Source organism: Euprymna scolopes, chromosome 41 (assembly GCF_053919585.1).
Source record: "Euprymna scolopes isolate OS-2025 chromosome 41, ASM5391958v1, whole genome shotgun sequence".
Lineage (NCBI taxonomy): Eukaryota > Metazoa > Mollusca > Cephalopoda > Sepiida > Sepiolidae > Euprymna > Euprymna scolopes.
Window position 1 is genome coordinate 41561993 of NC_136522.1, and position 72089 is coordinate 41634081.

Consider the following 72089-nt stretch of genomic DNA (forward strand, 5'->3'; position numbering starts at 1 on the left):
TAATTTTATATCAATTTTATATTAATTTTATATTAATTTTATATCAATTTTATATCAATTTTATATTAATTTTATATTAATTTTCGTATAAAAAAATTAAATTTTATTATGGCACTATGTTCTAATATTTACTTTCTTTACAAATATAAACGTTTAGCTAAAGTACTATTTGGCTGTTATTATTCTTGTTTTTTGCCTTATTATAAAATTAATGAGATATTATGGGTTATAATTTTCATGGGGCTGGGAACGGATTAGACGATTTACGTCTTATATGATACGAAAGCCAAAGCTAGAACCTTTCGTATCTTGAAGTCCAACTGTACATATATATATAGTAGCAGGGACATCCGACGTTGTCTAGGATTGACAAACAATTATTTCTACCTCCCATACTATTATTGTCATCGAAATCGGTTAAAGCACTCATTTTCTTATTAAATCAATTAATTGCCTACTTTAATTAGAGAGCCCTCCCCCCCACACACACGCAGTGTATCGGGATCCAGCTTGACATGCCTCCCTGCAGTAATTTAGTCTCCAATACATTACAGTCTAATTTGCACTGTAGAGAATCTATTGTTGATTTTATAAAATTGATATGTCCCGTCTCATAAAAGAATGAGTTGTTGATTTTATGAAATTATTTTTTTTAAATCACTTGTAATTTAAGTAAAACGTACAACTATTAAACACCATGGTTTAATTCTTCTATAAAAAGAAATATTCACTTACAAACGCATCTCTGTCTTATAAAAGAATTTACAGTTAGTTTTATAAACTGGGCTTTTCTGCTTGTGCGATGATAAAACTTTTCCAATGAGATGTTAGGTTGTATAAAAGTGTAAACTTGGGTCAAAATCGAACTTCCTTCTTTAATCAGATTTTTTCTATTATCAATTTTCGATACTTATCGTATACATTCCGGTAGCAAAACCAACGTAACACCACTCCTAGCAAAATTTCCAAAACATTACGTTTATGAGTTCATAGGGAGCGAACTCACTCGGACACAGACAGAATTCCTTTTTTATAATATTATATATATATATATATATATATATATATATATATATATATATAAACGGATAGTTTATATTAGTCCAAGTATGCAGTCATTGACAACAAGTACTTTATGCGTGCATGGCGCACAGAATAATAGGCACGCATTGCGTCTATTAATTCCTTTTTTTTTGGGGGGGGGAGCACTCGACTTGGACGCTGTAATAAAAGTCCTTTAAACTTGATTGTATGCAATAACACCAAACCATCGCTTGTTACATTTCAAATGCAACTTTATTTCCGTTTTTATGCTTGTTGTGATCGGAGTAACCCAATCTACACACTGCCATTATTGGATCGTTCGAACGTGTACGCTTACTGACCTGACCGATTCTCCTCGATTCGTATTTACCTAATATAATCGAGGTGTCGTTCTCTAAAACGGATCTATGTTAATTGCGTAATTGTCCAAAATCTGCCGATATTTTGTTCTTGTAAAATAAACAAGAAACAAAAACATCAGCTGATTCGTACTTCAAATAGTCACCCTTCAATTAGTTTTTTTTTTAATTATAAATTTGTTTGGATTATTATCTGTCAAATATTTAATTTGAAAACCATTTGCTTATCTATGTATACCGCTTTGCTAAACTAGATAATGCATTCGATTCTTCTTCACCGCAAGGCCCTAATATATATATATATATATATATATATATATATATATATATATATATATATATATATGAGAGAGAGAGAGGAGGACAAAAGGGGTTAAATGCACAGTAATAAATAAAAAAAACTTTATAATCGTTAATAATGTAGAGTATTGCATGGGTCTCCTGGTCGATTTTGAAGAAATAATATTGATATTTTCTGTCATTTTTGGCGAATTGGCCAATAATTTGATTAATGTTAGCATGTGTAATTGCGAGGTTACTATACTTCTCATTATCTTCTTACGTGTTATAAAAGATATGGCTTTTAAATTGTAATTTTAATCTACATCTCATTCTAAAACGGATAAATCGAGCTATTAAAACTGAATGCTAATGTATAATCATAAATATTTGAAAAGCTCATAATGGGTGTAATTTTATGTTATTGTTATTCTGCCATGTGTAATTGTAATTTATATTGCTAGTCACTATCTTACACTAGTCATTGCTGCCCAATCGCGATAAGGTCGCTTCAAAGCTTAAGGGGAGTTCGGTAATTGCTGTCATTAGATAAACTGTTTTCGTGGTGTGTCAATCTCTTACCAAAATGTAACAATCATTTTCACGTCATAATTCCTTAAGAATAATTTCGCTAAATTTATGCAACATTGCATACAATTAAGCCTTTTATTCCACTTTCATTTTACTCCTGACAAAGTTCTAAAAAATTAAAGCACCCACTTCCTGGGGCTAACACGTGATTTTTATGAGATACTTAGACATTCGAATATTCCATTAAAGTTCTCTCTTGCCTGTCTAATTCTGTGTTTGTAAAGAAGTTAAAAATAACTTCTTAGTTGTCTTTAATCTCAGTAAATTCCAAGACAAGAATTCATCTAGTCTGCTGGACTATCCAGCTTCATGTTTTTACTTGATGTAACATTGGGGAAGGTGCACCATTCTTCGTAAAAGACTGTGTGGGTTAGTCCGAAAAAAAGAGATATCTTTTGTGCTGCGAATACTATGCAATTTTGATTATAAATTACAAAGCGACATCAGTCGTAAGTTTGTGAAGAAACAATATTGAGTCACTATTACTTGGCATAGAGCCGTTATATGTAAGGCGCTATTTGATGAATTCATAGCTTAACAATAGTTTGGAAAAAAGGCAGATGTTCCTTTGAAGATAACGCTGGATTTTTCCCAGCTTATGTACTAAGAATTTTTTTACATATTATTGTTGTTTCTCCCAATATAATAAACGATAGAATAAAAAAAAAACTTGCTGTATTATGACGCTTCTAATCATATATTCCCCCCTCCCTCTCTCTCTCTCTCTATCTATCTCTCTCCTCGATTTATATATGTATATATACATACATAAAAATATACGTATATATATATATATATATATAGAGAGAGAGAGAGAGAGAGAGAGAGGGAGAGAGAGAGAAAGAGAGAGATATACATAGATGTATCCATATACATATATGATGGCTTCCTTCAGTCTTGACAGGCTATGGAAATAATAATAATTAAATAACTGAGTGGTCTTAATTTTCCGTTACAATCCGTCTGAGACAGGACAGCCTAAACCTCGTTTTCACTGGCGTTGTAGAGTGAATGACTCAGCAATTGCTTAAGTTGTTCGAATGACTTCTGACATTCCGATGTCCATCGTAATCTATTTCCTTTTTTAGAAGGTTTATCAAGAGGAACCATGATGTTGGAAAATTATGCCAGAATTTCCGATAATAGCCTGCCATTCTCAGGAATCTCCTGACTTGTCTTCTATTCAGCGACTTGGGATATCTTTAATTTCAATCGGGCTTCGCACCCGTAGCCCCCTGTGTGACCTAAATATTTGACTTCTACCTTTCCGAAATTGCTCTGTTCCAGGTTTATCATCAAATTTGCTTCGTTTAATTTTAAATATTCGCTCGATATTTTCCAAATATTCACTCCAATTCTCACTGAAAATGACAATATCATTGATGTAAACGCTCAGGTTTGGAATTCCAGCCAAACACCTATTAATCAATCGAATGAAGGTCGCTTTGAAATTCCTCATGCCAAATGGAAGAACATTCTACTGGTATTTTCCTCCAGGATATACAAATGCGGATTTTCGCTTCGCTTACTTGGTAGTGCTACTGACCAATATTATTTTACAAAATCACATTTGGTAATGTATTTAGCGTTTCCTTTCTAGTCGATGCAATCTTCTATCCTTGGTATAGAATATGAATCAGCCTAAGTAATTTCGTTCAATTTCCGATAGTCTGTACAGAATAAGACCTAGCCGCCTGGCTTTTCCACCAGCACGTGATGCGCATTCGCTGTGGCTTGGTTCAATGATGTAGTCCTTTAACATATATTCAATTTCATTCCTTACCAGTTCCCTTTTCCTAGGATTTAACGGATATGGGTGTTGTCGGAGAGGCTGTTCACTTGTTAGTCCAACATCATGTTCAATGATGTTAGTTCGTCTTGGAACATCCAAGAACAGTCCTGGAAATTACTTTATAATATTCATAATGTCTTGTTTTTCTTCATCCGCTCAAAACTGCAATGGTGAACACCCAGCCCACGGAGTCTGAAAGGACAACAGCAACGGTACAGCAGGATGTGGGTAGGAGTCTGCTGAACCCGAGGATGGCATGCTTCGAATGTGGGGGACCACACATCAGAAGAGACTGCAGGAAGTTCTTGCAACGGACAGTATGTTACAAATGCAATCGGAGAGGTCATTTAGCGGTGAAATGCACGAGTTCGGGAAACTGGCAAGGGAGAGCCGAAGCGCTAGCAGCCGCCACAATTCGGGAATAGTGGTGCACTCGCAGCAGATGCCTAAGCAGGAGATCGTGGTGGAAGGACGGGGAGTTATAACCCTGATCGACACTGACTGTGCCACCACCATAGTGCACACAACCCTGGTCGGAAGATGGAAAGGGAAGGGTCAAGTAGTGGCATTCGATGGGTCGCGAGTGAAGTGTCGAGGGAGGAAGACCGTCACTATTGATATTGCTGAACACCGGATGAGGGTCCATGAAATTGTCACCGATCATCTGGTTCCTGGCGTCCAAACCATCATTGTAATGGATGTTATATTCCGACTTGGAGGCGTTACCATCACATTCAACAACGTGAGGTTCGGACTAACTGAGTGCGCAGTGACAGAGCAAGCTCCCGGAGGGACCAACAAGGCCGAGGAGGAAAGAAAAATGTCGATCAAAGATCAGGACTTCCGAGCCGAATTCGACGGAGAGCAGTGGACGGTGGTGTGAGCATGGAAACATCAAGTGCCATCGCTGATAAACAGGGTGGCGTGCTACACTAATTCGCTTAAAAGAGGGGTGAGAAAGGAGTTTGAACAAGAAGTGGACCGATGAATTGAGGAGGGTATACTGCTGCCTTGGACGGATGACGCTGAGTCGGGCATTTTGCCGTGGATGGCCGTTCTGCAACCAACTAAAGGGAAAGTAAGACCGGTCCTGGATTTCCGAGAGCTGAACCAACATGTTAAGTGACATACTGGAGGCGTCACCGTAGATGTGTGCAGTGAGACCATTAGAGAATGGAGACAGATGAATGGCGCGTCTACGTTGGTAGATCTAAAATCTGCCTATTTGCAACTCCATGTTGCCAAGAAGCTCTGGAAATATCAGTTAGTCAGGTACAAAGGCAAAACCTACTGCCTTACGCGAGTGGGGTTCGGGTTGAATTCGGCACCCAAGATTATGTCAACTATCCTCAGGAAGGTTCTGGAGACAATGGGAAAAGGAGATGGGGCAGTGAGTTCATACATAGACGACATTCTGGTGAATGAGACTCTGGTAACTTCCAAGGAGGTGGAGGCTCATTTGAAGAGGTGTGGGTTAGTCGCCAAAGCGCCTAAAAAATTAGACGGAGTGGCCGCTTTGGGGCTAAGGCTGAAACGTCGGCCAGCCTAGAGTTTCGCAGGGGGAACGATATCCCGCAACTAAGAGCTCAACAGACGGGAACTTTTTTCCATAAGCGGGAAATTGATCGGACATTACCCCGTTGCTATCTGGCTTAGACCAGCATGCAGCTACATAAAGAGGCATGCCGAAGGAAGAGGATGGAATGATAAAGTGGGAGGAAGAATGGTCGCCATGATGGAAGAGCTCCTGAAAGAAGCAGAACGGCAAGACCCAGTTCGGGGAACCTGGAACGTACCGCGAACATTGGATGGAGTCGTGTGGTGTGATGCAAGCAGCATTGCAACAGGGGTCGTCTTGGAAGTTGGAGGAGTGGTTGCAGAAGATTCGGCCTGGTTAAGGAAGAAAAATGGTGTCAGCCACATCAATGTAGCGGAATTAGATGCGGTAATGAAAGGAGTCAATCTGGCCTTGAAATGGGGACTGCGTGACATCAGCATCAAAACAGACTCTGCCACAGTATTTGCTTGGCTAAAGTCCCTCATTTCAAGCGAAAAAAGGATAAGAACGAAAGTGGCAGCAGAGATGTAAGTGAATCGCATGCTTGGGATGCTAGCTGAGCTGATGCAGGAGTTTTGTTTGAAGCTTTGCGTAGACATGGTGGCTTCTGAAAAAGAATTGAGCAGATGCTCTCACAAGAGTGAAGAAGAGCTGGCTTGTGCCAAAGAAAGATGTTGTTACTGCATGGGATCTAGCGTGCGAGAGCTGTATCCTCTGCATCATATGGGGGTAGAGAGGACGTGGTACTTTGTGAAGAAAGTCGACCCAAGTGTCAACAAGGAGCAAGTGAAGCAAGTGGTCAGGACATGCAACAGATGTCAATCGATTGTTCCTGCTCCAAGCACGCATGAAGCTGGTCAATTGGGGCGGGGGGGGGCGGGGAGAGACTGGCATGCGATGTCACCCATTACAGGGGTGGACTTTACCTGACCATGATTGATTGCAGGCCCGGCGATTTGCGCTATGGAAGAAGCTACGTGGAGAAGCAGGCAATGAAATAGCGGCAATCCTCGATGAGGTGTTTTTTGAGCGGTCCCGTGGAAGAGTTGTTAACCGACAACGGGACCGCATTCAAGTCAGTAGCAGTGACGGAAGTAATGAGGAGGTGGAATATCTAACAATTTTTCAGAGCTGCCTACAGATCCAGTGGCAACGGGATCGTGGAGAGAAACCACCACACCATAAAGGCAGTTGCAGAAAGAGGAGGTACCTCACCTAAGCAAGCCGTCTATTGGTATAATATGTCGCCTAGATTGGGACAAGTGCCAGAGACGGTTCCGCAACTGTCAACATTCGCATATTCCTGGAGACATACCAGGGTTGAGCCGGCAATCAGAGAGACAGAGGCCACAGGGACCATTAAACTCGGGGATGAGGTATGTGTGAAGCCACCGGAGACGCGCTGCACCACACAATGGAGTAGAGGTCGCGTGACTAGGAGGAACGCTAGAAAAAACATTCTGGTGGACGAAGTACCGAGGCATATTCTCGACATCAGACCAGTGGAAGGCGAAGCAATGGAGGGGAATGTGCAGCAACAGGAGGAGGACGAGACACCTCAGAGGCCAAGTAAAGAGAGGCGACCGCCACAGTGGATGAGAGACTACGAAATATGATCTTGAGATAAAGGAGGCATGTGGTTAGAAGCTAAGAAAAAACAAGTCTTACCGTAGGTGCTCAGCGAGTGAGTTCAGGCCGAGAAAAGGAAAAACAAAGATGGCGGCCAGCATTTTATTACGTGCGTTCTCGCATAATCTCGTGTGCGCGTGAAGCTGGAAACTACAAAACGAGCTTCATTTCTCGGTGCTGAGCGATTCCAGATCTGGCAGGAGAGTAGACGCAACGGGAGTGGAGATACTTTCTGAAATTATAATCCTTTTTTGTGTGTTTGAGGTGAATCCCCCCCTCCATTACGGAGGTTCACTTTGGACTGAATTTCATCTGTGTCGGTCAATTCAATATTGACTTCATTTCCTATGAGGAAACCTATATCCTTTATTGGAAGTTTTCCATGATTCCGATTTCTATTCACTTTCTGCCCGGTCTTGAGTCTACCTTTATCATGGGTATATTCATTACTCCTTCTCCTACTCCCTCGATGGATATGCGCCCAATTATTCGATTGTTGGCGCCTTCTTTCTCAGAATTAATGACTGACGGTTCATGTGTCTCTAAGTATATTCACGTGTATATCAGTTCCTTTTTCGTTCATAATTCTTTCCTTTCTTGTAAAGAGTTTATGAACTATGCTATCCTGTGTCGACGATATTACTCCTTGCGGCTCGGTGTCTGTTTTCTTCCAATCAGGCCCTCGGATTAATCGGCATTTTATTGCTGTATGGCCCGCCTTCCCACACTTATAGCATGTAACTGGATTTGCCTTTTGTAATGGCGTCCGTCGCCATTGTTCCAGCTATCTCTCTTCATGGTTATTTCTTTAAATTCATTCACTCGATTTGCTATGCTTAGTTTGTTTTTATTTCTCTTTCAGGTTATTCATCGGCCATCATTGCTAATTACTGTCTGATTCAATCCTTTTCTTATTTAGATGAATTCGCATTTCTTCGGGCAACCAATTGAGGATCTTTTCTATTAACATGAGTTGCTTAATTCTTTCTACATCTCCATTTATTCCTTTGGCGTCACACCACTTATTCATTAGTCTTTCCTTCTCCCTTACGAATTCCTTAAATGATTGTGTATCATTCTTTCTTAGCGTCCGAAATTTTGGTCGATAAGCCTCCGGGACGAATCCAAAACTGTCACTATGTCGTAATCAGCACACTCCTCTATCGACAAAGTAGTGAATGCTTTTAGCGCTTTTCCCGTGAGTGTGGTTTGTAGTATAACCGCCCACTTCTCACGTGATCACCCATGATTGACTGCGGTGCATTCGATGTGTGGAAAATATTCATCCACGTTGTCTTCAGTAAATTTGGGTACCAACCTCACTTGTTTGGTAAAGTTAAAGTTATTTCTGTTATTTTCATGTGCAAATTCAGTTAACCTCATCTTTCTTAATTTAATTTCTTGCTCCCACTTTCTTTTCCTCATTCTACCTTCGCTTGTAACTTACATTTTTTTCTAATTCTAATTGCGCCTTCGATAAATTAGCTGGTTTATCGGGTAACTCGTATAATATTTCTGGCTTGAAAATCTACTCATCCCCTAATATACTATAGATTGGATGATCTTATCTTTTCTCATAACTTTCTTCGTTTCCAGGTCCAATTTGTCCCCTATTTCTATAAACTCGCTTTTCTTCATCTCTTCCAGTTTTTCGAAAGACGGCTAAACAAAGAACCTCTCCACTCTCTTCTTTGTCATTTTTTCTTCCTTTGTGCACAGTTGATGAAGTTCAAATTCTTTGTTCTTGTGAACTTTTATTTGAATTAGCTATCGAGCCCCTAATGTGGTTTGTCCGTACATTTTTTTCTGCTGGTTAGTCTTAATTCTCGCTTTTGGGTGTTTCTCCAAGATTTCATTTTATTTTTTGAAAGTTTCTTTTGTCCGAATTTATATTATTTTGTCTATAAGACCAAAAAGATCCCGGACGAGCCCCCCATATAATATCTTCCCTTGGGGTCCTATTTTTAAATATTCCAGAAAATCAGAAATAATCCGCATGTAGAGCGATTCATCGACAGGAGCATGCGCTAGACAGCATTTCAACCTCCGTAGCTGTCAAAATTTTAATAACATATAAGTTATCATGATTTTAACTTAGAAATGCTGCCTATAAGTTTCGGAAGGGTACGTCAATCATCGGTGCATATAAACAGAATTCGCATGGTAATGTCTAACTAGAGAAAGGTGAAGACGACACCCTTAGTTGAAAAAAGACGGTAACAATCCTTTTTTGCCGAAAAATCATAATATATACGAGTCGACGACAATTGAAATTTCAAATGCAAGCAATGGAGAAAGAATGTAGCAGTTGACAGTTGTCAAACTTTCACAGGAAACATCCATCTAGCAGAAAACACTATCAATAATTCCCCCTACTCTTTATCTGTGCCTAAACCTAAACGTAGATTCCATGAACAAAGCTTCTTACTTAGAACTGCACGCCTTTGGAATTGTCTTCCGTTTCCCTGCGTCCCAGCCGATTACAATATGGTTGTCTTCAGTTCTAACGTAAACAAATTTTTGATGAGCCGTTCCATATAAGTTGATAAATTTACCTAATTTCCATTACTAACAATTTATTTATTGTCCAATCCTTTTCCTCGAGTGATCTCATGGCCTTGATAAGTGGTGATGTCTTTGAAAAAAAATTTTTTTAATGGTTTTTATGGTGGTTCCCACGAGTTTTGGCGAATAACAATGTCCTGAACAGAGGCGTATACTCTATTCCAACCATCGTCAATAGATCTTAGGTAATTTCATCAGCATTTGATTAATCAACACTTTTTGCTAAGGACTTTGCGGCAAATTCTTACTATTTGCGATCAGGGCAACTTACCTCCCCCCCCCCGTATTTGCCTCTGTGACTGAAACCACGCTATAAAACATATTGTTTCTACTCTATTATTGTTACCATGGGAAATCTTAGCTTTGGCTTGAATCTACCGATTTCGACATCGTATTTGATGATAAGTGATCATCGTATTTGATGAGAAGTCTTCCATTTCAGGTCACAAGTACCAGACGCTTGTCTAAATATCGTACATCCCCAAAACAGGAACTATTCATTTCAATCGGGACTAGATTGGAGTCGAAGAACTGATGATGGACAACGCGAAGACTATCTTTTGGATGCATTAAAATCAGTTACATTGTAGTCCATTGCACGATGTACTTAAGATCAGAAGAAAGAGAATATGAGAGATTTTGGTCATTGCAGGCTTTTGATGTGCTGCTAGAGATGGCAGTGTCGTCTCCGTATATGTCAACGTATATGTCAACGAATATGTCAACGAATCAATGTAGTATATGAGTTGTAAATCATAGATAAAGACCAAGCAGACAGTTGGGATCAGGGTGCATCCTCGAAGAACATTACCGTTGGTAATTTGAGTTTTGGTTTGATCGACGACTACTTATAAAAAAATTATCGGAGAGAAAGGATTTCGTGGTTGAGAAGTCATTTCCAGATATTCCGCAGCTGAAAATCGTGTGAAGAAGACTTTTCTGCCAAACTATCAAATGTCACGGAGATGTCAAGAGGAAACCCTCGTCGATAGATTCAATTATCATATGTAGATTACAGTCAGCACATCAGTTGTATATCTTGCACAGCATATTGCTTACAACTTGGTAGGTTGTCTTTGCTGAAATAGTTTAGAATTTTTCTATTTAAACCGAATTCAAGCAAGTTACTCATGATACACAGAAGACTAAATGGTCTGTACTGAGATGGGCCAGACCAATTCCCAGTATCCTTAAATACCGGATAAACTAATGAGGTGTTTAAGGTGGCGGAAGCATTGCTCCTTTATGCATCGATTAGACAGCTTTATAAGAATTTGAACTAGTTCCGGTTGAAGCATTTTGAGTCCTGTAACTGAAATATTTTTAAGACCTGTTGCTTTGCTAGCATCAAGATTCATGATGGGTTTTGCAACATCAACAGGAGGTTGTTATCCCTCTGCCACATGTATTATCCTAATGTTGCGGAAAACATTCTGTATTTTGTACATCATGAAAAATAAAATACGAAATACATAAACACACTCAAATATATATATATATATATATGAATGTATATTTATGAATATGTTTACTGTTTCACGATCTCAGTTAAGTGTGCGTAATAATAAATATGTATAACAGACTGTACTCGAAACTCAGTTTCAATAAAGCACAAACTCTTCAACGTCTCCATCTTACACTTACACAAACATATGAAATATACTTTGAGTTGTATTTAATACACATAAAGTTAAACTCTGTTGAAAAAGCATATGTTGATCATATACATTGTACTTTTAAACGACAAAAATATAAAAAGTTAAAGCAATTGTCTTCGGAAATGTACATGTCAATGGGAAATTCTGAATTCTGACAAACATCAGTTAATTACCTGCAGCTGATCCATTTTACTCGTTGTCGCTTTTTAATAATACAAATTCCTAATGTAAAATACTTCTGTATACCGCACAATATTGTGATAGAGAAAGGATCTCGTTTATGCACATTATATATATATATATATGTGTGTGTGTGCGTGTGTGTCTGCGTATGTCTGTGTTTGTGTGTGATCACGAATTCCTGTAGTTTGATCACAACTAACTGGCATAACGACTTGTCAGTATTTGGCTTTTAAAAGTTGTTTAGGGTTTTCAGTTATTGTGGCGGTTAATAGTGGCCGAGAAGTAACGTTCCTAGCAAAGGGAGCCAAAGATTGCTTTGTAGTACTCTCTCGACCAGTAGCAATTATCACTTCGAGTACTGATGATTGCGAAAGTATGAAACACTAGTGTATGTAGGTATAAAACTATTTATTTGTAATTATTTAGTTATTTTAATAAGAAAGTCCTTAAAGTTCAGCAATGTCTAAGAATGAAGGCAGCCGGCTGGCCGTGTGCTAGATCACTATTCCCGGTTGTTTTATCAGTATTGACTTAAACTTGTAAATGTATTTGACATTTATAGCTGTTAATTCCCATTAATTGTAGTGGCAGTTGATCTTGGCTGAGCGTTAAAGTTTCTAGAGTCAAAGGTGGTTTTACAGCTTGGATCAAATCTCCCGAGAAGTAGCAATCGTCACTTCATGCACTGATGATTGCAAAAACATTAACGACTAGGTTCTCTCCATATAAAATACTTTATATATATATATATATACACACACTTTATATATATATATAAATACTTTTTATATATAAATACTTTATATATATATATATAAATACTGTATAAATATATATAAATACTTTTTATATATAAATACTTTATATATATATATAAATACTTAATATATATAAATACTTTATATATATATAAATACTTTATATAAATAAATACTTTATATATATATATAAATACTTTATATATATATAAATACTTTATATATATATATAAATACTTTATATATATATATAAATACTTTATATATATAAATACTTTATATATATATAAATACTTTATATATACTTATATAAATACTTTATATATATAAATACTTTATATATATAAATACTTTATATATATATAAATACTTTATATATATAAATACTTTATATATATATAAATACTTTATATATATAAATACTTTATATATAAATACTTTATATATATAAATACTTTATATATATAAATACTTTATATATATAAATACTTTATATATATAAATACTTTATATATATATATAAATACTTTATATATAAATACTTTATATATATATATATAAATACTTTATATATAAATACTTTATATATATATAAATACTTTATATATATAAATACTTTATATATATATAAATGCTTTATATTTATATATAAATACTTTGTATTCATATATAAATACTTTATATATATAAATACTTTATATATATAAACACTTTATATATATATAAAATACTTTATATATACATATAAAATACTTTATATGTATAATACTTTATATATATATATAAATACTTTATATATATTATACTTTATATATATATAAATACTTATATATATAATACTTTATATATATACTTATATACAATACTTTATATATATACTTATATATATAATACTTTATATATATACTTATATATATAATACTTTATATATATATAAACTTATATATAATACTTTATATATATATACAAAATACTATATATATAATACTTTATATATATAATACTTTATATATATATATTATATATATATATATATTATATATATATATATTATATATATATATATATTTTATATATATATATTATATATATATATATATTATATATATATATATATATTATATATATATATATATATTATATATATATATATATATTATATATATATATATATATATATATATATTAATCGAATGGGATTAACAAAAACAAATAGGATTTTAGTTGGTGTCTATTTAAAACTCACCACAGTTCGTATATGCCGCTCGCTCGGAAGTCAAGACACATTCAAAGACAGGAATGACACAGTATCATAATTCAGATAATCAAGTAACTTTAGAGAAATGACTTTATTTTAAGATTAAATCTAATGATTAATATTTTATAGAAGAATACAATAAGGTTTCTTTTCTTTGCAAGTCGAACGAATAAGTTTATGTACCAAGAAATATAAATTAACAAATATATGAGTTCACTGCATCTTCAGAAACGGCGAGTATGTACAGTTAGTATGTAACACACACACATGTGCATATATATGTGTGTGTGTGTGTGTGTGTGTGTGTGTGTGTGTGTGTGTGTGTTAGGTATTTGTAATCAGAAATGTTACTTTTCAATTAATATTTTGGTGAGGGGGTTGTTACTATACACAGATTCAAAAAGTTTCCAAAAACAAATAAATGAAAGCAAAGGTCAGGTAAGTTACGTTTCTACATAACTGGATAATTTTTAATTGTTTTTATTTAATGTAAAAGGTTTAATCAGCTCGGAAAATCACAGTGTTTATCGATGTGTTTCAAAAAGACAAATGGTCGTGGACTCTGTTAAATATGTTAAGTTTGGGAAAATAAGTAAAAAAAACACTATACAAAATAGTGTAAGGAACCCACCGAATATATGTGACCATGAATAAACAAACACTCTCAACCTCCCAATATTAAGAACGGCTTTTGGAATAAAAACCGACAATCTCCCCATGTTAAGAATGGCTTTCAGAATAAACACCTCTAACCTCCCCATGTAAAAAACGGCTTTTGGAATAAATATCCCCGTCCTCTCCATGTTAAGAACGGCTTTCAGAATAAACAAACCCTACCTACGCATGTTAAAAATTGTGAAGGTGGAGCTAAAGTAAAAATTTACCTTTTTTTTTTAATAAAGTGTTAGTTTAAAGCACAACGCTATTGATTACTATGATTTTAATAAAGAAAAAACATTCATATTTTCTTAAACAACTCCGAAAAAAAAGTGTACTTTCAAGTTTGTTAAAATAAGTTTTGTCGAAAAAAAAACATCTTTTTACTAATGCTTTATTTCTTTGCTTTGAAAATACTACCCTTAAAGGTTTTCGACTATGCTGAATAAGAAAATCTTATTTACAATTTGCAGACCTGTACTATGCGCTATAATTCACTGGCGGCCATGAATAAACACCTCCAACCTCCCAATAATAAGAACGGCTTTTGGAATAAGAACCGACAATCTCCCCATGTTAAGAACGGCTTTAGAAATAAACACCCTCAATCTTCCCATATTAAGAATGGCTTTCAGAATAAACACCCCTAACCTCCCCATGTAAAAAACGGTTTTTGGAATAAATACCCCCGTCCTTCCCATGTTAAGAATGGCTTTCAGAATAAACAACCCCTACCTACCCATGTTAAAAATTGTGGAGGTGGAGCTAAAGTAAAAATTTACCTTTTTTTAATAAATTGTTATTTGCACAAAGAAAAAGCAGGAATGGGTGTTTTTTTTTCAATTATAAAAACAGGATGCACACAACAGAGAAAAGAAAAAAAACAAAATTAAAAATAAAAAGTAAACAACGCCGCTAATTGAAAAATAATATATAAAGAAAAAGGCAGTCAGCAAAAAAAAAAAAAAAAAAAAAAAAAACGAAATAATGCAATGGTTCCGGTAATCGGCTCGGCTGAAATCGGAAACTTTTCTCGACACCGACTACGTCGAAGAAAGTTTTTTTTTTTAATATGGTGATATTTTTTTACTTTTTAATATTAAAAGTCTGTTTAATAAGGTAATAGTTGTAACGTTTTAGTATTTAAAAACAGTTAGGTTTACACAAGAAAAAGCAGGAGTGGGTGTATTTTTTTTTTCAATTATAAAAAATAGAGAAAAGAAAAAAAAACAAAAGCAAAAATAAAAAAGTAACCAACAGCGCTAATTGAATAAAATAATATATAAAGACAAAGGCAGACTACAAAACAAAAAAAAATTAAATAATGCAATGGTTTATATATAAATTTGGTATACTTATCGGTGAGGAAAACTACTAAACACGTGTAGTCAGAATCTTTATTTTTCGTCATTTCAAAATGATAAACCGGAACTATTTCCGGTAATCGGCTCGGCTGAAATAGGAAACTTTACTCGACGAATAACAGTTTTTTAATATGGTAATATTTTTTTACTTTTTAATATTTAAAAACACAGATTATAAACACTCACTGTTATAAAATTTCACGGAAAACGGGCTTGTAAATTTCTAGTTTATCGATATTGAACAAACCAGACGTTTGATTTATATATATGAGAGAGAGAGATAGATCGATAGATAGATAGATAGATAGATAGATAGATATGTGTGTGTCTCCATCTACAATTTAACAATATCAAAATACAATATGAACAATATAAAAAATGCAACACACACATGTATATATACAGATGTGTGTGTGTGTGTCTCCATCTACAATTTAACAATATCAAGATTCGAACACCCACAACGGCTTAACTCACTAGAATAGAAAAATGATTCCGAGAAAACATTTTCAGCAAATATCAAGCACGCTACCTACCAAAACATAACTTGCAGCTTGAAACAACTTTCTTATATAGAATATAGTACTAGTGCACTAATGTATCCATGCTAAAATAATAATGTAATTATTTAAAAAGCCATTCTTAACATGCGGAGGGGAGGGCGTTTTGTACCTAATCAATACTTTAACCTTACAATTGAATAAAAACATATAAAAAAAACTTTATTTAAACTTGGAAATACGATTTTTTAAAAAAAGTGCGGATCAGCAAGTGCATTAGCACCGAATATACGAGGGGCGTGCAATAAGTAATGCCCCTGGCCCACTTCCCATAGCAGTAGAGCAACGAAACTTGGCACATTTATTAGTCTTTCTCTACATAGGAACCACCCAGAGTTATGTATTTCTACCATCTTTGATGCAGCTCTGGAGACCGGTTTTGTAGAACACCTCAGGTGTCCTCCAACCACAACGTGACTTCAGAAATCAAGGCTGCATCATCTGGGAAACGCTTTCCTTTCAAAAACAACTTCATGGCTGGGAAGAGGTGAAAGTCAGAAGGTGCAAGGTCGGGAGAGTAGGGAGGATGGGGAAGGATTACATGACCACACGCCCGTGATTCTGATCTGGCGACATGCGAGTTGTGGACCGGAGCGTTGTCCTGCAGGAGGAGGGTAGCTTTGCTGATCTTGCCCCGCCTCTTGATTTTGATAGCTCCCCTTAATTTCTTAAAACGTGAAGCATAATAGGCTCCTGTAATTGTGGTACCCTTTGCAAGGAAATCTGTCATCACTACTCCGTCCTGGTCTCAGAAGACTGTGAGCATGACCTTGCCAGCAGAGGCTGCACCCTTGCCTTCTTTGGAGGTGGTGAGTCCAAGTGCTTCCACTGCATTGACTGGGCTTTGATCTCTCAGGTTTCATCCTATGTAATCAGTCTTTTGTAAAAACTTTAACTCATCTTCTTGGCACATCTTCAAATTCATCCTAGAGCACTCGACGCGTTCTCGCTTCTGGAATGGTGTGAGCAACCTGGGAATCCATCTGGCAGACACCGTATGCATATGTAAATGGTCATGAATGATAGTTTCCACAGACCCCCTGTACTAATCTTGACATCTTGGGCTATTTGGTGAATAGTAATGATACGATCTTCCAACATGGCAGCCTCAACTTGACGGACAGATGCCTCATCAATGGCAGAAGGGGGCGACCAGGTCTGGGAGCTGTTTCCACAGACTTCCGGCCATGATTGAATTCATGATGCCAGCGTTTTACAAGGTCACGTGATGGGTCATTATCACCATAAGTTTCTTTCAGTTCATCAAAAGTCTCCTGTGGTGTGCGTCCTTTCAAATACAAAAAAAAACGGATCACTGCTCGACATTCAAAAGGCTCCATTTCACACCTGAATCAGTTCAAACATCTGTAAAACAGAAACCACAATTAGTTCAGGGCTGTAATTTGCCACATAGCCCGTAGAGATATAAATCATTGCACATGCAAAATTTCAGCTAGATCAGGCAATTGGAAGTTGGTCAGGGGCATTACTTATTGCACGCCCCTCGTATTTTTATAAGCTGAAGGTCGCATATATAATATCATTTTAAGACTCCCTTTGAACAAATAAACTTCTATAAGATTAATAAATAATTAAAAGTTCATTTCCCATCTCTTCCTTTTGTTTTCATTTCCCACCATTCACTCCTCATTCCCTTTCTATTCATCTTCATCTCTTTTGATTTCATTTCTTAGTCTTTCTTCATTTCTTTGTCTGAGTTTTTTATGTCTCTTCTTTCTACCAGTTGTTTATTTTCTTACTCTATTTCGTTATTCCTTTCGTTCTATATCATCCTCTTCATATTCGTTTATTCATTAATATAACTCCGTCTCTTTCTTTTCATCTCTTATTAATTCATCTCTCTCTTTCTCTGTATTTATCTATTTTTCTTTCTCCTTCTTTTTTAATACTTCTGCATAAGTCTCCACATCAATCTTTCTCTTCAACTTACTACATCTACCTCTACATGAATCGCTCTTTCTTATTTCTTGTTTCTGTTCATATTTTAACGAATGTCTTAATCCGCTCACCCTATCTCTTTTCATATCTTGTTTTGTCTTTTTAATTGTCTCTTGTTCTTCATTCCCTTTTCAAATTTACAAGTAATTAAGAGAACAGACTTGACAAAATCAATTTGCACAAATTTGGAAATGTTTTCAAGAAATGTAAAATAAACGAACGTTGCACATCGTTGAATAAAACAAAAATAAAACAAAAATAAATAACAACGAAGTTAAAATATTTCGACGCTGGAAAAACGGGATAAGCATGTGTTTGGTTTTCTGTTCGATTTTCGCGTGGGAGTACATTTTATTTGCATCCATTTTGATTTAAAGTCCATATTTTTCAAACTACTTTCAACACAAGTAATCACGGGTCATAGAGAACCACCTCCAAACCCCTTCTACCTATCATTCTCACTTTTTCTGATTGCATGTTAATCCCTAAATGCAACCCGTGTAATTGTGTATATGATTCTGAATTAGTTTCACATTCCACTTACCATTAAGTCATTTTGGGATATTCATGATTGAATCTTGGTGAAAAATTTAGACATAAACTGCAAGGATGATTGGATGACGAAAAAGGATTACTAATTCTATGTTTTTTATTACATAAGTGTTTCAAAAGTGAGGGGTTGTCACTCTGTAGATTGAATGCTTTAATTTGACGGGATTTAGTTTTCTAGTATATATATATATTTTACAAAGGAGTCACCACTTATCAAAGCCCAGAGGCCACTCAAGAATAAGGGTAATTAGTGTATAATGATTAAAGATAACATGTGGTAATTTTTAGTGGTAGAAATTTGGTAAATTGGATTACTTAACAGGATGGCTCATCAAAAATTTGTTCACGTTGGACTTGAAGACAACCATATCGTAGTCAGTTAGAAAGCAGGAAAACGGAAAAGAGTTTCAAAGACATGCAAGGAAGAAAGAAACTTTATTCGTTGAATCCACGTTTAGGTTTAGGTACAAATAAAAAGTGGGGGAAATTATTGATAGTGGTTTCAGCTAGACGAGTTTGTTTCGTGCAAGTCCGGTCAGGCGCGGCCATAGATTGAAGCTCAGACGAGAACTTGCCATAAAAAAACGATAAAGCAGAGACAGCCTCGCAGCACACATTCTTTGGAAAAAAGGTTTGCAAGGAAAGAGCAGCCCCGACTAAACTGTCAATGCAGGATAAGCTGCTTCTAGCAGCTTCTGTCCCGATGTAGCAGCAGTACTCTATCAATGAATGAACTTATATGGGTAGAGAATTGCATGGCAGTGAGATATCTACTGAAGCGGTAGAACGATCCCACCATTTTCCAGCAGCCTTGGCAACGGAGTCCATCTCAGATCATGAGTAAAGGTCAGAACTAGAAGCGTGTCAAAACATGGAACCCTCCCAAGAAGAGCGCCGTTCATTTCAATTGATGCTAGATAGGGATTAGATCGTTGATGATAGAAAGTTAGAAGCTTGGTTTTAGATGCATTAAAATAAACCAGCCACCTCTTTCCCCATTATACCAGATCAGATGCGAGAGAATAAGAGAGAACTTGGTTGTTTACGGCCTTTGAAGTGTTGCCAGCATAAATGGCAACAAATGATCTTACGGTGTGATATGGAAGATCATTAATGTAAATCAGGAAGAGAGTTGGGCCCAGGATGGATCCCTGAGGGACTCAAGCAATAATCCTGAGATCCTCTGCTTTCTGCCCATCAACCACTACTTTTATGAATCTATCAGAGAGAAATGATTTAATAATTAAAAGACATTTCTAGCTATACCGTAGCTGGAGATTTTTTGTGAGTAGACCGTTATGCGATATCTTATATACCTTTGATATGTGAAGGACAATTGCCTTAGAAAGGGAGTCTCCGTCGAGATTCACTAATCCTATGAGATATAACTGCTTGCATATCTACTGTAGATCTAGCAGAATGGAAACCATGAGGAGCATATTTTGCTGAGGTAGTTGAGTACTTCTCTATCTAACACAGATTCCAGCAACTTAATCAGGATGCACTAGACTGATTGGTCTGTAGTGAGAGTGAGATGACCGATTACTTGAATTTCTAAATACAGAACATACTGATGAGATTGTCCAGGATGTTAGAAGCAATTCCCCTTAAGACAACGCTTAAAGAGCTTTGTAAGTATGGGAGGTAGTCCTGATTAAAAGTGTTTCAGCACTATGATAGAAATGCTGTAATGGCCAGTTACTTGGATCAAGGTTTTTTTTTTACATGGGGGGTCACCACTTATGATGGCCTGGAAGCCACTCGGTGATAAGGGTTATTATACTGTACAGTAATCAATGGGATAGTATCGTCGTAATCGTTAGTATTGGAGTTTTGATAAAATGGCTTACTTAAGGGGGCGGTTTATCAGGAATTTGCTATGCTGGACTTGAAGACATCCAAGTTGTAGTCAGGTGGGAAACAGGCGTGCACTTCTAAGAAAGAAGTTTAGTTCATGGAATGTACGTTTTGATTTAGACACATATACAAACTGGGGAAAATTATTGACGGTAGTTTCAGATAGACAGGTGTCTATCATGAAAGATTGGCGAGTGGAGGACCAGAAATTGAAGCTCAGACGAGCACATGACATGGAAATAACGATAAAACAAAAACAGGCTCGCAACGTCTCTTGTGTGGGAGAGAGGTTGCAGGGAAGAGAAAAGGGCACCCTCCACACTAAAGCACGAAGTCTATTTTATACTCTGTCAAGGCAGGATAGGCTGTTTTAGCAGCTCCTGTCTAGATGTAGCAGCAGTGCCCCATCCTTGGACGTACTTGGATTTTATATAGATAGATAATTGCATCAGTAGTGAGATATTTTATGGAGCGGTAGAAGGATCCTACCATTTTCCCAGCGACCTTGGAAACAGACTTGATGTACGTGTTCCACTTCAGATCAGGAGTTACAGCCAGAAGCTTGTCAAAACATGGAGCCTCCACAAGACGAGAGCCATCCATTTCAATTGATGCCAGATGGGGATCAGAGCGTTAATGATGTAAAGATAGGAGCTTGGTTTTAGATGCATTAAAAGTAACCAGCCACCTCTTCCCCCACTGTACCACGCACTCAAAATCAGAGGAGAGAGAATTAGAGAGAACTTGGCCGTTGACGGCTTTTGATGTGTTGCCATAGATGGTCGTGTCATCAGCATAGATGTCAACGAATGATTTAAGTATGTGTTTTGGTAGGTCATTGATGTTGATCAGGAAGAGAGTTGGGTCCAAGATGGACCCCTGAGTAGACTCCAGCATTAATACTGTGGGCCTCTGATTTCTGCCCATCAACCACTACTCTTATGAGCCTATCAGAAAAATGATTTTATAATTGAAAAAACATTTCCAGTTATACCGTAGCTGGAAATCTTGTGAAGTAGGCCTTTTGTAGCCGTAAAAATTACCCGCTAGTATGGGATCGACAGGCCCACCAGAAACTATTGCATGGTCCAGAATCCATTCACCAAATGACAATCAGCAGCCCCAGTATTTGCACCTGCTGATAGGACAGACTCCTTAATGGTTAATCCAAGGTTCGGGTCTTTGACTATCAGGCGGATAACGTCAGCCCAGATAAAAAGTTTACCTCCAGCACCCTTAGTAGTGACATGGCCACAAGGATAGACATAGAAACAGAAAATTTCCGACATCTCAGGCTACTGTTCACGAAGTACTACCGACCTGAAAAGCAGCTTTTTCTTCACCATTTATCAGAAAAATCACTCATTGGAAATGCGGATTGAGGGACATCAACGTACAGATATTTATATGTCGCATAACGTGTTTTCAGATTATTCCAGGGTAGTATTAGCTGCAAAGTTTTTGGCCAAGAGTTTGGCTTTGTCCATGCTGACGAGATTACCTCAGATACATTGATGATCGTTGGGATTCAGGACCCTATTTGTTATTTGCCAAACTTGGTGGGCACCAAGCCGCTTCTCAGCTACTTTGGACTTGACATACTGAGTATAGAATTCACTCGCCATTATTTATTTTTCTTTTACATTAGTTGCTGGCAGTCCTGAAAGCGGATTTATTCTCAGTACATTTATAATGTTAGAAGCAATGGAAATAGTTATTTCTGTGTGCAATGGCAGCAGTTTATTCTTGAGAGAACACTGGCTGGCTGTTAGTTTTTTTCTAGAATTTTGAGATAGTATAAAGCGGTCTTCTCCTACAATTAACCATTATATCAGGTATGATACTATGGAGCACACGTTCTTTTTAAACGTGGAACGTAGAGGTAGATCGGATATAAATGTACAAAAGCTATTCCAGTCAGTTTTAGTGTATCGATATATTGTACGATGGAGAGGACTTATTATATTTTGTTTTTATCTTAACGGAGAAGCCAGTGGGGACAGAACCGAAGATACGAAACACGATTGTAAACAAAGCTCAGGGCAAGTTGTGCGAAAAAGGTTTAGGAGGCTTGCATACTTACCTTCAGTGTAAGGCACACAGGTGGGTTCATAGACAATCTTGATCGGGTCATAACAATAGAGAAATTGTGACAAACCCTCTCCTCATCATATGTATTTTTTGAGTGGGCTTACCATCCCACATTGTGAACATTGAAGTCTCCACAGACGTGAATGTTAGCCGAAGATGGGCAGACAGGATGTGGTCAGTTTTCTCAGATATGCTCTTAAAGATAGTAACTCCGTTGTTATGGGGGCAATAGAGGGCAACTATAAACGCAGTCGTGTGAGCAAGTGCAATCTGAAAGCACATATAGAGTAATTTAGGGTCTTCTCTGGAGATGTTCCTACCAAATGGAAAGCCATCTCTAATGTAGGTCCAATTCCATGCCCATATGGATCTTGGGGGCCAGATTTTGATGTTAAATTAGAATATCTTTTAATTACGAACTCGTCTAGGAAAATAGTTGATCCACGGCCAGTTTCCTTTAGAAATAATAGGTCTGGTTAGGTCTCTTGTAATTGGATTTCAACCTCTGGAAGGTTGGAACGTGGACCCTTGATGTTGGAGAAGACATGTGTGTAGGGGTTTACGTTGAAGAATCGAGTTCTGTGTTTAATCGTGCATTCTTTCTGGAGACTATTCATGATGGAGTTTTAGGATTTGTAGCATAGGTTAACAGACTTGATTAAAGCAGGGCAGATAGGTAAAGTGAGGAAAAAAGTGAAGAAATATTTTTATTGTTGACCATGATAAGGTAAAACCTTAACAATTATCGACTAATATGGCATCAAGAAGCTCCACCAGAATCTTCTAAAAAATTACATTTTCTCTGAGCGGAACGTTATCTACAAAACTACTATGTGAATTTTTGGTCTACCGACATGAAACTAGATTTATATGGTATTTGTAATCGATTTACTTTTAAGCCAGAAAAATAACTGTTAAGTGTCAAAATAAAAAATTTCAAACTTGGCATTGTTCGATTTAATGCCTATACGCTAAGCGTGCACAGATAAACATTTATACTTTTAATTGCGTTTATTTGTCAAATCCTAATATAAATATGCCGGTAGCTCTTATGTTAGAGAATAGCGCTAAGAAGAAAAATGCTTTGGTTTAATTTCTAGCATCCAGGTTATGTACCTTTTAAACTTTGGAAATGACTAATATATATTGGGTACAATATAATAATCAATATAGAAATGGCTCTATGATAATAAATACAAAATCTACAGAAATTAAAAAATTATATTTAAGCGTATTTTAAAACCAGTCAGATTATATATATATATATATATAATGTATGTATGTGTATATATATACTATAAATATTAATATATGCTATAAATACTAATATATATGTACTTATATATATATATATAAACACACACACATATATATTACACATATATATGCACACATACACACACATATATATATACTTTAAATGATAATGTATATATACTATTAATACTAATGTATATATACTATAAATACTTATGTATATATACTATAAATACTTATGTATATATATAAATACACGTATATATACATACATATATATATACACATGCACAAACTCACACACATTATATATATATATATATATATATATATATATATATATATACGTATGTGTAAATGGATAAGGAACAAATGTTACAAATAACTTCATTGTAGGAGTTTAATAATAAAAAAATAAGGTAGAAAAAAGGAAACAAAAAAACTCTAGACCATAACATTGTAAAGCTAAATGTTTCTGATCAAAAGAGAAAAAGGGACAGTTTATAAACTATATGAAATATGAACAATGGTTGGCTTCATAAGTTTTACATTAGAAATGAAAGATGCATATCTTAAGATATTAAAGACAAATTATTTAAAGATGCGAAACAATAATAGAAAGGGAATAAGAATACGTAGGTAGCAAGGTAAAATATAATAAGAAATAATTAGAATCATTTAATTAAACGAAAAGAAAACCAAAGAAAGACGGAGAAGCAATAAAATGGAAAAAGTAAAACTAGGAGTGGGCATGGGACAGATTTGAAATAAAAAAAAGGTCTATATAGAAAAGGGCGATTGATAAGAAAAAATATCTTATTCTAGCAAGCCGCTCAGCATTGCCCGGTCGAAAAATACTCTTAAATATGATAGTTTGATTAATACAGCTTTTGTATTTATTATTTTATTGGACCCAATATATAGTAATTATTTAACAAGTTTTTTTTAATGACTCGTGCGCAACCACGGAGAATCGAAACTAACACTTTTAGCTTAAGATTTACTTTGACTTTAATACCAGAGCTATGAATATATGTTTGCTTCAAGGTTAAAAATTAAAACTTAAACAATAGCTATTACGTTACGCATGCATATTCGTTATGTCATCGTTCGACCATCACCTATCAAATTCCAATTTTTACACATTTGTACCAATGTAAAGTTTTGCATTGATTCTAATACTCTATACATGAAGTTTCATGTGTCTAGACCAACACTGACAAAGTAATAATACGCATCTAGAAAGATTATTTGGTTTAACCCACCTTTTAATATTCTGATAAAAACTAAACTGGAAAAAAATTCTTACATTTACACCCACTTCACATCCAAATAACATCTTGCACAAAATCCTTCATAAAAAACACCATAAAACTCAGCCACAGTTGTAGTGACAACCTAGAAAAAATAATTAAAAAGTATAATAATAGAATACCGAGAACAACAATAACAACAACAATCATAATAACATTAACACTAAAATTATATCTGCATAAAATAAATCAGAATGTCCACTTAAACAACAGTACCTACACACAGGAGTAGTGTACAAAACCACAAACTCTAACGATAAAAAGTACTACATCAGACTTGCTGAAACTTCAACCTATTTTGAGTTAATAAATGCTTCTTTAATAATTCAACCATCTCAAGAAAACATCACTAACTTAATCAATCTAATACCTGTAAATCTTAAAATTTATACTGTTTATATGTTTATATGAAAAATTCTTTATTAATGATGTCAAGGATAGAGATAGATAAAAAAACATTAGAAGTGAAACGTCAATTATTTATTGACACTACAAATACTACCTCCTCAGCAACTATACACTCTACTAAAGTTCATCTAATATAACTCCCTCTATCTAATAATTGTACACTGTTACCATACCTATTGCAACTTTTTACTACAAAAAGTTACACACATTAACCATTATATCATAAATTGCTCCTCATCGCTTATATCGCTCTATGTCCAATTAGTCATTTTGTAACCAAACACACATACTTCTAATCATTTGTATTACTATTTTATACTCATTAAACTATGCATCATTTTAAATAGAATTGTAGAAGGCGGTACAATGCAGAAGTAACGGAAAGACACAAGCTGAAGCAGGTGAGAAATTTATTAATACCACTTATAAATACATGTGTACATATTCATATTTCATATACGCAGTATATTTATATTTGCACAGTGGTCACCTGGGAAAGTCGGTCTGGTGATATGTCCGTGTAATATAATATTTCGAGAAAAATCTCTTCGTCAGATATTTACTTGACTTTGACAAACGTTATCATCATCATATAATACATCATTTTACTATATTATTTTATCTTTTAATTCTGGTTTTCCTTTCATGTCACACGTATTATTAATTGAGAAATTCTTATACATTTAATAACTGCAAATCTTTAAACTTATCTTATTTCTTATATTTATGCGAAAATTCTATTACTAATAACTTTAAAATTAAATTATTAAACTTTTGAAGTCGAAACATTAACTATTTGCAAATACTACACTGCCACATCTTTAGCAATTCCACACTCTTCAAAAGTTCATTTAACATAACTCCCTTAATCTAATAATTAAACACTTTAACATTATTACCTTACCCACTTTGGCTTGTGATTAACAAATATTTTACAACCATTTACCAACCCACCATTAATTGATCCTAGCGTTCCTCATCTTTTTAAATCTTTTATATCGTTTTATCCTGTTCTAATTATTCATTGTATGTATTGTAACCAAATGCCTCTATTTCTAATCATTTGTATAGCTATGTAATCCTCATTAACATCTACAACATTTTATAGGGCCACTTTTAAACTTTATTTAGTTAGAGTTTTTATATAAGTTATACAGGGCGTATGTTGAAATATAATCAAATAGACGTATGTTAATATTGCAACAGTGATAAATATACAAGAAAAAATGTTTCCCGTCATATAACACCCCCACCTGAAAAACCTCTGCTATGCTGTTAAACTCATTTCAAATACGTTAACCTACACCTATTACTTTTATAATCCCACTGATTTTGTCCACGTATCTATACTTCTTTCTTTCCTTCTCTTTTCTTTTTCTATTCTTCCTATCTCTTCTTTCTTTCATGAAATATTTTTATAATTAAATTTTTCTATCTCTTTATATTTCCTTCTCATTTTTTACTTTACTATTTGAAGAAACAGACAGAAAACGCCTGCCTGTGGAAACAATTGTAATACTCTATAAGTTAATACTTTGAAGTTGTTAAATAAAACACACACACACACATATATATGTATATATATATATATATATATATATATATATAGCATAGAACACTATTTCTAGTATAGATATATACAAAGTATTGAATGACATTGTGTTAAACTAGCTAATCCGAATATGGTTTATATTGTGCGGACAATTTGATACAATAATAGTGAGTTTTATGAGCATCCGTTATTGTTATCTATTTGCTCATGTTCATATTTTTCGTTATTCTGCATTGGTTTGTTTGAATTGTGTTTTTTTTTCTTTTTATAGTTGGCATTTTTTCTTCTGGTCAGCAATTTCTTATATCAGTATTCATTTATTTTTTTCATTATATAGAAAATGTATTGAAGTATTCCAACCGACATGATAACCGATCTCATCTGTGCGCACAAAAATGATAGGATTTACACCTTTCTACAAAAAAGTCTATAGCTGCAACATTTTGAAGAGAGAACGAAACATATCGAGCGATGATATCTTTTTAAAATCTTTTAACGAGCATATTCGTATTAAGAAACACTTTTCTGTCCAATGTGAATAAAGTAGGCGCTATCGATTACTAACTCCAAAATGAACTAACTCCGCTTTTTTCTCGTCTATTTTCACAACAATGTTTTAGCTCTGTAAGCCATGTTGAACGCAATCCTATCGTGGCTGTCACTAGAAAATATAAGTTAGCACGAACAAAACAGGACTACTGTATATTTCACACACTCTCTACTAAACTGGATAATAACATTTAAAAAATCTATGATCAGTTTATGATTCTTTGATTAAACTTGTAGTATTCGTTCCTGCAAAAAAATTATAACACTTTTTTGTGTAAATAAATATTGTTAATTACATTGAAATTATTTTATTTACATTATGCTTTTCATATTTCATGTAAATAAATATTGTTAATTACATTGAAATTATTTTATTTACATTATGCTTTTCATATTTCATGTTGATCGCATTTTCTTTAATGCTTCATTTATTCTTTTTCTTTTCCGCGTTTTTCAATGTTCGTTTTTTTTTCTTTGCATTTTTATTTTATTCACTTTTATCATCTTTACTGTTTTGTTTCAATTTTTGTTCTTCTATTTCTTCTGTATTATTCGTTATTTTTATTTCTATCATATTTTTCTTCTACGTTTCTTTTCCAGTTTCTACATGCTTCGTTATTTTTCTCTCACCATCATCGTTTCCATTCACGTTTTTTATTGCTTATTATATGCAGCATGGTTATCCTTTTTACATTCTATTTTTTTTTCGTTAATTTTTCCATTTTCGTATTTTTCTTATTCGTTCATTCCCTTATCTGCTTCCCTTTTTAGTCTTTTTGCTTTTATTATATTGTCATTGTCTGTTTTTGTTTTTATTGTGCCCATCCTGTCTGTGTTCTTTGTTTTATTTACGTGTCGTGCATTTTTCCTTTTATTCTTGTTTTTACCTTCCTCATTCTATTTTTCATTCTTTCTTACGTCTTTTTTTCTTTTACAGTTTTTTTATCAGTTCTTTCTCTTCCTTTCTATTCCTTTATCCTTTTCTTTAAATTTCATCTTTTTCATACTCAGTTTTACTAGATTATAAAATCTTCTTTATCTTCTGTGAATACCGGAGTTATGATCACGCATGCGTGTATAATATCGTAATGAACATCCGCTTTGTCGATGTAGGCCGATTAAAGAAACCGTGATTGTGTTTAGAGGCTGGGCGTTTTACTCTTAAAAATCGTATTGATCCGTAATTAATTTGCCGTAACCTTAACCGAATTATTGCAACTGGTGACATCCAATTTTTGTATTGATTAATTCCGGATTCGTTTAAGATTAAAAATAAATAAATAAATATATAAAACTTATAAAACATCTAATTGGAGGTTTTAAAATGAATCTAGAATTGTTGCTTTGTCGTTAAACAAAAATAAAACATTAAAACATCTTTGACTTATTTTTAATTAGCGTAGTAAATTAATTTCACTATTGATTTTCACTTTCGTTAATGAATTTATTTTAGAATGTTAGTTAACGTTAGTGTGATAATTAATAGGGAAAATTAATTATCTCTTACGGCATGGTATCATTTTTGTGATTAACTTTGTAGATGTGAAGGCATACGAGTAAAGTTTAGATCAGCACTAAGTTGCCAGTTTCGTGAATATTTGAAGAGTTCTATTCCTAATCAGATTTGTTCAAATATATTATTAAAGTACGCCAAATAGTTCATTCATGTGGGTTAAGAAACAGCTGATATTCGTATGTGTAACGTATCATGAGAAAACGTGCCGGATCACGCATGGCGCAGATGTGTCATGTTCATTTATGTAATCACCAACCTCCATATACTATTGTATATATGAATGGATCTTGTTTACTCAGTGCCAGTTTTTTTTATATTCTGCCCTTACTTAAAAACGTAAACGATATTCAAAAGAATCAAACTTTTGTGAGTGAAAAAAAAAAACAGCGAATAAAGGCAGATGTTTTACAAAGCAATACTTGTGATCCTCGTCATTGAAAAAATATATTTAATGATACTCTTAAAAAGGATCAGTTTGGCCTATATATATAAAAAAATATATTCATTTCCAAAATTTATTGTTGTAAACAAGTTTCATATGGAAGATATTTATTTGCTTAAACCATGGATTTTCAATAATGACTCATATCATCAGAGGAAAACGTAGTTAGCAAAATGATTAATTATGAGTAAACATATATTTTGCTTATGAGAGCATATATTGAAAATGTTATAAAATTATTTTAAAAGCATAGATGAAGGATATACGGTCTAGGCAATCGAACGTTGAGTTAAGTTCAATTATTTGCGGGATATTACTGCCAGGTCGGACAAATAGTAATCCAAGGGGAAAAGATCGGAAACAATAAATTAATCCAAAACATTGGAAAAAGTCTAAACCAAAGGTAACATTCAAAATATGTGAAGTTCTGAGAATGTCTGTTCCAAAGGTGGAAGAAATGGTAAATAATTCCGGCGAGATAAAAATCCGTTGGAGTTGAAAATTAGAAAAAGTTATGAAATCTTTGAGAGTGCAGAGACATTGTGACAGATTGGAATAAATAGTCAATTGCTTTATGCATCTATCGATTACACTCATACGAATATACAAATATGGCACTGATCGTTAAGAAAAAACGCGTGGCAAATAGTGAATTATTTTTACACGTTCAAAGTCATATGCAATTTTATCCTCTTCTTAACAGTTAAAAGTACGAAATAATAGAGGACTTGAAGTCAACTATGATACATCTATGGAAATACCAATTGAAACAACGGCAGAAAATCGAAGAAAGATTGTAAACATTGCTACTGGAACAACAACAGGAATCAGACTCACATCAACAAACTTTAACATATACAAACAATGACATCTTTCATATGTTGTTGTTTTAATTTTTTCATTTCCTTTTTTATTTCTTATTTAAAAAGTAGCGTCTTGAGGCGTTTCTGCATCGGCATATTTCGGCTCTTTCCGTTATCTGCCCGAAAATGCTCGTGGAAGTTTATTTTTGAAAAAAAAATACTTACAGCCATTGGAGTATAAGTGGTTTGAATATTTATCGCGGTGACAAACTCATAAGTACCGAAAGGTATATTATAACCTATTTAAATGATAAAATGGGAAGAGGAAAATTATGTTTCAAAATTCTTCACTAACTCAGTGTTTGTGAGGTAAAGAAGAATTTTTATGGAATATTCGAATGTCCATGTATTTCATGTATTTCATGTAGAGTGTTAAAGCTCCTTGATTTCTCAGAACTTTGACAGAAAATGTAACTAAACGAAAAACATACGTACATATATGTATATACACATATTGTATGCATACATATGCATATATACATGGGCATATTCACACACACACACATATATACGTATATGCATACATATATACGCACACTCACGCATATGTATATCTACTAGCATTTCAGCCCGCGTTTCCCGGGTGTTTGGACGTGTATGTTGAGCAAAAAAAACTTCATTTTTTTTAAACTTATTATGACCCCTTAACATTTATTGTTTTGGGCTCAAATTAAGTTATTAATTATATCCATGTCCAAGGAATATATATCTAAAATTTCAAGTGTTTAGATTCCAAATTGGCGGAGTAGTATGGTAGAGAAGGTCAAATCGTTGAACTTTGACCCCTTAACAGCCAAATTTCTGGACGAATACTGATTACAAATATTTTCCCAAATCTCAGTACCGTGTATATCAAATTTCGAGTCTGTACACTGAAAATTGACAGAGTTATTGCGTAGGAAAATGTACACAGACACATACATAAACATAAACCCATAACAACGTAAACAAATACACACAAATCGCTGGACCGATTTCGTTCAACAAACGGACGTCCTTAGAAAAGCGAATATCTTAAATTTATTGAATAAAAAACTTCAAGAAGCAAACGCAAAATGTGATTACAAATAATACGTATAATCATCGACCTGTTTCATATATACAATATATAGTATACTAAATAATCAACGCGACAATAAAAGGTATTTTTTACTGTGTACGTTTTCAGCGTCACAATTTTTTAAAATTATCTAAATAAACAATTGTTAATACTTTCTGCTGTTTTTACATAGTTAATTTCCGTATTACGTTTAAGTTATTTTAACGTAATTTTCTTACAAATAAATCTACTTTGACCCGTTGACAACCACCATAAAGGCATTTTACAACAGCGATTTACCCACCGCCTTCCTTTTTTTTAAATTTATTCTCCATTTTTAATACATCTTTCTTAAAAACATTCATACATTTTCTTCTACACTACCAACATAAATGAATAACCCCGAAAATATTTTTTTTAATTGCGTTACAAATAAATAATCAACGTGACAAAAAAACGTATTGTTATACTGTGTAACTTTTCAGCGTCCCAATTGTTTTTTTTTCGCGTTGGAATTAAAAGATATATCAAAATTTGAATTTAACTTTAAGTATTATAGTATCTGTTCAGTGTACATTTACCTATAAGTATGACAAACCACTTATACTCCAATGGCTGTAAGTATTTTTTTTCAAAAATAAACAATATTTAACAGAACTACTCATAGAAATATATCTATATTCTTTGTCGTTTTAATATACTTTCATAGAAATGTTTCTGTTATAAAAAAAAAAACAATTTTCTTTACGCCACAAGTGTCACGCTCTACATTAATTCCATAGCTAATATAAGATACTAACTCAACGGGTCATGAGTAGTCTAGTATATATATATATATATATATATATATATATATATATATATATATATATATATATATATATATATATATGTATGCATACATATACACATACATATGTACGCGCAAATACACACACACATATATATACATATATATACACTTACATATATGCATATATGTGTATATACACACATATATATACACATATATATACACATATATGCATACACAAACACATATATGTATATAAAAATACACACATAGATGTACCATGCACACTACATATACGCATTGAAGCTGTGCATGGTTTTTATTGTATTAATTCAATATGTTTCTTTTTCTAGAGCACAAATAAAAAATGATAAAACTTATCAAGTGTATCGTGAAAAAAACCTTTCCCTTTAAATCTTTTTGAAATCCACATGATAACAACAATTATCCAATGTAGTTCTTTTTCACTTTATTTCCTATCATTAATAAAAACATTTTCCAACATATCTTATCGATTGTTTTTTATCGGTTAATGAGTATTGATGATAAATAAAAAGGATTGAAGCATAACACAAATAGAGATGTAACCAAAACAATCAGCATCGAGCACCCTCTTCATTGATAAAACACGAACACAATGCAGCAATGAAGATTCGTTCAACACGGATGTTTAGAAAAATTATGTAGATATTTTACATTATGTAGATATTTTACATTTTGTAGATATTTAACATTATATATATATATATATATATATATATATATATATATATATATATATTGTCTGTTTTTACAGGCGGATTGATTGGATGAATTGTTCAGTATATTATTTCAGAAAGACTAACCTTGTCTGTAAAATTAATAAATATCTTATATAGAGTATTGTACGTAGACATTGCCCAAGTGTCTAGACATGACAATAAGGATCTAATATTGAGGCAAAGATACATAGAAGTTAAGCAAACTGCTTTACTACCGAACGAACTTTACTGGGATTTAATAAAAATTTAAAAAATAATGACATTTCTAACTTTGGTGAACAAATTTAGTTATTCTTAAATTATATTTTTAAAAGTGGATCTACTAGACATCTAGATATTTTTCAATTAATAGATTTTTTTATATGTTAGCAAATATATTAAAGAACAGCAACGAAGACAGCGTCATTCTATGCACAGTGTAACGTTGCATGACTCATAAAAGTCTTCACCACTTACTTATGAAAACATCAGAAACAATTAATATTTAAATCAGCATTAAATCATACTCTTTGTCCCGGGCCCTGGTGTCCTGCTAGTGTGTGTGTGTCTACTAAACACCGACGGCCGAAGATATGTAGTTAACTGCAGTTTATATTGATTTTTACTAGCGGCAGCCCATAGAAATTCATTGAGGCATACGATGTACAACATGCATCTGTATAATTTACTGATAATAATAATAATAATAATAATAATAATAATAATAATAATAATAATAATAATAATAATAATTCTGATTTCGTTTATCAACGCCTCTCTGGAAAGGGATGGGATTCATTTCCAGATGATTTCCCTTAATTCCAGCTCCAAACCAGGAGCTTCAAATATCAAGGGTTTTTCTAAGGATGTTGGTGGTACTTACAATAGCAGAGGTCTGAAGACCAACTAAAACATCTGGATTTGTAGTGTTTTCAATTGTCATTCGAGACGACTTAATATTATTCCTAGTGTACCAACTACGACCGGTATTATTCGTGTTTTAACCCCGTGTATACGCCTTATCTCCAAGGCCAATTGAGCATAATTGCTCCACTTCTCGTTCTCTTTCTCTCTTACATTCTATACAATAATAATAATAATAATAATAATAATAATAATAATAATAATAATAATAATAATCCCTCCATGATTGGTTGGTTCAAAGCTTAAAAAGATGTATCTATGAAACAGAAGTACCAGATTGGACGACTAAATTGAAGAACTACGTTAATACAAAAAGACACAAAAATATATAACTTCAAACAATTACCGACCGATCACCTGCTTACCGACGATTTGAAAATTTTTAACTACGCAACTGACTGAACAGATCTATTACTCCTTTAACGCTCGCGAGCTACTAACTGAGGAACAGATGGATGCCGTAAAAGAAAAAGAGGGGCACACTACTTATATATAATTTTTTAAAAAACATCTTCAGAGAGGTAAAAAAGGAAAAAGCACAGTCATGGCATGGATTGATTACAAGAAAGCCTAGAGCAGAATCCCACGAACATGGATAATTGAATGCCTAAGAATGTACAAGATATCTGACAAGATGCATAATGTTATTAAGAAAGCAATGGAAACATTGAGACTTGAACTGACAGCTGGTGGAGAGCACTTAACTGATATCAGAATACAGAGAGGCATCGTCAAGCATGCTCACTATCACCACTTCTGTTCATCATAGCGATGATGCCACTAAACTACATATTGAAGAAATGTAATGCTAGATACAAATTTACAGGCACAGAGCAAGGAATAAACTAATCGCATATATATGGATGACCTGAAGCTTTTTGCAAAAAGCAAAAAAAAAAAAAAAAATTGAAAATTAATAAATTCACCATTAAATCTATAGAAAGATTGAAAAAAAGATACAATAAAGAAGAACGAGGAAACTGTAAGAAATAATATATATATATATATATATATATATAATAAGAAGTAAGAATAATATACAGTATCGCTAATAAGATGCCCTGGACCGTTCAAAGGATGGATAAAAAAACTTAGACATCTTAATCAGAGAACGAGGAAATTAATGGCAATGCACAATGCATTGCATCAAAAAGACGATACTCACTGACTTTATGTGAAAAGGAGCGAGGGAGGAAGGGAACTGGTAAACGTATAAGTCTGTGTAGAAAGCACAAAAACGACCTGGAAAAGTATATAAATCAGAACACAGAAAGAATGATCACCACAGCAAAAGATATCACTAAGAACAACAATACAAGAAACGATGATACCAGAAAGAAAAATACAAGAAAAGAAAAGTGGGAAGAGAAAGAGCTACATGGACTATTTATCAGAATAACAAAGAAACAGAACCACTAAAGCACCGGGATGTGGCTAAGAAAAGGACACATAAACAGTGAATCAGAATCCTCACTGACAACTGCACAGAACAACTCAATTATAACCAACCACATTAAAGCGAAAATAGGTAAAACGCAAGAAAACAGTAAATGTAAACTCTACAGGCAGAGAGGGTGCATGTAGCAAACTAGCCCAAAAGGAATATAAGGACATGCATGCCTACATGGGGATACCAGTACACAAAGAAATCTGCCGACGAATACAACTCGAACATTCTTATGTTTCAAACACAAAAAGTAACAGTGCAGGAAAACGAAAACCACAAAATAATTTTGGGCATGTAAACCCGTACAAGCAATAAGACCGGAGTCGTAATTGACAAAAAGGAAAAAAGCCGTCAAATCAGAGATTTTGCCGTTTCAGCAGACCACAGAATGAAAATCAAAGAGACAGAAAAACGAAACAAATAGGTTGAACTTGTTAGAGGAATATGGAACCTGAAGAATACCAATACAATATCGATAATTGTAAGAGCACTAAGAACAGTCCCAAAAACTTATAAAAAAAACAAAAGAAATCGGAATCGATGGAAAATCGTATACTATGCAACGAACGGTAATGCTGAAAACAGATGAAACCTGAAGGAAAACATTTGAGTACAGAAACTAGTCGACATGAGTGACAAATTCTAACCGGGCATATATAAACTGCAACAAGACTGAAACAAAAAAAAACAATCAAGAGAATTGGTTTATATGCATATTCCCCCTTCCACCTCTCCCTCTCCTATTCCCTTTTCATCTCTCTATTCCTTTTCCCCTTTTCTTTCCCCCTCCCCTTCCTATTCCCATCCTTATTCTTTTTCTTCATTTTTTTTATTTCCCCTTTGTTCTTTTTTCCCTGTTTCGTTTCCCATTCTTTTTCTCTTTTTTTCTTTTCCCTCCCCCTTGATTTTTCTTTCTCCCTTTTTCTTTTATCCTTTTAACCCCACAAAACTGGCGTCAGCACGACTAATACAGAACAAAATAGTTGAAAGATCAAGGAGGATGAAAAGACCGAAGAGAGAAAGCATTAACCTCAGACCTCCGTTGGACCAGTGCGAAAAGGATTGGGACTTGAGGAGGCTTATTGCCACTCAAATTCTAATGAGTGCCGATGCTTACTGCGAACGAAAAATCAATGGTTAGCGGTTGTTGCGATAATGCAAATTAATTTGCAAAGGTTATTTAAAGAGGTAGAGAGTACTGAAAATTTAGGGAGACTTGCTGTCACTCAGACTCCAGAGAACACAACAAGTTGTTATCAAAGAGAAATCTTTGATGATGGTATGTTTGACTACTCCTAGTGAATAAATAATAATAGCTTCTTTTAACATAACGAATTTCTGTCGAGATCGGTAATATTAAAAAAAAAATGACTTTCTTTATGCACTGCAATAATTGTTATCATCAACTTTAAATAGGTGAAACGGAGGCGTTTCTAATTTATTTATGTAAAATCATAGTAAATTCATTCTTTTGCTTAACAATAAATATCTGTTTTATTAACGTAAAAAATATTGTCACTAAAACATTTTTAAAATCCACTCAAAGACTGTTCTCTTTTTATAATATACTTTTCACTGTTTTTGTATATGTGACAGTGTAAGTTGATTTTGAAATAAGTAGAATTTTTAGTGTAGCGACATTAATTGATCATTATATTTATTCGTCCGACATTTTCATGCTCTAAAACATGTAGGAATATGTTCTATATCCTTATATAGATTATTCTATAAGCTCAAACAATGCTGACATCGTACCCTTTTTTAATACATTTTCATCCCAAACTAGGCACAGTGTAATTGTCGGAGATATATGTTGCAAGATTACTATTTAGGGAGTTTATCAGCAAGATGTTTGTTCACATTACACTTGAACTTATGCAGGATACCACAATTTGGGAAGCAGGAAACTGGAAGGAATTCCAAAGTCTAGCAGTTTTTTAGAAGGAACTATTAGAGCTTTCTATTTAGGCTTTGTGAAGAGGTGGGATTTTGTTGCTTGTCGGAGTACTTACGTCAAGGAGGTAGAAGAGCTGGTAGTTTTTCAGAACATCCATCATTAATGTACTTGAAAAACAGGGAGAAGGGATGCTAATTTCGTAGATGGGACAAAGATTGAAGCTTAGATGACAGTTCAGGACCTACCAGGTTGGCGATTCTCTGTTGAACCCTGGCCAGGTGTGAGAGACAAGTAGCAGATGCACCAGCCAAATGTAACAACAATACTTCATCCATGGGTGACTGGTGGCCTTGTACTTGTAGGATACTTTCAGGCGTAAGTAACTTTCAAGCACGGTGCTTTTTCATAGCAGCCTTGGCAAGACTCTCGATGTATCTATTCCAGCTCAAGTTTCATGTGAACGTTAAGCCGAAGAGTTTTAATGAAGTACTCTCAGCAATAGCCATAGCTATTGGTGGTTGAGAAGATTTCCTGTAATTACTGAAGGAAACAAGCTTAGTCTTGGCAGTATTGAATGTGAACATCCATTGTTGTCTCCATTCCACTACAGATTAGGGGTCTTCCTCTAGTGTTGCGGACATTTTCTTAGATATGTGTTCATTCGTTCGCCCCTCGTGCCTGTTATAGAGCGTGGTGTCATCAGCAAATATACCCATCTCCAAGACAATTTTATCAGGGAGGTCATTTATGAATATTAGGAATTAGCAGTACCCGTTACCCTGAGTTGCTCGGTTGAAGTATGCCCCTCCCCGTAAAAAAATAAACTATGGTTTTGTTGGTGGCTAATCCACAGCGTCCTAATGTTAAGAACGGGTTTCGAAATAGACACCCCTTACCTCTTCATGTTAAGAAAGTCATATGGAATAGACACGACTAACCTCCCCGTGGTAAGAATGGCTTTCCGAATAGACACTCCATTTTATGAGTGGGGTTGACTGCCAAAGCATTTGTCCCAACTTCAATCTTGATATATGTTGTCAGCATACCCACCCGCAAAGACTATAAGCCAAATAAATTGGGGGTTGGTGGTAGTGTCGTGCGGAGAGAAGTACAGTTCTTATCACGTGTGCGTAGAAGAGTGAATTACAGTGCATAATGTATGTCATTATATCTCGAAAACTACATGTCTCTGCCATAGATTGTCTTATTCAACATAGTCTAAGACCTATAGAAGTCGTCAGTTTAACGGAAATAGTGTAGTTAGTGGTAAGGTAGAAAAGTATTTTTAAAAAGTTAATGTCTGAACAGTGTAAAAAAGGAGTCCTTAAAAGAGCGCTAAACAAAAAACTACAGTAAAAAAATAATAAAGGCCAATATATAACGAATAAGTATATCTGTAGGCAATGAAATAAATGGGAAAGTTTTACTTTAGCAGCGTAAATTATTTGAGAGACAAAGAAAGTAAAAAAAAACTGACATGAATAAAGTCAAATAGAAGTTGAATGAAAAGTAATGAAAATAATTTATCTCTTGACGTAATTCAGGCTTAGATTGTTAAAATGTGTTTTATATAAAAAAATTGTTTTATGATTTCGAAAGGGAACTTTGTTTGTTGCCTAATAACCCAAATCTAGGTTCAGTTCCAGTTTGATTTAGAGGCGACTACAATTTTCTTTTATCAAAAGATCGGCGGACGTTTATGTAAATGCCACAATTTACATTTTTTTCTTTTTTTTACGTTAATGTAATCGATAATAATAATGTTTCAGATAAGAATGTCATCGGTAATCGTTAATGTAATCGATAATAATAATGTTTCAGATAAGAATGTCATCGATAATTGTTAATGTAATCGATAATAATAATGTTTCAGATTAGAAAAAGTAAAATTGGAAAAAAATATGACTTTTATCGTCGGGGATCAGTTTTAAATCATAACGTTCTACTGAATTGAACACGTACTTTGTGACCATCACCTCAAAAAATTTTGTCGCAATATTTTTGTAGGCGATGGTAACATAGTACGCTACTGTGCAAATAATTTCAATCGAAATAATGCGTAAAGTTAAAGTTTTAACTAAATTTTATAGTTAGTTTTTGTAAATACCAGTCTGTAAAATAAATGGAAAATCGACGATAGTAAAATATAAATGATATTAAAAGAGATCAGTTTATTTTAGCATCGGTTAATTTAGGATGCAGAAATCTGATATGATCTAAAGAAAGCTGCAACGTATTTTTAATGTAAGAATGAGTAAATAATGTTAATCCAAATAATGCGTATTAGCATGTGTAAATTTTAAGTAAATATTATGGTTAATTTTTGTTAACATCAATCTAAGAAAAAAAGAAAGGCGACGATAGTAAAGTAAAAATGATGTAAAAAGAGATCAGTTCTTTTTAGCATCGGTTAATTTAGGACACGGAAACCGGATATGATATAAAGCGAGCTGCGACTTTTTTTAATGTAACAATATGAAAATAATGTTAATGATAATAATGCGTAATGGCATGTATAACTTGGAATTAAATCTAAAAATCAGTCTGTAAAATGGAAGAAAATCAACGATAGTAAAGTATAAATGATTTAAAACAATGCGAGATGATTGATCAGTGGTGTTCTTTTTGTATATTAGTATACAATTCGGAAAAGTAGAAATACGAAATATTTCGTCTATAGATCTTGGCAATATGATGATGTAGGAAGTAAGATAGGATTTTATGATAATAATGAATGTGTCTGTAACTGCGTAAAAAAATTACATAAGATTTTGGGTAAAATTTTAGACATAATACATTTGTACGTGGCATTTGTTATTACAAACCTACCGTAATTTTGTCCAGAGGGGAATTTCCGCAATCAAATTTGTTAGAGATACCCTCCATGAGATTAATGCCCGGCAGTCTCAGATTGGCACGCGATGAAGAAGGTCGGGTGCACACGCCCAACTTTTGAGGAATGGTATTACTTGACTGACTTTGCCTGTAATATATGTGAATACATGTTTCTTTCCTAAAAATCCTGTTTTCCTTTCGTGTATTACCATTTAACCTCATAACAACTGGCGACAACGGATTCGACTTTCACACGGATTAACTCCACAAAAAAAACAGAAAATTCTAATTGACTTCAAAAGAACGTCGGATTTACAAGCTACGAAGTCGGCTGGTAATTACGTGCTAAAAACAAAATCCTCGAAACAGAAAAAACGAACACATGGAAAAGTTATCGACTAAATTTTAAGTTAATCCTTTTGTCTCTATATTTAAATTGAAAAGAACTGTTTTAAACGCATTTTGTTAAGGTCGTAAACGTTTATCTGGTTGCTTATTGAAAGAAGAAAGAAAAAAAAGAGAAAAATGTTGACCCAATTTTCACCACGAAAACAATACTATTGTAAATTGTCGACTGTTTATTCGTATACAAATTTGAACATTTTTCAAATGAAGTGAAATTTTTTTTGCCTTTGTTTTGTACTGCTATCTTTATACAATACTTTAACGAGAGCAAATGTTTTCCCCTTTTCGTTTTACTTGGACTAAAAAAAAAGATACGTTTTCATTGAGTGGAATTTTATGAAATATTTTATTTTTAACTGTCGGTTCTAAAGTGAAAAACTTTTTTTCTTGCCACGTGGAAAGAACTCCCCCCAACACACACATAAAGACAAAAAAACAAAAAACAGCTATTTTGGTTAACTGCCAGAAAATTCCACAATTATTTTTTATTCTTTTGCAACTGTATTGTATCACAGTAATTTTGTTTTTTGTTTTTTGTTTCGCAAGTAACATTTTTGTCCACCCTCATATTAGGTTATCTCTAAGATTTTTACAAGAATCAAGGGATAAATTGCCCCCTCTCCCTACGCACGCACTCAAGGAAAGAACATTTTCTTTTTTATCTTTCTTCTCCAGTGAAAAACGGAAATAATTTTTTTCGCGCGTTTGGAAAAAAAAGCCATTAAAAGATGGAGGACGTTAAAGTAGTATTAATACAACTAATACAACTAATCAAGGCTCAGATGAACTAGCAGCAGAAAGCTGAGGAAAATTTAAAAGAACGTGATAAACAGCTCCAGTTACAATTTCAAGAGAGGCAACAAGCGTTGGAGGAGAGAATGTTACTTCAACAACAGAGACAAGAAGATGTTATTGTTAAACTATTCAATAGAATGGAACGTAGGGACGACAGTTTTACTTTTTTCCAAAGTACCATATGGAACGCTATAGAAACTTTCAACTGCCAACCGGAGGTGGATATGACGTTTAACGCTTTCTATCGGAGATATGAAGACCTATTCACCGTGGACTGTTAAGAGTAGAGCAACGCTAAGAAAGTTCGCCTACTTTTGAGGAAATTAGGGACCACGGAACATAGCAAGTTTGTGGATTATATTCTCTCCAGGAAGACGAGTGAATTGGAATTTTCTGAAGCGGTCAAACTTTTATCCGAACTGTGCTCTTTCATAGAAGATGGAAGTGCTGTAACCTGCAAAAAAGCGACGACGACGATTACCTAACCTTCGCGTCCGTGTTAATAAAAAAACACTGCGATGATTTCCGTCTTTCTGACTTCGGCAGATCACTTCAAGTGTTTCATTTTTGCGCAAGATCTAGTCTCATCTAAAGACGCTGAGATTAGACAACGTGTTCTCTCTAGACTTGAGAGCGAATAAGGCCTCACCCTCCAGAAGTATGCCGAGGGTTGTCAACGGCTAGTCTGCGTAAGGGACAACTCGAGAAACGTCGAGGAGTCAGGCGCAACATTCATTAGAAGAACGAACTTCAAAACGGAAAAAATACTCACCCCGAAAAAGCAAAGTTGGAAGAAAGAAAACTCAGGCTACACCTAATAAGTAACACTCAGTCACAAGATCCGGATCCCCTTTAAGTCCGTGCTATCGCTGCGGCGGGAAACATTGGTCGTCAATGTTTTTATAAATATAAGTACTACAACGAATGTGGCAAGAAGGGTCGCAAAGCGATCCAGTGCAGGAAAAACAAGGTCAAGAACAGCATTCGGCAGGCTAGATTCTACTTGGATTCGGATAAAAACGGGCGCAAATATGTCACAGTTAACATCGCAAATAAAACTGTGCATTTAGATTCCGGATCAGACCTGTCCATCATTAACCTTAAGTCATGGAACAGGCTAAGGAAACCAACCATTCGGCATACGAATGTGACAGGCGATAAAATGGATTTTTAGGGAGAGCTCACACAACCGGTGACCTTAAATGGTGCTACTAAAAAAGTGAAAGTGTATGTACATAGGACATCCGAAAACCTGTTCGGTACTGATTGGATGGAACGATTCGAATTGTGGGACCAACCTATGAATAAATTCTGTCATAGGAATACGGAAGCGCAACAACTGAAGGACAAGTTAAAAGTGGAATTTCCAAAAGTATTCTCACCAGGACTCGGAAAATATACAAAGGTTATAGCAAGATTCGAACTAAAAGAAAACACTCTGCCCATTTTCAAGAAGAAACGAAACGTCCCAATTGCAGCAACAGATAAATCGCAAGAGAAAACTTCAACGGAATCTGTCAAAGAAGGTAAAAAAAAAAAAACTGAAACTGCAAAGCCGGAAGCTAAAAAATACGCGCCAATTAAAAAGGAAGCACTTCAACAATTTCTACACGTGTATAGGATTACACCCAACCCGAAAACACCAAGGGCAGTCTTACCTACAGAAATGATGTTTGCGCGGAAAGTGAGATCCGTTTTTGACAAGCTCTTACCCAAACAGTCAAGGCCACTAGTGACCACTTATGTACCCAGTAAGCGTTTCATACCAGGTGAAAGAGTGTTTTTTTCAAAAGTTATAAAAACAACACATCATTCTGGGAGGTAGGTAAGGGAGTCCATCATTGGAAAATGAGCAGATAGACACTGTCTTCTGAACTTTTTATCTTGAACCTCCTCAACCAACACCTGAACCACGGCGGTCGTTCTGTAAGAGAAAAATTACCGAGTCATTGATGGTAAACCCTAAAAGGAAGAGGTACTGACAGCTTTTACGAACAAAAAGCTTGGGAGGGAGTGTTGGAGACGCCCCTCCATGGGATTAATGGACTATCTCATGACGTCACTTCCGGTATCGAGTACCGGTGTTCGGCAGTCTAAGATTGGCACGCGACGAAGCAGGTCGGGTGCACACGCCCAACTGTTGAGGAATGGTATTACTCAACACATTTTGCCTGTAATACATGTGAATACAAGTTTCGTTCCTAAAAATCCTGTTTTCCTTTCGTTTAATACCATTTAACCCCATAACAAAATTATATATATATATATATATATATATATGTATAGGAGATAATAAAGGTTAAAAGATAAACCTGGGCTACATCCGCATTTATATTATATTGTTGGTCCACGGACTTAGTCAGATTTAAACCTTAGAATTTCCCCTTGTCCGTTCGTTCGAAAAAATGTCAATGACTACTCGTTGCATTTTTCTGTAATTTTGCATGAAGTTACAATTAGGCAAGAAGAAAAATGTAACATTCTTGTATTTGGATAAAATGGGTCAAAATGGGACAAAATGAGCCCAAATAGCACTTTTCAGAACATACAATTTTTTTTCGATCATTTTTTTTTATCATTATATTTTGCTGAAAATTAACCAACAGCGACAGTGTTTGGATATACATCTGAAAACATCATATTTGATCTTGCGAAAATTCTGGTTGCTTCCCTTTTCGGCCAAAAGGTGTCAAACTCGCCCAAAATATTACTTTTCTGTATATAGAATATTTTCCGAGCATGAGATTTTGCTGAGAATTATCCCAAAAGAAAACCAGATAGATATACATTTGAGAACGTAATATTTGACGATGGGAAAATTGTGGTTACGTCCCAGGGGCTCAAAAATATTTTGTAATTTTTAGTCCAAAATCACAAAATATAACACTTTTCGGGACATAGAAACTTTTCCGATCATTAGATTTTGCCGAAAGTTACTTAAAAGTCAAACCACAGAGATATACATCTGGAAACGTAATATTTGACTCTGGAAAAATTTCGGGTTCGTTCCCAGTGGGTAAAATGGAGTTTGAAAAAAATGTATTTTTTTTTAAATCGAAATGAAAAATTCGGATTTATTTGTCTCAGATACAATTTTTTAGGGGTATTTCCCTTTGATTGTTAATTTTTAATTTAAAAAAAATATTGTTCCTATTTACTTACCTCCTCACGAGGGTAGAGTTAGACACAAGGTCGGTTAATAATGTGGGGAAAATCTAGCTCCCAAAATGGAGCACTCTGCATAGGAACAATAATAAAGATTGCCTTTGTCTATATGGATGTTCTTCTACGTTGAATTTGAACGTAAATTGTTTTTTCGCCTTCGGCAGCATTATTAGGTGCGATAACTCCAATTTCTTCTGGGAATAATTACATAATAGGTTAAATAATAGGTTTCTAAATAATAACGTTAAAAAAGTGTTTTGCGCTTTTACTTTACATTTTCAAAAAGTCATTGAATGGTTTATGAATTGTAATAAAACAATTTATTCTTGGTCAAATAATACAAAATAAATTAAGGCACATAAAAAACACCAAAATACTTGAAAACCAAAAGTTATCCTAAAAAAATGTATCAAAATATAATTGTAAAAACGTTTATTGAAAAAATACATTTTTTGTCTTAAAGCAAAATTACTTGGCCTTTTAGCTAAGAGCAGAGTCTAGTATCTGTTCTGATGTGATGAGATCCCTGATGGCTTCCCATTCAGCCTTCTTATAATACCTTGTCGTCTTGAGTAATAGCTCTTCAGCTTTGGGTCTAGAATTTAGAGCGATTTCTACCATTATCACAGCGGTGTCAGCATTCCTGAGTGAGCTATGAACATTCGTTACAAAATCATCGGGAACTGTGATCAGAAATAGATCTAGACGTGAGCTATGTTGATCTTGCTGGTCTGGGAAACGTGTCGGAAACGTAACTGTCTGTGATAGGGAATGAGATATAGAGAAGCTATGTGTCATACTACCAGCTGCATATCTGTAAGTAAAGTAAACTAGCCAATTACTGTGATGAACATTACATCACCAAATACATGTACTTGCGTGCTAGTATTAAGGGAGAGTGCTGTATCTATGTAGTCAGAAGTTGGGTTGATTAGAGTACAGTTCTGGATTGAAGGAAATGTAAGTAGCTAACGCTATGTTGCACATAAAGGCCTAGTCGTCAGATTCTAGCTTTGATTCTCAAGTCAACAGAAGAGTATTTCGAATATAGATTCCAAATCCGTGCATATTTTTGTCTGAGTCCTTATGAGCTTTTATGAGCTTCCTTTCCTTTATACACCACGTATCGTTAGAGACTGTCTGTAACGTCAGTTTCTTATCAAGTTAAATATCTTGTGGAGATTTTCTACTCTTGCCTAATATTATTTCTTGTGGAAATTCCTCACATTACACGTTCAATATCAATATTTATTCTACTTTTTCAGAAATTTTCATATTTTTAGATGGCAACAATACTTGTTTTTTTCAGCTATGGGCATTTTTTATTTTAGAGTTTCTCGATACATATGGCTTAATAAGTTTTCTCCGGTCATAGTCTGAAATCTTATGCAAAATCTTGTGAAAATCAAATAGAATAAATTCGAGAAAATCAGATGAAAGAAATCACACAATGAGAATAATATAATTTTTTTACACAGTGGTCACCACTTAACAAGGCCCAGAAGCCACTCATGGATAAGGGTTATTGCAAGTACATTACATTCATCATCATCTACTCATCAATTGTGAATAGTTTTGAACAGTTCAAAGGCAACCTTAACATATAGTCGTCTATCAAGATTGGAAAGTCCGGTTTAAAAAGCTTGTGAACAAACAAAACATAGCAGTAAGGTTTGAAGCAACATCATTGGCGAGGTGAAGAAATATTCTACTAAGAAATCACGTGGACGCAAGTCCAACAGCAAACATGAGTAGTTTAAGCATAGTTTCATCAATTGCGATAAACTAAATCAAATGTTATCGTAATTATTTGCCAGTTGTAATATATTAAAATGTAGTATAAGAAACTAAAAGAAAAACGTCAACACATTCGCTTAATATTAATGTTATTTTTAAATAATAAAAGAAAAAGAGAACAATACATATATATATTGCATCAATAAATATGAATGTGCATAGCTTATTCCACTGTTATATTTTTAATTTGTATGAATTTATGTCTATCCGTTAAACCTCTGCATTTTATTGCCTTTTATAAATTACCTCTTTTTATAGTTTTATTATTCAGTAAGTGTCATTTCGTCAGTCCTCTTAAGAGACGACCGAAAACAACGTTTTTTGATCTGAACAAAAATATGCTTGTTGATCTCTTCCTTGGGACTGGTTGCTCGTGACAGCCTATCCTAATCAGCACTATTGAACTAAACTGATTTGACATCGGATTTTTACACTCGGCTTACATTTCATCTTACATATAAAACAGTCTTTTACATTATTTTCACATATGCATATTAAATTTTGCAAGAGGAAACTAGTCCATTCAGCAACTAAAATTCTATTGTGAATAGTAATCACCATCATCATCATCATCATTGTCGTCGTCGTTGTCCAAAGAACAGAATCGCAAGGAAAAGTTGGATTTCAAAGATATACAGACCGACATTGATAACTATAGAATTATACAAAAACAATGTTCGAACACATGGCGCAATGATAAGGAACGTAAACAATAGACCAAGAAGCATTAGTAAAATAAAAACGCATGAAACAACATTGAATAGTTTTAAAAAGACGAATAAAAAATGTCAAGAACTACAGCATATTTCAAATAATGAGGTTAAAACGAGAAAAATGAATCCGCAGATTGTTCTCCCTTATTCACAGAATCAGGAAAATATCGGATTGATCACAAACGCAGTAAAAGCACGATGTTTGTGTTTGTTCGTTTTAATTGTTTCTTATAATTCTAATTATTTTCAAAACCTTCCCAAAAATGTAAACGAAAAATAATATTCTTACATTCTCGCATTCCTACACGAGATGTTTCTTGTTCTTTTATATGTCACACTTCAATAATAAATGTCAGCACTAAACGCGCACTTTGAATAAACTAATCATCTGTTCCGTAATGGCTAATCCCCCGACTTAAAAATTCCAATCATGATATCGTTTATAAAACTCACACTTCTTTATCTAACACAATCAAATTCACAAACCATTTCTCTTATCCAATCAGATGTGGTTCAAATAAATTGCAGTTTATAGTCTAACTTGTTCACCAAGTGTAAGTCACAAATGTCCCACAGTTTTTTTTTACCGCAAGACAGTGATAAGCACACTCGGATACGACGTGCTGAATTGTCAATATAAATCTGACACATCAGTCTTTTGCAAATCTCCTCATTTCGATTGTGATTTCCTTTTCAGTTCAGGAATAATCTGAAAATTGTTTTGATAGGAATAATCTTTGAGATAAACGCACTGATAAAAATATTTAGGAGTTAAGACCAAGTGAGCAAAACATTCAGAACCGCACCTCTTAGTGATTTGACGATTATCAAAGGGGTCTCCATGTCATTGAACGCTTATAAAAGACAGGCTGGTGGATATTCATGACAGATAATTGCTGCTATAGTCATGCATAAACCTAAAATTATTTGTAGTAAATATGGTTAGATTGTAAAGAGATTTGTGATTTTCTTGATTTTATAGCAAGCATTGCATCAGGAGTTACCTTGTACTATTTTGATATAGTACTTTTGTACGTTTATCAAGTTTAGTATATAATATATTCATTTTCATTTAATTGATTTGAAACTTGAAGATTCGTCGAGACATCTTTTCGTCAGTTTAAAATAACGTTTCCACAGTCTTTTCACGTATAAGGATGAAATCTGCTTGAAGTGATTAAACATGGGAGTGACGTTTAAGTTTTACGTAGCATTTTCATTGGGCTATCATAATTGAAACTGAAATCCACTTAACAAACCGTTTCCGTTTTTTCTACTCTATCCTTATGTCGATGGAAGGGATCAATTGTAATCCAATCTTCCATTCTTTCATGTAAGAACAGCAACTGCTGTCGGAAACTTGTTGCTTACTGTATGTTCTATGAAGAGCGTTTCTTTGATAGAATTTTCTATCAACAGAGCACATTACTACGGATTTGATTATCGCTATCAATTCCAATGTCGATAATACTTGCCATAGACCATACATAATCAAATTATGTTTTGCCTTCTCTTTTCAATCCTCTTATATTATTTATCATTATCCAAGTGAAGATTCATTCGTCTTATTAATTTTTATCTTAAAACAGATTTTAACTTTGATAAACGCAAATATAATATTAAAAACAAATTTATCATTAAACGCACAGGTTGGATGAACGCAATTCAGAACATTGTTTTGTTGTTTTAAAGCTTTTATTTTGCTTTGCTGTATTCTCATTTTATTGATTCGTTTTTCAACAAAAAACTTTTCGTTTTTGTTTTTGACAATTTTCATTGTTTGCGTTTCTAGCTTTGTTCCTTGCAATACTTTCAGACATTTTTATTAGAATTTTATGTAAATTGAACGTGAGCAAAACCACTCGTTATGTTTGCACACTACGTAATTATTACATTCTCAAAATGTGTTTTAATATTTTATCGGATTTTTGTCACTGATTTTATATCTGTCTTTTTCTTTATCGTCATCTTCTAAAGCCATACAAATAATGATCTGGCCTTTTATGTCAAGGAGTTGCAGCCACATTTTCTATTACAGATATCAACTAAATATGGTTTGAACAATTGAATCTAATTTTATACGTAACCAGCATATATTATAGCATATTCGTATTACTTTAGATTCTTCTGACTACTGTACTCATCTTTAGTAGAAATAATATTTATGTGTAGAATAGTAGTTCGAAGAATCTAAATTGTACGAATAACCAATCCACATTTCACAAATACAGAAAAATAATATCAAATATATTCAGACTCGAATTGATATAGAAAATCGTGAAAATCGAGTGATAATAATTAGCAAGCAAAATAATTGAATCAGACTTATACAACCAATCACCTACTAGTGTTCTGTGCCTTCCCCTTTTACATTTAAGGATCAAAATATTAATTGCTGAATCTTACTAAACGATTATTTTCAAAATATATTAATTAAATATTGTCAGAAGCAACAAACGACTTAAAATTACAGTTGTTTAATGACTGAGAGTCCAGATATATCACTAAAACTCACAAGCACGGGTGGCTAATGGTGAAAAAAATAGATTTCATATTATTTTAACTTTTTAGTTTGACTAATTGATGTAACAGTGAATCATCTGTGGAATAATAGAATAAACTACACTTTCTCATGAAATGCGATTTTTTAGGTTTCTGGAGGTAATATTGGACACTTTCTCGAAACACAAGTTCGCCTGACTCTATTAAACCCGATTCGCGCTCGCGCTGATAGTTTTCGGAAATTCGTCTTCTCGATCCATATACTTGGTTCTTACGAACTCCATCGTTATTTTCCGGCCTTTTACAAAACATTTGAGTCAAAAATCTGTTGTTTCTCAAGCTTTTTACATCGTTACAAACATCTAATATCATGAGATTCATTTCTTTAGTGCTTTCCCAATATTGTATGCTTTCTGAGAAGGGCGAAGACTGTCCTTGAGTATCACTCATATATACTCCTCTTTGGGCACTGATCGAATACAAGAATGTCTCAAAAAGATACGTCAGTATTACTCAGAATGGGAGCATGAGAGGATCGACAATAAATTCCCCCACTTCCCCAGCAGATATTACTATCGAGAAGGGTTTTATACAGCTTGGTCATAATTCACTCTGGTGGTTTAATTCAGGCCGTATTTTACCTGAATAATATCAAAGACTGACCTTGGCTAAGACAAACTAAAGTTTTTTTCACCGATTCTTTAATTGCTGCTCTTTTTTTATTGTTTTTTTGTTTTGTTTTTATCAGTTGCTAGTTTTTTTTATTGTTTTTTATTATTACACGTCATATATTTATAAAAAAGACGAAACTATAAATAAAGGAACGTTTTTCAATATATGAAAAAAAGACAAAACACCGTTGTGTTTAATTAACCTCCAATAATCTTTCATCAAAATCTTCATTTTAAATTGGTGAGGGGTGCAGGTGCCTTAGTATACAAAGCATTAACTTCTAATTTATTTATTTTTCAAATATTTATTTATTTCAGTATTTTATCTGAATGATCGACGACTATGAATATCGGATAGATCGAACGTTTTATATTTGCGTCCTCAGAGATGCTTCCGATCAGCTATCATTGTCAGTTTTGTGACTTTAATATTCTTTTGCTTTCTAAATATATAAAGCTTAATAATCACGTTCGTGGCCGCTGTGCTAACTAATGTCCACTTCTTTGTGTTGCTGAACAATGGAGAGGAGGCAGCTCGATTGTTCTTCAGTTTCCGAATTGTATGTATCGTGTCAGGTATTGGATAGTTCTGGCGTCTCCCATTCTCTGCGACTGCCAAGAATTGATGGTGATATAACTTGTTACTACATTCTATCCCGCAGCTTCGGCATTTATCTGCCATTCCACCTACTGGGTTTCATTGTCATAGAACTTGCTCGCATCAATTGACCATTTCTTTTACTCTTTTCATAAAGTTTACACACAATTAACATAAGGATACTCCGCTTGCTGTTCGAGTATATTCTAAAGTAAAAAGTCACTAAGAGTTTTCATTAGTCATCACCAGTGATTGCAAACTGGAAACGATAAATGGTTTCCTCTTGTGTCTGATAAGTCTATTTCAAACACTCGGTTTCTTTAAGTGACCTTGCAAGTTTATTTGTGATTCTTCGGTAATTATTATTATTCGCTCACAAGAGCTTTCACACAGGTTATCAAAGATCTCTCCGTGAAAACAACCTGTGGTGTTTCCTGAAAACTGAGTGATAACAAGTCTTCCCAGAAGTTCAGTACGCTCCATCTCTTTCGACTGGAATTTGAGTGGCAATAAGCCTCCCCAAAGTCACAGTATTCTTCGCACTTGCCCAGCGGAGGTCTAGTCAGCGCTCTCTCCACGGTCTTTTTTATCTTCCTTGACCCTTCTCGACTATTTGACGTCACTCATTCTTTTTTTTGGGGGGGATGATGCGGTAATAGGAGAGGATAAGGAGGGGATAGAGAACTTGAAGGTATGCCGCTTTAATGTTTTTGCTTCCATGTAACGCTTCTTTATGTTTTGTCTCTGGCCCGCGCATGTGGCTCATGTGTATTGGTCCCCGCATTCAAAGGTTTTTTCTTAATATTTCAGCTGTTTTCATCATAGTTATTCATTGTATATTTTCAGCTATTCCTCTGATTCAAATTTCTTCTGTTCTTTTATAAAAGTTTTTCGGAATTCTTCCTAGTGCTCCTACTACTTATGGGTCTTGTTTTTTTGTTGTTGTTGTTTTTTTCATCATCCATATCCTTTTAAGCTCTCTGGCTAGTTCTGTGTTTTTGCTCCGTTTCTCCTGTGGTCAGTTGGAACAGCAAAGTCTACGATTTGACAGGAATGTTCTTTCTAGCTTGGCTGGTTTATGTGTTTGTATGCCATGTCCATAGGATTTTGTGATTCTCGTGTTCAAGTACTGTTGCCAGCTTATGCTTTTACCATTTGTCTGTGCGTTCGAGATGAAGTTGTTTGCATGATTTCCAATGTACTTCCCTTCCCCACTTGGTCGTGCCTGTTCTTGTATTCCTTTTGTGATTGTTTGCTGCATTCGCTTACTATACGGTTTATCGTTTCGTCTCTTTGTCTGCACTTGCTTACTTGTGTTTTGTCGATCTTAGCTTTGATATTGTTAGTTCTTATCGAGGTATCTTGTGCTGCAGTTATTAAGACTTCAGTTTTTCGGGTTAGGTGTTTTTTCCGCATCCAAGTGTTTTCTTTATTCTCATTATTTGTCATCATCATAGATTTTCCGTAGAGTTGTTTGTCTATTCATTTTTCTTGGTGGATTCTGTCAACGCTTTTTTGTAGTCGATCCATGCCATTGCTAAATTCTTTCTCCTTTATTTTTCTTCTTCTTATTATTATTATTATTACTATTATTATTACAAGCAATTGAAATGTATTTGCAGAACAGATACTACACTGTGATCTTTGCCCAAAGGCCAAGCAGAACAAATAATTTTTATTAGCTTTGCGTTAAGAGCGACACCATTTTTTTGTTTTAAAGGTTTATTTGGAATTTCCTTCTTTTTTTTTTTTTGCTTTCCTTTTTTAGGGGTGCACAGCATGATAATCGCCGCAGAAAAAATAGTATATAGATTATTTAGCTTGAGTTGTCATACTAGTCGCCAGCTGTGATCACTCACTGTGATGTTCTCTAAAGTGTGAATAACAAATCTTTATATATTTTGAGTACTTTTGCCTCTTTAGATAATCATTGCAAATATAATTGCGTTATCACAACAGGAGCTTAAACCATTTCCCGCTAAAAACGATCATTAATAATATGAGATTTGAGTATCAATATGCGAATGTCCCAGCATTATCCGCGCAATTCCAGTAAAGGTGTTAGTAATGCTCTACCGTCTCCATCTTTTAATCTGGCCCTTTACCGTTGTGATATCACAACATTGTGCGCATTTTGGACTAGTTTTAGAGTTTCAGTTCCATTGGTTTTGTGTTGATTTATATTTTGTTTTCTACTGAAATTCTTATGTAGCTGGTCGGAGTTTGTGGCTTGTGTGGGGTGTTCGAGAATTTTCGTTAATATTTCATATATTTTCACCATTGCCGTCTATTGTCTCAGTCTACTTTTGACCTATATTACCTTTTCATTCTTTTTTTTGCGATTGTCTTATTGTTCCAACAATTATTGGTATTATATTGATTTTCAGTTCTCATGAGAGTTCTGTGTATTTACTTGATTTTTTCTTGGCTTTGTCATTTTCAATTTCTGTGATGGCAAAGTCTACGATTAGATCATTTTTTCTTGTTAATTATTGAGACACCTGATTTACTTGCCTAAATGAGATTTTCTGTGTGTGCCTCTACATCCCAGAGGACGTTGTGATTTTAGTTTTCCGGGTGTTGTGTGTTCAAAACGCAGTTATTTGCATAATCATCAGTGTACAATCTTCCCCATATAGTCGTGTCCGTTCTTGTATTATTTTCGAGTAAGTTTGATACATTTATTTATGATGTGCTGTACCGTTTTTTCTTTTTGTCGATTGAGTTTACATTTGATATTATTCTGTCTTAGCTTTCAAAGAGTGTGTTCTAATCGCAATGTTCTATGCGGTTGTTACTTGTTTCTTTTTAAGGGGGCTTTTCGTAGCCCTATTAAGGGGTTTTCATAGGTCTGTTCTCTGGTTATCCTTGCGACTTGTCCTTGTTACTGTTTATTTTCTCACTTTTCTTTTCTCGACTTGTTTCTCGTTTCAGTTCCCTATAATGCTCATTTTGACTGTGACTTTTTGCTGTAACTAACTTTTCTGTCGTCCTCGTTATATATTTTCCTAATTATTTTTCTATGTGTCATCTACATAGTTTTTTTTATACCTACCAGTCATCCTTTCCCGCATTTTTATGTAGATTATTCCAGTATCATCATTCGGGTTGAGTGCATTTTATATTACTTATATTAAAGGTTTTTGGTTGTGAGGGTGATTTTGGTTTACATTATCTTTTTGGTAAAGTTTACAAAAATTGACATGCATATGTTACTGAGAGATTTGATATATATATATATATATATATATATATATATATAAGCAATGAGATATATGCACTCTCTTAAGAACATTTACAGAAAAAATGCCTCCATGGTTGGAATATAAATTATAAACTTAATAATGACCCGTGTATTAGTTTAGGAGACGGCCCTGTACCTTTATATTATATAAAAATAATATAATAAATATTCCTAATTCCTCTCTACATATACGTGCTTTTCATCTTTGTTTTGGGAATCATTATGATATAATCTGACTGTTTAACCAATCTCGATAATTCTTGACTAAAGTTGTATTTTAAATATTCAGTCCGACCCGATGTAAATTTGAACAAACTCAATAGCTATTGGAAAAAAGGAAGAATTAAAGTATGCTTACGTCTATACAAGTCGAGATTATATATATTAATTAAAAAAAATATTTTTTAAACAAAAAAAAACACTAACCTAGTTTTGAAACAAATCCTTTGTCCGATAAAATGCGTACCCATTGGCTGATAGGAAGGGGCGCGGTGGATACTAGAAAGCTGATTGGCTAACTAAAATCTCAATAGGAGAGCAGCATATAAAAACGATAAACAACCACAGAATTCGCGCATAAGCCTGAGGAGTCCTAGAGTGGATGAAACGGCAAATATTCAGTGTAGCTTAATCGCCATATATATTTTATAAATATATACACTTTACTAAGATGTATCCTTCTCATAAAAAGCGAGAACAAAGGCTCAATTCTAAGCAAAAAATGTCTATCTGGCACTGAATTTCATTTTCTTTCAACCCCATGTACGAGGTAACTTAAAAACAGTTTCTATACATTTTTGTGTATTTAGTTATTACAATTATGATAGACTCTTGAAAATTCAGGATATTATAGCTATACATATAATGTGATGACTGACCAATTTTTATGATTTCAAGTTCACGTGAACAGTTACAGCAGGAATTGGAATACACCCTACTAAAACCTGATTGTTACAGCTAGTGTATTTCAGAAATGCAATCTGGACGTATTTACACTTTAGAAGTACGATCGACAATAACATTTTGTTTTAAAATGTTAAAAATGCCACAGAAACGTATGGAATGCTTTAGGCTGAGTTTCGACCATCTTGCATGAATCAAGCTTTTAATAAGTTTTTGAATGACATAAGATATTCAAGGATCGTAGGGAGTTTGTAAAGGATGGTGATAGGTGTGAGAGGAGTAAAGAAGTAAGAACGCCAGTTAATTGGCCAACAAAAGAATTTCATGGAAAAGGATCGCTGTGTCTCTATAGAGACATTAAGTGCACAGTTTCATATCAGTGTGGTATTCAAGATGCGGATGATTTTCACGAAGTTTGTCCCAAGGATGCTCAGAGAAATCAGAAAAAATACCTTGTCATGATAGCAGGGAGATGGTCGAACTGATCAATTAAGATGCCGCAGTCTTTGATGCTTTTGTGACTTTAGATAAAACTGGATCTACTGCTATGATCCAGAGACCAAGAGACTGTTCCCAGTAGAAGTATACTGGATCTCTCAGATCTCGAAATACCAGAGAGAGCAAGTCCATTAAGAAACTTATGATCATCGCTTTTTTTACAGCACTAGGTTCCCTCTGAACAATCAGTCAACAAGGAAAAGTATGTTGAAATTTTAAGCGAATTTAGGAGATTTCGTCGGAAATCAGGTCAGAGTCATTTTCACCAGGACAATGCACTAGTCTACAACTCCATCCTTGTCACAGAATATTTGACCAAGATTAGCATCAAGACATTTCCTCACTCCCCCCATAGTTCAGACTCTTGGTTATTCCTCATGCTTAAGGAAAACCATAGAGACTGTCGTTATAAGAGATGAAAGAGGCTGTGACGAGAGTTACTGATGCGCTCACACAAGAGAACTCTAACGATAAAACAAGTGCATTGCAGCTGGAGGTTTATATGTGGACTTTCAATAAAAGTGCGCATACGAAAAATTTGTGGAAACTTATTGAAGGCACTTCGTATGTTTATTTTGACTTTTGATGTCAATTTGCGTTTTTATAAACATCTGCAAACTTGTGTCAACTTAATGCATACAAGTTACATAGTACAATGGTATAAACAGTTGTAAATTAAATATCATTTGAATAAATATTTTTGACGATAACTTACTTTAATTGCTTATGATTATTTATCTCACTGAGAGGGCTAATAAAACTCCATAATCGCTTTCGAACAAACTGATAATGTGAATTCAGGCGATGTTTTCAGATTAAATTATTTGCTCGTTTTAGTTCAAAAGAACGTTTACCTATTAATTTGTATTACTTTCTGATTCAATGATTGCTTTGTTTATTACTAGGGCTATGACAACAGAATATTATTTTCATTGTTTTGACTCTCGGCACAATTAAACACAGAGTATCTCATCACTCTATATAAAAGCATATAAGATATCAACGGATCCTGACTCGAGTCAAAACAATGAAAAAATATGCTGTTGTCCTAGCCCTCTTTATTACATACACTTCTATTAAAAATTTGATAATTGTGTAAACATTTTTTTACTCTTTCCAATTTGGGAAGTTGAAATCCAGCTTATCATTGAAAATTAAAAATAAAATCCCTCTTCTAAATATTCCCAATGCATCCAAAACAACACAATGCGTGCCCCTACCTCGCATTAAGAAATGAAATCTAATCATAGCGTATTTTGTTTTATTCTTACAAAAATCAGCGATTGCATTCTTTAGTGTAATTGCACATAATAAACAGCGAGTTCTCCCCCCAAAAAAAACGCACACACGTAGCCACAACTACGGAATTTTTACAAAAGTATTTTTACAAATCGCTTATGTAATCGATAAAGGCTTTAGAATTTTTTGGAAAATAGTCTTTCCGTTCGTTTCTGGCTAATTTGTTACTGTGAGTTGTGATTCATGGAGTTCTTTTTTAATATTCCTGGACAACGCCGGATCAGATATTCAGATAGATTTAAAGATGAGGGAGATGATTAGATCTGTATTTTAAACGTATGCAATGAATGCCTTCAAATATGACACAAATAGAGCCGTATAAATATTATTTGAAAATATATTAGATTTATTCAAGGAAAATGCTTGTTTCAATAACAATAAAAAGTTAAAACTATTTCATTAAGAACAATTATGTAGATTTGAACGTGCATTCGAATATTAGAAAAGTGAGAACAAATATGCGTTCGATGAAACATTCTTTCTAGCTTAAAGAAAAGCTGTTGTAAATATAAAAAACAAAGCTTCTTAAAACGAGCGTTTTGATTGATTGAAACAAATCTGACGTTACTAAGCTTATAACTAACAGCTTACATTTCCCGATTCGCAAATATACGATGGAAGGCAGTCAATCAGTTTTAAACATGAGACTCAACTAAGCAAGAATGTTTCAGAGAGTTGGTTAGCGAAAACGATAAAGTGTAGGTGCTCGACAACCTCTTATTTTCGTTCTCTTTCTTTTGAAGAATTCGTATTATTTTCATTGTTTTAGTTGCTTTTCCTTCCAAACAACGTGTTTTTTTTACTTTCTTTGTATTTTCTTCATTTCAAAATGGCTTAAAGGTACTCGATATACTTCTCTTATTTACTTTTTGCTGGTTTTGCTTTCATCTTTGATTTACGTTAGATGTTCTAACTCGTTGAATTGTTTCTTTCTCACCTTTTTTTTCATTTTCGTTCTGTTCTTTAATTTGTTTCTTTCTCTCTGTCACTTTCTTTTTGTTACAAATTTCTCTTTATGATTCTATACCTCTTCTTTTTTTCACTTTTTAATGATTTTTGTGTTTTTTCTGTTTCTCTGTGCTTTATGTTTCTTTTTATGTTTTATGCTTCGTTTTATGCTTCATGTTTCTTTTTTATGTTTCATTTTATGTTATTTTACGTTTTATATTTTATGTTTTTTGTTTTATATTTTATTTAATGTTTCGAATATTCTGTGATAAGAATGGATAATCTGTAATAATACAGATGATCCATTCTCATCTTAATCGTAATATCCATCGACCGATGTAACCTGCGACGTTCTAATCGACACTTTATGTCCACTCAACACTAGATTTCAAAAGTAGAACTTTTCTGTTCAGTCAGAAGTGTTGTTTTGGTTATATTTAGTTATTACCAAGTTGAAATATGCATTGAATATAAATATACATATTGAAATAAATAGTGAATCCTTAACACGCGATCAGGAATGTGTAGACAAGATTAGCAAATTAGAAATGTGTACAAAAGATCATCAAATTTATACGAGAATTGTCTACATAACTTGAAGTGATAGTTGTCTTGGGTTTGAAAGTGCAATCTTTACTACAAGCGAATATAACTAGGAATACTAAAAATTAACACTTCTATTTTTATAGCTGGGAATATTAGAAAAACATACCCCAGTGGATTTAATAATTCAATTCGATATTTAGATATAGTTTGATGTATGGACATTTTCATCTTCAGAAAAAAAATATGTGAAGGTTGGATCTAGAATAAAACAACCAGGATTAATTTCATCTCGTTTAATTGATTGTTTTTTTATTCTTTCTCGTATATATTTTTTTCTTTTTGTATAAGTTTTACTTACAACGGACAATAAACATAGAAGGTATCTGTGTTTAAACAAAGAAATGAATAGCGCAAAAACAATCTGATTTATCAAACAAATGGATGTGGATATAAATATTTATTGGATTCAAAAAGTACTTGGTGAAGTTTTAGGCTTTTTAAATTACTTTAGTCTATTCCCTTCATTTCCAGGAAGAAATATTTCTAATTATACTGCTAACTGCCACATCCGGAGTAGGTATTTTTGTTCCAGTCATGGATACATCTTCGACTATTAGTCTGACAGAGAATTGTCCATTCTAGTTTCTTCTGGCCCCGCTCTGTCTGTTCAGAAGGTTCACTCTCCCAGACTTTTATTTCTCTTTGCGAGGAACTTAGTTTAGAACGCTTCTATCGAGGAAAACCTAAGATGCTGCTCAGGCATTTTTCGTATTGCAGAATGCGATAATCCTAGTGCGCTGGCTTTTCAAAATTACAGCTGACCCCATGTGTAACACCCTGGAAGGGGTATATAAAACATTCTTAGAAGTCTAATGAACTCGGTAGACGATGAAGAGGTACACCCTTTACAGAAGATTAAAAATACTCACCTCCTCGACAATTAGACATTGCAGTTCTGTATGGTGATGTACAATATCAGCACGTCCATCCATTCTTTGAGGAAGGAGTATTTGATTCTGATCGCCTGAGCCCCCACTGAAGAATATCGACGTAATTCTCCAGACAATTTTGTAGGTGGTCATCCATTTGCACCGACTTTTACTGATCTCTTGTAAAATCAACTGGAGAGTCAATATATAAAATAATGATCGTTGAAACTCATTGACCGACATAAACAGAAACACTTTTTTGTGGATATTTTCGTTATTCTGAGGTATCCATTTTGCAGTGAAAAAATCGCTTTTATTGGCTGTCTTTATTAAACCCCTCTCCGGTCTCTTATTTTCATGCAGAAAATCTAATTATAGAACCGCATAATTGACAGTCAAACTTTCAAATTCAAGATTAGAAAAAAAAAAAAAAGAAAAAAAAAAATTAAACTCAAATGAAAGCGTAAACTTAATTGATGAAAACGCTCCAAAACAAAACCGGAAACGTTAACACATGACAGTCTGTTTTGTCATGCGCAGATAATACTTCCGCTTACTGCGCAGAGAAACTGATCAATTAAGCGAGGTCCCAGAAGAAAAGGAGATAGCTTTCGAGGTAACAACGTCACTTGGGCATAAAGCAGCGCATTCTTGTATGAAGAAGCAAACAATTATAAAATTCAATTTTTACCCCATTTTAATACGGTGTAGTCGTGGGATATGGGAGCAAATTTGCCTGTAAATTTATTTTATCTCATTTTTACTGTTACTCAATATTTTCGATGAGCGTAATAAATTAGGCATTTATATTTGTATACACCGGGAAATTGTACTGTATAATTTAGCCATCACTTATTAAATTTAAAAGATACTTGAGGATAACGGTTCTCAGTTGAATGATGAAGAATGTAGAAGATGGTTAAAAATGGTGATTGTAATGAACACAATGACGAGTAGTTATTACTAATGTATTTGAAGATGAGTATGTTATTATCCTTAGCAAAGTCATCTTGTAGCAAGGAAGATATCGGAAAGATACTTAGTTCAATGAATTTTCGAAGAATAATGAAGTTATTTGCAGTTCTTGCTTACAAGAAATAACTAGATATTGAAGCTCAGTCGAGCACCTTCTATGAAAATAACGATAGAGTAGAGGATGACTAACACTGTCTTTTCTATAGACAATAAAAGAGATCTTTACTAACACGATTTAGAAGTCATTTGGTGTACTCTATTCAAACAAGAAAGCCACATCCAAGATAGGGTCAACAGTACTACATCTTAAGACGAATTATAAGTAGATGATTGAATCAGAATCCAAGAACCTTCTTGAGCAGTAGAATGATTCAATCAGTTTTCCAGCACTTTTAGCAACAATATTTTATTTCGATCTGATGAGACTTATCAAAACATCTTTTCGTTCTGTCTAAATCGATCTATTACATCTACTTTCTTGCAATGTGAAATAGTGGTGCCTGCTTAGTTAATTTTCAACTTCTTTCGCATCTTTCAGCATTCAGTGAGCCTTTTACACAGGCCCTCAAATACCTTAAAATAGTTTCAGTCAGCACTGCAGCTAGAACTTATATGTTCAAAGATTTTCTGTGTAAATTTATATTGTTAATATATATAGTAGGTGTCTATTCATCTTAAAGTATCCGTCATTTTCCTATCAATGTGATACTAGTGTAACTCATCCTGCTGAAAGGATGTGATATCAAGTTTTAGGATTACGTAACTGTTACATGCAAAATTACAAAAGTGACACGTGTTTCGATAGTCGTCTGGCATAATTAAAGCTACTGATTGCCTGTATTTGGTACTAGTGCACATGCACTCGTTTGTGATTCGCCAAACCGAAACGTGAAATGATTATTAGCATGCTAGTTGCAGTAATCATATACACCCAACGTCATGGAAACGTTGATTAGGAGTCATGAATATCAAACTTAGTGTTGCTAAAGTTATCGAAATTTGAAAGAACAAAATTTACCCCCCTCCCCCGATATTGATTCAGCGATCGCAATATGAAAATAAGCATTATAGAAAGCGCCGATGAACAAATAGAGATATCGATATTTTTCAGTCATTGTGAGGAAGGATTAAAATAAAGAATCAACGCTGCGAATATATTAACAATTTTTGGTGTTAGCTTTTTTTTCATCACAATAGATTATCAGAAAAACCATTGATGCATTTTTTCTAATCTTCATCTTTTGATGAAAAATCAAACAAATCTTTGAAAATCCATGGATTAACATTTTTTATTGCTTTAACTTCTAGTTTGAATTTGATGGATCAACAATATTGCCATTTCTTTTCATTTTTCAGGTTCTTTTATTTTTCACCATTAATCTATATATCTATAAAGGTGGAAGTGTCTCTATGTGTCTGTGTGTGTACATTTTCCTACTAAACTACTATGTCAATTTTCAGTCTACAGACTCGATATTTGACGGAAAGGGTATTGAGATTTGAGAAAATCTTTGTAATCGGTTTTCAGCCAGACATTTGACTGTCAAGAGGTCAAAGTTCAACGATTTGACCTTTAAAAACCCTACTCAACTACTTAGCCATTTTTAGGTCTAAATACTTGAACTTTTAGATGTTAATTACTTGGACATGGATCATTTTTTTTTAATTTGAGCCCTAAACAATAAATGTTAAGGGGTCAAAATTGGGGTCATCGTTAAAAAATATTTGACCTATGCGGTCTTTACCTAATTACTAAACCAATTTTTGGTCTAAACATTTGAACTTTTACATAAACGGTATTCAGACATAGGGAAAGCTTTTTAATCGGTTTTTGGCCGAAAATTTGGTTGCCAAGGGGTCAAAGTTCAAAAGATTTTAACTTTGCAGGCTCTAGCAAACTATTCTATCAATTTATGGTCTAAACATTTGAAATTTTATAAAAAGGGTATTCAGATATGCAGCAAACTTTTTAATCAGTTTTTGGGCGAAGATTTGGCTGCCTTGAGGTCAAAGTTGAAATTTTGGGTCTAAACACTTGTGACTTACGATATAGGTTACCTGAACAGGAGTGAAACTTTTTAATATATATATATATATATATATATATATATATATATTAGTCCTCGCGCGAAAGAGCAGGACACAAAATGTTTTAAATAATAATTGAATAACAATAACAAAGACTTTCGCTGGCGAGGACTACTATTGAGCGTAACCAATTATACAGTCCTTTTGAAAGTTTCATCTCTATTTTTCTCGTTATGTACTGAATATTTTTAATGAAACCTATATGAAATATGTTCCTTATTAAATTGTAAAGATTTTCTGTTCGGAAAGAATAAACTTCTTTCAGAATAGAAATTTAATCTAAAAAAGTTATTTTAAAGTTTTTTTAAAAAATTCAGATTTTCTCATTATTCAGACATGTATGACAAAGAGGGTGTTGCAAAAGGAGTTGTGATTTTAGGAGAAATACAAACTGAAATAGAGAGTAGGAAAGTTTTTATAAATATATGCAAAACCACATTAATTTTTTGTAAATCCAAATTAATGAATTAAATAAAATACAATCTTAAAAAGATACGATACAAGTTAGGAAACCGTTCCATCCAAGGCATGAAAATTGTTAAACAAAATGTTTTTACTATAGGCTTTAAAAATAAAGGTACAAGATTGAAATTTATTTATCTTCAAAGTGCACTTTTATACATTTTACAAAGTAAGGTACTAAATTTGTATACCTTACTTCGTAAAATTTACCTTTATTTTTAAAGCCTATAGTAAAAACATTTTGTCTAACAATATTCATGTCTTGGATGAAATGCTTTTCTAACTCGTGTATATATATATATATATATATATATATATATATATATATATATATATATATATATATGCACATAAAGTTATGAACATAAAGCCTGAGCAAAGCCAGGCTGGAATGCTAGTGTTTACTATTTTTAATTGTTTTATCTAATAAATTAAGCTTTACTTTTAGTTTTTAAAGAGGATATTCACCTTCGCAATTCTCTTTTTCTATAATATCTACTTATCTCTTTCTCATATATATATATATATATATTATTTTGCAAGCTCACGATACAAACTAACAGAGAAATTCCCTGTCTGTTTCGTCGGATAGTGAAAGTTAAAATGAAAAGGGCAGAGTATATGATATTTTGGGGACAATATGAGAATAGGACAATATTACATGTAATTAATTGGACATATGTAAACTGTCTACATTAATTAATTAATTAATTGTTATATTAAACATAAAACTTCCATAAATTTTATATAAGTTATATAAGACGTATGTTGAATATACAATCAACTAGACGTATATTAATATTCCTGCAGTAAAGAACATTCCGAGAAGCCTTTCACCACATCAAACTTCATCTGCCGTCTTGAAACTTTTTAACCCATTTCAAATACGTAATCTCTTTTACCGGTAACTTTTTAATTCAACTGATTTTCGTGGCATATATCTATGTTTTCCTACCTTCTTTTCTCTTTTTATTTCTTTCGCTTCTTTATAAAATTATTTTTTATAATTATATTGTTCCCTCTCTCTCTCTCTCTCTCTCTCTTATATATATATATATTTCTCTTTTTTTCTTAATATCCACACGTGTCCCCAAACTATCATATCCTCTTCCTTTTTACTTCCACCATCCGGCGAAACAGACAGTGAATTCCTCTGTTTGTGGAAAAATATAATGGACTAAGTTAATATATTAAGCAAATAGGTTGTAAAATTAAAAAAAAAAAACTATTCAGTTCTACTAACCTATTCAACACTTTTTATTCCACGTTTTTACTACTTATACCGTTAAGCATATATATATATATATATATATATATATATATATATATATATATATATATATATATATACGCGGCAAAATTCTTGATCACAGAGTAGATATGGTAAATGATTATCACATTGATTATTTAAAACTCATTTTAATAAATCTGTTACCGGTATTAATTTCTAAACTGTGTCCATCGCTTTATTGCAGATTATAAAATAATCAATATTTCAGTAAATATAAGTTATAAAAAGCTGAAAATTACACCATCCAAGGACTGTATTAAGGTGAGATAAATCCTAAAATTTCATCAAAATTTATGTCATATTTAAAAAGTTATGTTATTTTTTTAATATTCAAGGAATTTTCACCGTCCATCGCTTTATTGCAAGTCTTCTAAGATAATGTTTTAGCTCAATAAAACAATACCAAAGCATCATAAATTTATATTGAACACATTTTCTGGGGAAAATTAACAAAAACAAAGGCACATCCCGAGGGCTAAGTGTCAAACAAACGAATTATTTGTCCACATATCCCCCATGTTTTTAAATTACATTAAACAACCTTTTGTCCACCGAGGAGGTCAATTGTTTGATCTGAGATGGAGTAATGGTTCTGGCAACGTCGACTATTTTGTTCCAAAGGGCATTCTTCGAAGAAAACTGCTCTCCTCCCTCATAAACTCCTCGTTTCAATATTGACCATAAGTGTTCGATGGGGTTAAGGTCTGGAGAACACGGTGGCCAGGACATGAGGGTTTCTCCAACAAAGCCCTGAGATCCAAGGAAGGATGTAGTTGCCCTAGCAGCATGAGATGGGGCATTGTCATGCATAAAAATAATCTTAAAACGACGTGACAAGGGAAGATCATCTAGCCATGGTAACAAATTCTCATTTAGAAAGGCAGTGTAGGCATTGCTGGTGAGCTTGACACCTTCTGGCACTCAGAATGGTCGACATAGCTTATCCCCAATAATTTCCACCCAAAACATTATGCCTCCACCTCCCTGTTGGCGACGAAATCTATAAGGCGTTGGAGTTCCATTTGGATTCCAAACTTTGGCCCATCCGTCCGGTCCATCAAGGGTAGCACGAGCCTCATCTATAAACAGAACATTTTGGCAATCCATTTTCATATATTTTTGTGCCCAAGCCAATAGTTTTTCTTTGTGGGTTTGGCTCAATGGAGGCCTTGGAATAGGATTGATGTTCCTTGCCATTTCATTCAGTACATTGCATCGGGCTTGTCTGGACCTTGGTATGACTCCAGCCCTCGCAAAAATTGTTGCACTGGTGCTGTTTGGGTTGCGCACAATCTCTCTACGAATTTTTCGAAGATCCCGATCAGAAAGGTTCCTCCTTGTGCCCTTATCTTTCCTGGACTTGATGTTGGGGTTCTTGACGAATGTAGCTAAAGTTCGGGGATCCCTTTTTAGTTCTGTGGCTAAATTTATGATCGAGAGTCTTTCTGCTAGTCCTGCAATAATCCTCTGCTTCTCGGTAGCTGTTAAACGTCCTTTTTTTTTGGCATTTTATGAGACCTGCAATAAAGCGATGGACGGTGAAAATTCATTGAATATTAAAAAAATAACATAACTTTTTAAATATGACATGAATTTTGATGAAATTTTAGGATTTATCTCACCTTAATACAGTCCTTGGATGGTGTAATTTTCAGCTTTTTATAACTTATATTTACTGAAATATTGATTATTTTGTAATCTGCAATAAAGCGATGGACACAGTTTAATCGTTATATATACTTTTATTAAATGTAAAGCATTCAATAACAAAAATCAAAAAGAAAAATATATAATAGATCCAAACAAAAGCAAATGCTGACATTAAATTACGTATAAAAAACACGTCGACTCGAATAGAGGAAGATTTTCCTTTCATTCAAGATATAGAAGAGTTGATATAATGTTAACCGACGATTTAAAGGCTTCAATTTGAAATATGACAAAGTTTGTCATTTTTTTCATTGGTTACTATGATTGCTTATCTGTGTTTGAGACTAAATGTCGCTTTCATGAATTTAAACTTTAAATAAAGGAGAACTTAAACAACTTTATAAATCGTAATTCGGAAAATATTATGAACAAACGTATAATTTTAATTATTTTCCTATGCCCCCAATCCGATAACGGTGGGTTTCTATGCTAGAATTCTATTCGTATTAGAGTTTGAAAATGTTTAAAGAAGAGAATCCTTATTAAATTTTTATTAAAAACTAACGAGAGTCATACGCTAAAATTCTTAGTCGCTTTAATTTAATTTCCCAAGAAAGATATAAAACGAATGAAAATAAATATTAATACTATTATTATTGCTCTTCATTTAATAGACTCTGTTACTTTTATCAATTTTATTACTGCTGGAAAACTGCTTCCGTGATACCAGTTTAAGAAGAATTGTTGCGAAAGAACCCATTAAATTATCACTCCATTAGCTGTCTCCCTCTGTTCGCCAAAATATTTGAGTCCATAATTAATCAAGCTGTAGTCAGCCACCTTACAGTTGCTAAACTTCTGTCTGATTTACAATATCGATTTAGACAAGTCCGTTCTATGCAACATGTCGATATGCAACATATAATCTTTGAAAGTATATACCATTCACTGGATAAACCAGTGGACGATAGGGCTGTATCCCAAGATATATCTAAGGTTTTTTACAGGGTATAGCACGATGGTCTTCTCAAGAAAGTCAAATCATATGGCATTACTGGACGAATACTTAACATAATTAAATCCTTCCTAAATAAGAGAAAAATTCAGGTTGATATAAATGCGGGTTGACATAAATCCAGGTCCATCTTGGGACCTTTATTATCCTATATATAATAAAAAATGTCGCAGATTTCCCCTCTGGACCAAAATAGTGTAGGTTTACAACAACAGATGCCACATACAAATTTATTATGTTTACACTATTTGCCACTATCTGATGTAACGGCATTTTAGACACACTGATTCGTTATGATGAAACCCTAGATTTAAACCTAGGAGTTACATCATCACCATCGCAATCACCTACAGATGAAGGAGTTCCCCATTTTCCTAATTAATAAGTCCTCCCACCCTCCCCATTCTACACCGTGTAAATTTACACACATAGTACTTATATCACCCTTCGTAACTGCTCCGTAAACTCATAGACATAGCATTCACCTTCTATTCCTCGAAACAAAAATAATAAGGTATATCCACACATGTTCCTGCCTTTCTGATTGGATGATACGTGGCATTCTCTTATTCCAGAATAAAAATAATCCTGGTATTAAACGAACACTTCAAAAACCTAAAATTTTTGTCCTCGCTTACTGCTAGAGAAAAACGGCCAATGCCAGTGTGTTACTTACGGAACTAAAAGTTAATTAAACTGAAGAAACACCTATTAAACCATACAAGTTTTATACCCCCCTCCAAAAAAAAATGAAGAAGGAAAACATAAAAATGTTTCTGTTAACCGCTCGTGATAACTTTATTCTTTTTAATCAACTAAAAGCATTAAAAACTACGCAACACCACAAAAAATATGATTCACGTTTCTTTTATTTTTCGTTTTGTTTGGGAGGGGGATTCCATTTTATAAATGTTCGATAACTTCTTTCCTCATTTTCGTTATCGAAAACGCAACGAATTTATCCCGTCACAACTTACATACTCATACTCGCCCTCCCTCCTTGTCTAAAGTCATCATACGCTAAATAATATAAATATGATAAATAATGATAACCTTTCGTGTTTTTTATCCATTTTTCTCAGTTTTTATTATGAATTCGAACAGTTTTCTTTTTTTATTTTATTTGCTTTTTATCATCGAAATGAAACAAAAAAGCTTCATTTGTTTTTTGGGGTTTATTTTATTTGTTTAATTTTTTTAATTCTTATTTTTGTTAATTCAAATTGTTACTATTCAGGGGTGCCGAAAACGACATTAACGCTAACATTAGGTACACAATTTATGGCCAGTTTTTGAAAGGGCTAGTAATTTTTATAGGAGGGATTTATTTAGTCATTGTGCTAGACCAGCACACAACTACAAGGCAAAAATAGTTGTTGATATTTGTAAAATCTTACCTGGTTTCCAACTTAAAGACTTTTAAATGTTTTCGGCTACGCTGAAAACAAATATCACATTTAAATTTTCCACCAAGAAGTAGTTTTCCGGATTTAATATCAATGTAACTAAAAGCAATGTAACTGCTATATGTTATTGTTACATGATAAGGGTTGCCCCCTTTTCATGTAAGTATAAAAATAGAGAGATTTAGTTAAAATAAAAATAGAAATAGAATAGACGAAATTCGAACCTCGTAAATTAGGTTTAGAAATAGATTACAAGAGAGAATTAGAAAATGGAATGTAAAACAAACCATTGTTTAGCTTAGAGATAAATAGTTTCAAGAAAAGAATGGAAGGAATGCAACTATACAAGATAATTTAATAAACATGTTTTTAACATATCGGAAATATAGGTTATTGGGAATATAGGTTAAAATTACTTTTGTAAACAAAGGAAAAAGTTTTGGACATGTATTCCAGAACACGTGAAAGAAGACACATGTTTTAACATGTGTATGACGTCATGGAAAATGGGAAGTTATAGATATAGTTAGAAACTTGAAATAAACTGGGGGAAAAACAGAGAGAGAGAGTCTGAGGACGATAGACGACAGTCCAGACATGGCCATTCGATTGTCTAGAAGCGAGACGGTGACTTTTGAAACTTAATATGTGAAGCTTTGAATTCTTGATGATGAAAACCACGACCGGTCTGGAGAGGAAATAAACGCATCATGTGTTTTTATAAACGTCGTCTTTGTGTTGTGATTCTATCAAAAGGTAAAGTGAAAATTGTTATTTTATGTCTTGTATATCATGTGGTTTAGAATGTCTTTACATACACATCTTACATACACAATATGAACACTAAGACTGTCTAAACACTGTTTCCCCACTCTAAGAGCTTCCATTACACATCTAAGTATAAACATTCATAAATATGAATCTCTTTATAACACGAACAATCTCTTACAACACCCCTCTTAATAAAAGGCTCTCTCTCTCTCTCAAATATTATCACTATAAATAAGAAAACCTATATATATAACATTATAAGGTCATAAATGCTATAAGTGGTGGCCATTGATGTACCGAATAAAATCATTAAAATATATGAAAACTAATCCGGGTAGGTAGAAGAGTAAATTATCTTGACTTTGTCACATTTTTGTTTGTTGCCTTCTCTTAACAGAACTCATTAAAACGGTGATATGTTATATTTTATTATTTTGAATGCACATAACTTTTTTTTTTATTATAATTTATTTTCTACCTTCTTTTTTTGTTGCGGTGAAAAGTGAAATAATTAGAAACCAAGTCTTGCAGTAATTAAAAACAAAATTAATACACGGGAGAAGTTCCGTGCCATTTCCTAAGGATACGATTCCGTGTTTTCGTTCTGAAATAAATTTCTGCTTTTTAATACAACTTTGAGACGAACTATTTTTAGTCACTGAGGCCAGTAAGTAATCAGTTCACAGCTTCAATTGTTTTTCGTCAACACATTACTTACGGAACAACGGTTACTTAAACTGCAGTAACACCTAAGCAACTATACATATATAGTTGATTAACCCCTATCACCCACCCCAACAATCAAACAAATGAGAAGGAAAACATACAAATACTTCTGTGAACCGCTCGTGATTACTTTTTTATCAACTAAAAAGCATGAAAAACTACATAACAATACAAAATAATGAGCCACATTTATTTTGTGTGTGTGTGAGAGAGAGAGGGAGAGAGAGAGAGAGAGAGAGAGAGAATTTCTATATTAAAAACTGTCCGATAAAGTATTTCCTGTTTTTCTTTATTGAAAAAAAAAAGAACCAACAAAATTTAGTCTGTCAAAACTTACAGTCTCTCTCTCTCTCTTTCTCTCTGTCTGTCTCTCTCTCTCTCTCTTTTGCTCACTCACTCGATCCTTCTCCAAAGTCATCATTCGCCTTGCGATGACTAACCTTATTTCGACCGCCTGCAATGTCATAAATCGTTTGGGCCGCGACGGCTAAATGGATCACCTTTTTAATCTTTTCCTTCTTCGCTTTACAAGTTCAAGCCTCCCTGTCTGCATGCCTGCCTGCTACTTTTATTTTACATTTCTCCACCCGGGCTGCCTACTGCGTTTAATTTTTTCTTTTTCCCCTCGCTGCTGTTTTTTTTTTTTTTTTTTGCGACAAGGAGTTGCTCAAATATCCTTACTACACTACCTTTCACCACCCGTCTTTAACGAAGGTAGGTTGGGGGTATCCATTCCGATAGCCGTTCTTAACGTGAGGCGTTGGGGTGTCCGTTTCGAAAACCGTTCGTAACATGAGGAGATTGGGGGTTGGGCAGCAACAAGAAGAAGCGTACTTTAATTTTTTTCGAGAGCGATACGTTTCCACCGGGCAACGCTGGTTAGCGGGTACTGCTAGTTCTTAATATTTATAAACAACCTCGCTGATAAAATTATTTCTGAGATGGGTATATTTGCTGATAACACCACGCTCTATAACAGGCATGTGGGAAAAACGAGTGTATATATATATATATATATATATATATATATATATATATATATATATATATATATATATATATATATATATGGGGTTTCCGTCATTTCCAAAACAATGGCAAAACCCCCAGAAGAAGACGTCACTTCTGTAATTGAATGAGGATAAAAAATGATGGTAACATTCAATGCTGCCAAGATTAAGCTTGCTTACTTTAATAATTACAAAAAGCCTTCTAAACCATTAATAGCTATCGCTAATAGTACATTACATGAAAGTACTTCGTTCAAACTCCTCGGCTTAACGTTCACAGAGGACATGAGTTGGAACAGATACATCGAGGGCAATTCCGTGGCTGCTTCGAGGAAGGTTGGCTCTCTCTCTCTCTCTACCGTGCTGGAAAATTACTTACACATGAAATTATCCTATACCTCTCTAATTCCACTATTCGCCCATGTATGGAGTACTGTTGTCACATTTGGGTTATTGCATCTACTATTAGTTTCACTTCTAGACAGGGTACAGAAAAGAATTGCCAACCCAATAGGTCCCGAACTGTCAGCTATGCGTCAGCCTTTGTCTCATCGACGAAATGTTGCATCCCTGTGCTTATTTTAGAAGTATTTTAATGGTAGATGCTCCGACGAACTGCAAGCCCTTGAACCCCCTCGACGTAAATACCCCCGACAAACCAAAATACCGCCCTACACAGTAGAGGTCCTCAGATGCTTGAAACCCTTTTACTTCTAATAGTTTTTTCCTCAGAACTGGTAGACTTTAGAATTCCCTTCCGAGTTCCTGCTTCCCTTACTGTACTGACATGCAGAAGTTTAAGTGTAATGTAAACAGACATTTTGCTGCACAACTCCCTACATAGTAGCTCTGCAATTATGTCCAAAATAGTAGCCCCTACATTAAAGTGCCATAGTGCTTTGTGTGGGGTCAAAACGCAATAAAAAATGTTTGTAAAAAAAGATTTTGGCTTTTTTTTTATAAATTTTTATCAGAAAAATACCTGTCACATGATGAGTAAAAGTAATGTTTAATAAGTTATAACACAACTAAACTTTATATCTGAATTGTTTAGGCATATTTGGATTAAGATTTTGATTCTAGAAAATAACTAAAAATTCCCTTGAAAATAATTTGGAAATCTGAGGATATTGATTTTTTTTGTGTGTCTTATATGAATTGACTAAATTTTACGTAAATTTTATGTTTAAATATTCAAATCGGATCTTGTGCTCATATTAAAATGATTTAAAATTCTGCAAAGAAATTGAAATTTGAGGAAGATTTTTTAACTGCATGCCTCATATATATGATTAAAATTTTATTCAAGTCGAAAATACCTGATTCTCCATGAAGATCTCTCACACTTCTTTTTGTCCAGTTGCATAAACTAAATTAAATATGAGCAAGAGTA